This window comes from Siniperca chuatsi, linkage group LG6 (assembly GCF_020085105.1).
Source record: "Siniperca chuatsi isolate FFG_IHB_CAS linkage group LG6, ASM2008510v1, whole genome shotgun sequence".
Lineage (NCBI taxonomy): Eukaryota > Metazoa > Chordata > Actinopteri > Centrarchiformes > Sinipercidae > Siniperca > Siniperca chuatsi.
Window position 1 is genome coordinate 3,134,054 of NC_058047.1, and position 72,089 is coordinate 3,206,142.

The 72,089-nt window shown below is 39.2% G+C and overlaps 2 protein-coding genes across 8 annotated transcripts in view; one reads left to right on the forward strand and one right to left on the reverse strand.

Annotated features, from left to right (window-relative positions):
- Positions 1-19,818: 19,818 nt before the first annotated feature.
- LOC122877983 (pituitary adenylate cyclase-activating polypeptide type I receptor-like) lies at positions 19,819-58,683 on the forward strand. Its single transcript, XM_044200233.1, has 13 exons — positions 19,819-20,371; positions 29,373-29,481; positions 39,601-39,708; positions 48,655-48,755; positions 49,778-49,875; positions 50,683-50,815; positions 53,392-53,545; positions 53,691-53,751; positions 55,599-55,668; positions 56,707-56,798; positions 56,909-57,038; positions 57,238-57,279; positions 58,233-58,683. Exons 1-13 carry the CDS (start codon positions 20,258-20,260, stop codon positions 58,425-58,427), a joined length of 1,407 nt encoding a protein of 468 aa, XP_044056168.1. The 5' UTR covers positions 19,819-20,257; the 3' UTR covers positions 58,428-58,683.
- Positions 58,684-65,232: 6,549 nt separating this feature from the next.
- adcyap1r1b (adenylate cyclase activating polypeptide 1b (pituitary) receptor type I) overlaps positions 65,233-72,089 on the reverse strand; it is a 24,643-nt gene continuing 17,786 nt past the window's right edge. For 5 of the 7 annotated variants that reach the window (XM_044200222.1, XM_044200223.1, XM_044200224.1 and 2 more), the window contains 8 exons: positions 71,934-72,066; positions 71,619-71,772; positions 71,448-71,508; positions 71,290-71,359; positions 71,101-71,192; positions 69,450-69,579; positions 68,864-68,905; positions 65,233-68,281 (listed from right to left, as the gene is read on the reverse strand). In XM_044200222.1, coding sequence (XP_044056157.1) covers positions 67,883-68,281; positions 68,864-68,905; positions 69,450-69,579; positions 71,101-71,192; positions 71,290-71,359; positions 71,448-71,508; positions 71,619-71,772; positions 71,934-72,066 — 1,081 coding nt within the window. In that variant the 3' untranslated portion in view covers positions 65,233-67,882. The remainder of the gene's footprint in view (positions 68,282-68,863; positions 68,906-69,449; positions 69,580-71,100; positions 71,193-71,289; positions 71,360-71,447; positions 71,509-71,618; positions 71,773-71,933; positions 72,067-72,089) is intronic. The other 2 variants (XM_044200227.1, XM_044200226.1) reach the window with 1 other exon arrangement.

A 72,089-nucleotide genomic window follows, 5' to 3' on the forward strand; every position in this document is an offset into this window, starting at 1 on the left:
CTTGATGTTTTCACATATAAACATCAGCATTGCTTTATTTATCAATTTTACTTTCAATGTGATCTTGGCTTTGTGATTCTCTCAGCATGCAACTCTGCTCAATTCTGTCACAACTCTCCAGAAGTACTCTCTGTCATTGCAGTTGATACAGTATCTTTAACTTTTGGTGACAATTGGAACAGTTTCTATGAGGCTCTTACTTATCAGCATAGTTACAGTATATCATAAAAGTGTCTAGCAAACATTTACACCTTGGAATATTGCAGAAACATTTTGATATCTACAAAGGAAAATTATTCAGCTTTAAATTAAACAGCCATCTTTCAGAAAGATTACTAATAATAAGAGCAACATCAGTTTCCACATCTTGGAAACACGGAACAGAATCTAAACCGTTTCACCTGTTCTCTCCATCCACTCCTCATTCTAGTTTTTAAGTGTTTTTAATTTCTATTCAGTAATATTTTAACTCCCACCATGTGACCACCATGCAGTCTGGCATTTATTCTAGCAGTCGTAAAATTACTATGAAAGACGCCCAATAATCTCCAGTCTTCTGATCATCAAGATTTTTGAGTAGAACAACAATGTTTAACTGTGAAAAGGGCTGTCTGTCTCGGTGTTTTGTTGATTTGCATTTTAACCTGAACAAAATCGAATGAAACTCACCATGACTTATTTGCTGTCTTTATGTTGAGATGTGTAAATTCCACTTTTCTTATAATTGCAAATGTCTCGCATTCCAACAAATTAATGAAGTTCCTTACAACATCACATAATCTTTTCTGTCATATTCACAGTGCAAAATTTGCATTGATGAAGGCCGAGGCCTGAAGTTAAGTGAAATATTTGTGAGGAAGTCCTTAATTTGCCCGAGTGTGAGTCATGTGCAACTTTATAAAGGTTGACTGTGCGTGGTGTTCCCCAGGGATCAATTCTTGGTCTCTTGTTCAGTTTGTGCATGCTTCCCAAAGGCCACATTGCCCACCGATACACTGTTACCATTAAATATGCTGATGACACTAAGCTGTATACATTCCTGTCCCCTGAAAACCTGAGGCCTGTTAAGTCAATAGTTGAGTGTATTAAAGACATAAATTAACTGGATGCCTCCCAGTTTCCTGCAACTCAGTAATGACAAAACAGAGATTCTCTTTATTGCTGCCTCAGCATTAGGAAATTTGTTCTCATTTGGCGCCTCTGTCTCTGGAAAGTACCACACTGGTCACAAACCGTTGGTTTTATTAGTATTTGCGATTTCTAGAGCTTTGTCATCGGCAGCATTACTAACACTGACTCTCATTACTTAAAACATATCTTAGGGTTAGAGACTACAGTAATGTTACCAGTTTGATATCTTGATAGCTAGATAACCAATCGACCACTAAACGTTAGCTAGCTAGCTAATTTGACCAACATCGTTGCATGTGATGTCAATCTTAGTCCATGGGCCAGACCTGGAAATTTAACATATTGGCACCATCTGAGGTAGCAAAGGTTCAATGGTCCTACATTGCAAATATATTTTATAAGCCGTAATAGATCGGCTCATTTACTGAGAACAGTGGCAGCAGCAGTCAGTAACCTGAATGGAACGTAATGTTACCCCTCAACATAATACACAAAGTCAATATCTCTCTCTCTTTGCAGCAGAAGATAAATACACGTTATGTATACAACATGTAATGCATGCATGAGCTAGCTCTTACCAAAAGCAGAAGAAAACGGGATAAAACAGAATTTTTTGCCGCTAGTTTTTACATTAACTAGCCTATCCTCCATTCAACATGTTGGATAGGCTACAATACCAAACGAAATACTTTGTACTTTATTTTGCTTAATCTTGTAATTCTGTTAGCTTGTGACCAGCACCAGGGTAATCCTAAAAGTCATCAGAAATTAGCATTTAGTAGCTTATTTTTACATAAGGAATGTCCTCCCAGATCTGTCTTGAGGGTCTGTGTTTTTCTCTGCTCAAGCATCCTTCTCACCTTTTTCACCCCCTGCCAGTTTGCATGCCTGCTATGTCATCTGGCACAAGCCTTCTGGTTGTTCAAAGGGTTAAATTAAAAGTTGGTGCTTTTATTTTTCATGGTCCTAGCCAACCAATCACATATATCACAGATCACAGATATCAGATAAAGTCTAAATCAAAGATATGATAGTCTAGTTAAATCCTTTTTAGACTATAACTATGTGATGGTAACATGAAATATCAAGACATTTAACAATCATTTTAAAAAGCTTGAAATAAATGGTGTTCATGAATAAAAGATCAACGTGAGTGTGAAGTTTGCTGGACAGGAAAATGTCATGTTGGTTTAACTCTGGCAGCAGGTGAGATGTGTGTACATCTGTGTGTGTGTGCGTGTGTGTGAGAGAGAGAGAGAGAGAGAGAGGTAGCCACTGAGAATGAGATTTATTTTCTTGGAACAATTGACCGTTGAGAGCACAAACAATCAAGATGTTTAGCTTTTATTAACTTGTGATTCTGCTAAAACCTTCAAGAAAACATCACTGTGACAAGCAGTTGTGAAGGAGCAAAATTCTTGCTAATTTCTAAGGGTCAATAATCCTAAATAGCTGTACCTCCTGGTCATATAGGCCTAATACTCCAATTAACTCATTTCCCAGTATTTGTGGGTGGGAAGTCAGTGAGGAATCACACTACTGCACTAGCAACATTAGGGTGACTGCACAACTGGGAGGAAGTATGTAGGCTACAGGGTAATTGGCAACTCAAAATTGGGGAGAAGCCTTTCAGATGAAGCTCAAGGAGAGGACAGTGTCTTTTGTCACCAGCAGTCATATCCAAAGCATTTTTTGTTTTTACAACCAAGAGTGTCAAGTTCTCCTAAATGACAAAAGGGTTCATTTGTCATTGCCTTATAAAATTATTATTTAAAAATGACCACAAGAGGTCACCTGTAAGAAGAAAAAAAACCCATAAACATAAGTCATTTTATGCATTTGAAACCGAGGGGAGCAGATCTCATCACAACTTAGGGGGGACCCTAAGGGGAATTTTCTTAAGAAATTGTATGGGTATGATCAATGTAACATTATCTAGCAAGCTAGCTAGCTAGCTACCTCTAAATATAGATCTGGCTGGGGATAATTTAATTCACTTGAGGCGGTAAATACAGTCTGGTTACGTTTTTAAACGTTTTACTCTGTTGATGGGTAGACTTTATCTTTGTTAGGATAAAGTTACTTACAAGGTATGTGTCACAGGACTAGCCTATGGTCCAGGTCTTAGCAGTCACCAGCCACTAGACTCACTCACTGAAGACGCAACTCATGTGCTACAGAGATGGAATCTGGGAAATGTAGTCCAATAGCAAGCAAAGGATAAAGTAAACCGTTAACTTCATTTCCCAAATTCCCACTTCGTTTAGTATATGCAATGGTTCAGACCACTGAGCAGGATACATGGGGCGAGGGGTTGTTTATGTGTGAATTATTTCAAAAGTGGAGTCAGCTTCTATTAAATATATATTTCCAATCACATAATTTATTTAGAAATAATTTATTGGGGGGGACAACTTCATGTTTTTCAGAACTTTTTTTTATTCTGATTGAAATCGTTCCGATTGAAGATTTCGGGTCAACTTTACACGGGATGTGATCTAACACGGTCCGGTGTTTACATGCACCGACACATTTAATTGGAACAGCTGTGTGACATGCGCAGAAGTGATGAATACTCATGCATCCGTTTTCCTCAAAGGCTACCTGGCATGATAATAACGCATGCTTTTTTTGGAGAAGCGTACGTCTACACGCATTTACATCATGACGGAGGGCATGCGCAGAAAGAACGCAGCCAGACAGTAATCAGTTTAATCGTTTACATGGTGCAATTTTTCTTTCGATCGGTTTATGAAAAGGTTTAAACTACTCCTCTGCAACCGATTGAAATTTGTTGTGTTGTGTCTTAATTCATTCCTTTCACACAATCAATAAACAATAAACTTCTCATCACTTGTCTTATACTGTGTCATCAACACATTAAATCCTATGTCCAGTGCTACACACTGACATTAGGGCAATCTTGCCTCCATTGTTTCTGACTTCTCACCTGCTGCAAATACACAGTTCACTGCTGACTTTAGTGCTGTTAGTGTTTCCTTTTGAAAACAAAGCAGTGAAACATAAAACTAGCAGCAAATGAACTGTTTAGGACACTTCAAAGGCACACAGTCAGATTCATAACCTTGCTGGGATCTGAAACGTCTGTTACACTTACGGTACAACAAAACGCTGCTTTGTCGGCTTTGAAGTGTGCTTCAGTGTCACGCCAGGCTCATCTTGGATCAGTCCAACATTACATGCACTACAACTTCACGTGATGTGAATACACACCAAGGATTTTTACATTAAAGTGTAAGTCTCCTCGGCTCTCACTCTTTCTGTCTCATCTTTTTTTTCAAACGATGCCTCAGTGGATATTTGTCTTCGTTCCGGATGCTTTTGATCCTGCTGTCCACCGTGTTTCCCCTTCTTCTCGCTGTGATCAGCTCTGTGGATGACCTCTACACTAGTTAGGAGTGCTGTGCTGTGCTCTGTGATGAGTTGGGTTCTTTTATATACCCGAGGGCACAGCCAGCTACAGCGAGCGAAGCAGCCTTGTCTTAATATACGGCCCTGCAACTCAACAAAGTAGCATCCCTATAATCCAACATGCTCAGCATTTTCAAGCATATCCATCATTATGCAAAAAAAAGTACTGATCCTGCATGTGTGTGTTTACATAAAAGGGAGAGTTGTGCTTGTCTGAGCAGTATAGTTGAAATACTCCTGGGTTTGTTGAAAGAAGATAATGTCTGCATAATAACACACACAGAGCCCAGAACAGCAGACCTTTTCCACGTCAAAATCAACATGACATTTCTAGTCTCGCTACTCGAGAAAAAGATAATTTTCTGAATGTGCAGACAGTCCGGAGTTATGCTGTCCCTGATACATATCTTGTTGTAGATTAAATAATGAAAATTATAAATGTATTTATGTCCGACTAATCTAAACCAGCCATTACAAAGTGCTTTGCAAAGAGCAACTTAAACAATGAGAAAAACAACATTAAAAGAAGAATAAAACAAAGAAAAGGGATGATTAAAATTCCAAGAATAAAGATATGATTACAAACAACAAACACAGCAACAACAATGGAATGTATATACCTAAAAACACAAATACATACATACTGTAATATATACACACACAGTTTGATAAAAAATTATTTTTCAGATGCAAAAGTGTCTGAGTTCATGGCTGAGGTCCTCAGAATGTTGAAAAAGGGAGAGTAGATAGGCTGGGTCCACTAATCTAAAGTGTAAAATCTTAAAATCACTTTTTGATTCATGCCCATTAGGAGACCATCACAACGATCCAAGCATGAGGATATAAAAGCATGCTAAGTTTGTTTAGACTGAAGAAGAAAGAAAGCTCTTGAATGGTTCAAAATAAATAAATTAATGAATATAAAATTAACTGACAAACGCTAATTTTAGAAATGGTGGAAATTATTTAAAAATGGTGAAAGCAAGATTGGATGACCTTTTTGTTGAATCTCAAAATTAAGGCTGGAGTGAAAAATTACACTAGTGTTTTTGACAAAAAGCTTAATATTGTTAGTCAAAGTGAGGACTGGAGTTGTTTCTTTGATTTTTGTTTTACAAAATTTAACCAAAGACAATTTGCAAACATCATGAGGGTTTAACATGCAGACCATGTAATTGCAATGTCCTCAGTTTGAGTGATCGCAGTGGACTTTAGTTGCATGCTTACACACTTTGGTTAAATCTTACCGCTCTCATAGCATTGTTTTCGGCCACAGCAGGCAGCTGTTTTCAGAGAAAAAGCTATAAAAACCCACTGCACACGACCTGCTCAGCAGCAAACAGCAGACAGACACAGTTAGAGAGCAGCTGGTGAACATAATGAAGCATTTAGCAGCTAAAGAGCCAGATATTTCCCACGGGAGTTGGTGGAGACCAAAAACAGAGTTAAGAGAGAGAGAGAATATTGGTCTTACATTTGTCAGGTGACCCAAACACGACTCCAAAATGAATGATAGGAATGATATGAATGATGTTGCTCTGTAACTGCTGGATGTGGAAATAAGCAACTGTTTATTAACAAGTTCAACTTATCAACTTAAAAGGTGATGATATATGTCAATGTTGTGTTCACAACGTGTTTCTGCTGCCCCCAATTGGCCAAAGAAATTATGAATCAATGTCAAACAGATTCTAGTAATAACTGGAAAGGTGTTCCAGTTATTACTAGAATCTGGAAGTTATTCATATGCACATACTATATGTAAATATACACACATAAATGACATAAATGAATGAATAAAAGAATCTGTTCATCTGTTCATGTCAGGCAAGGGAGCGAAGACAAATGTCCTCCGACCCCCGCTGAAAAACTACACTCATATAACACTACTAATACACTACACTCGCTCCTCTGCTGATCCCTCAGAAATATAAAAACAGCTCTGTGATACATTGTGTGTCCTTGTTATCCATTTCAGATCTGAACACATTCATCCTCGCTGTGTGCAGTCAGGAAGCTTCCAATAGGAAGGGGAACAAATACTATCAGTCTTGATGGAGTGGAAGTCTCGGTGACGTCTTTCTGCTGAGCCTGTCGTCAACACAGATTCTGATAAATCAATCCAGATCTGAGTTTGATTCCATAAGAAACATTGTGCTGTTCAGTTAAACATCTGTTTCTGTGGAGAGTGAAAATGTTATTTGTTGATACCCGAGCACAACACCTTTCTCATTCTGTTTTATCCCTTTTATGGAGTCAGCAGGTTTTTATTTTATTGTGAATTTATTATTTCTGACCTGAACTGGGACTGTTTTAATTTTTTTTTATTCAGCATACTCTCACACTTTCTCTTTTATTTCTGAATGGGTCCTAATTTTTTCTTCGTCTGCTGCTTTCCTTTTAATAAACCATTTGCATTAAAGGTCACACATGTATTAAAGCTTTATCGATACCGCCATTCTGCTCTGAGTCCACTTTTAATCAATTCAGATTCATAAAAAAGTTCCTCTTCTCTCATGAGAAGGGAGAAAGGCTTTTATTGCCCCTCCGTCCACCCCGTGAGAATTATGACTTTCACAGCCATATGCTCTTTCAATTACTTATCAGCATTAATGCTCATAAATGTGTCATTAAAGCACACATGCTGGCCTACCACAGTTGTCTTTACAGGGGTTTGTGTGGCTGATGTCTCTAGTGTCTGAAATTAATTCACAGCAGTGTGGATGTGGTGAACTTTGGATATTATTTGAGATGTGTATGTCATCAGCATCTGTGGGACCCTGATCTACATCCTTCATGATGAGAATGTTACTCCCAGACTGTCATGGGAAGTATTCACAAAGGGGGCTGCTGGCCAATGTTACATCTGTATAATTTAGCACCGGAAAGGTTAACTCCGTCTCATTTTCAACTTCAAAATCATTTCTCCCTGAGTGGTTTATATTTCCATGTTCTCCTTTATACTTCAGCCAAGACAGCTGAGACATGTGACAGGAGTGAAGTTGACATGTGAATGTGGAAGTATGTGATTGAAAAATGGAAACGTGGTATAAGAAGTTGGCTGCATGAAGCCTGATAATGATAAATAATAATAAAGCATGTCGTGCGTCTGTCGTGCTCAGAGAGAAGCTGCCCGTGGGACTGCCGCTGATTTATCCATCACAATAAACAGAGATGAGTTTACCCATAATGGGTCCATGAGACGTGGCTTTTAGGGAGAAACCACTGATCGATCCCCCACAGGCTGCAGGTCCTCGATGCAACTGGCAGTCTTCTGTTAATCTCCAACTTTATGTATCATGTGGATGCTGCAGTCACTGATTCGCAAACTTCATATTGGTACTTGGAGGGAGACACATTCACCATGCAGTGCTGTGTGAAAACAACTCTCATGACATCTGCCAAATGTCAACTTCACATGTGGAAAGAACTCAGAGAGCACAAACCTCTGACAAGACTGCAGAATAATCTAAATGTGTTTTTACTGTGCTAGAAAGCGTTTGGAAGTTTTTAGCCTCACTAGCGGTGTGGCTTTGCGGATGGCAACGTCAACGGTAAACCACTTTGGTCCAGACTGAAATATCTCAACAACTATAAGATGGAGTGCCATGAAAGTTTGTACAGACATTCATGTTTCCCAGAGGATGAATCCTTTTGACTTCTCCTGACTTTTCATCTAGCGCCATCATTAGGTTCAATACTTTGGCTTGTGACCAAATACCTGCAAAATGAACAACATTCCCATCAGTCTCAACTGTACTAGCTGTACTGAGTTTAGTAGCAATTAGCAATTGTTAGCATGCTAACAGGGTAAGCTAAGATGGTGAAACTGGTAAATATTAACTGCTACAAATCAGCATTTTAAGATTGTCAGTGTGACCATTTGGCTCAAAGCACCGCTGTGGGCGTGATTAGACACACATTTAACTTGGGCTGCGCAAACTGAGACGAAGACGCGTCTGCCCGAGTTGAAAAATTCTACATCAAGGAAGATTATGTTGTCAGAAAGGACATCCTATGGATACATAGGAACACACTTAGAACCCACTATGCCTCACAGTTTGGGAGTTACGAGGGAAAACATTTCATTGCCTAACTTTCCACCAAATTTAATCAAAATCTGTTCAGTAGTTTAGTTGAGCCTCACTGGCCACATCTCAGATTTGTTCAGTGATTCAATGAATGAATGAATGAAATGAAACAAAATGAAAATTCAGTCTGATTATCAGACTCAGTAACTAACAGATAAACAGCCATGAAAGAAAAAGTGTGAATCTCAACTTTATTAGCTTGTGATCCTTTTGGCCAAGACAATAGTTTTAAGAGTCTCTTTTTTCTTCTTCTTTAATGAAATGAAGCATTAAGTATATGCAGTACTGTTGTGAAGTTGTGAGCTTTTATGCAAATCAACATACTGAAATAAGTAGTGACATGATCTTGAATCTGATGCTGCACCTTAAACAACAAATCATCTTAATTAATGGCTGCCGCCCTAATGGAAAGAATGTGAACAGTGTTTACGTACTTCAGAGATAATAGTGATTAATGCGAGGCTTCGAGTGTTCAATCACGGGAAATCAACAGAAAGGGAGGAAATGCACACGGTTCAGTTCGTCATCTGATTAAACTTAGACCTCTGAAACTCCATAGCAACCGTCACAATACAGAAAGCTTGATTCTTTAGAGAAACAACATGTAAACACAAGAGATCAATGGGCCTCTCTTAAAGGCACAAGAGTCAAGCTTTGGATGAGGCTATAATTAGGAGCCAGCTATCTGTCTCCAACCTGACATCCTCATTAAACCTTGCAAGTCAGAAAAAAGAGAAGCTGTAGGCCTACTGCACCGTAACACAGCAGTGACAAAGATACATGGTTCACAGCAACTAGAGTCTTGTTTAAGATAAGATTTGTTTAATTGAGTGACAGAGTCACCATTTCGTTTTCACTTTAATTTTGTTAACACTGAATCACTGAAGAAATAGAAGGAGGTTGGAATTATTTAAATGATTTTATATCTTATGTTTTGGATTTTTTTTAACTTTTATTATTCGTTTTAATTCTAAAGCACATTGTAACTTTGTTTTGAAAAGCGCTATATAAAAAAAAGTTAATCTGGGATTTTATCAGTGTTTATTTGGAATATGAAGGGCAACGTTCAGGAAAGCCACTGCTATCTTAAATGTTTTGTACTTTGAATAAAAGTACATTTTATGAAGAAAGCTTGGTATGATTGAAGCGCCATCATCTTTTAGGAAATAAATAATAAATAATATCTGAATAGCTCTTCTTCCCTCAGTATGTGTGTAGGTGCACAACTATGTAGCGAGCTAAACACACATTTCCAATAAAGGTTGAAGACAGCAGTTGGCCTTTGAAATTTTTACTGGAAGCAATTGTGAAACTGTGAAAACATTTTTGAAAAAAAGCACAGCAAATTCAGTGATCGAGATGACTAATCAAAAAAAGAGGAGATACCACAAACAGGCATTAGACCGAAAGTATTGTAAAAATGAACTAGTACAGCAGGAAACTGGATTCACAAAAGTATCATCTAGTTGTCAAATTAGTTACACTGTCCCAAAAAAAGCGGATCACCAGTAATGATCAACATTAAGTCCCCATAGGAAATACAACACCGTAATGAATCTAGTCCCTGTTAGCTCTCTGAACTCGCCCCTCGCTTCGACTCCTGCATTTTGACCACGCCCTGAACTGGCAGGAATTTGACTTGTTTACCTGCTCATCAGTTTTCAGTGTTCGTCCTGAATCCTGGTCTCGGTCGGGACTAACGAGAGACGAGAAAACAGACTTTTCATTCTGAAGGGTTCCTCTCAGTCAGCGGGGACAGACCTGCTGTTGTTGTCGGTCCTTGTAAAGATAATGCTGATCATGTTTCTTTTTTAATGATGCTGTTGTTGTGAGAGCAGCTCCACTGTGGTTAAGGTTGGGGCTTTGAGGACAGATGCTGGTGATACTACAGAGTAGCCTACTGAGTTTGGACTCAGTAATACACAAACTAAAAAATACAAAACTTTTCAGTGTAGCTGAACAAAGGGATTCTGATCGTATTCAAGATGAATTCTAAAACAGGAGGGATTTAGCCTGACCTTTAATTCTTTTACTTTTCCTTCTGTCCTTCAATACAACTCAGGGAAAGTGGACAGTGATGACCATTCAAAGCATCTGAGGCAGGGAATTTGCAGTCTCTTGAAAAGCTTCCATGAACACAAGCTTGATCATTTTTCATCATGAGGTGAATAGAAGTATGGTGAATTAGCTATGTTTGCGATACAATTAAATCTGACCTTCAAATGGCTCTGTGCGATCATTTGTACGCTCCTCACATATCAACTGAACATCAAAATCCCACAGCAGATTAATACACATTAGACATAAAAGGACTCACTTTTACATTGACTGTATCTCCTCTATTCTGCCCAAACTCTTTGAGTTTATTTTAGGACAAAACCTCTGTAGTACACAAAAACAGAGAAGAAAATGAAGAAAAATGTCAGTAAATGTCACAGAGCTGTGCTTAAATGGTTATTTTTGTCACCTTTAGCTCATTTACAGACTAAATATTTGTTTTTCTGAATATTACTTTTCAAAATAGATCATGCCTCAAGAGATGCATCCGTGAAATAAAACAGTAAATTATAGCGTGAAACATAAAGACAAACAAAGCAAATAAATAAGAGACAATGCAACAAGGATGAAATGAGAAAAGGGCAAAGATTAGAGAATTGCCTTCCAGTAAAGTCATTAAATGAGGTAATTTAAAAGTCAGCAATATAAAATATTAAATGTTACATAATCATGACTCTTGGTGTATTATCATTCAAATCATTCTCATAAAATGTCCCCTCATGAATTCCAGAGGGGAGTCTGAAGGTTATCACATCCTGTGTGTCAATGAGACTGTATCTTTACTCTGTGCTCTGTTTCTTTAGGACGTCCAGGCTGTAATCCTGGCTGCTTGAGTCCTCTAGACAAGACTGCAGTCCTTCCACCTTACTTACAGCTATTATGTGCAAAATATTTATGGGATGATATGTTTACGTTCAAGTGACAGTGCCCTCTAGCAGCCATAGTAATAATAGAGGAGCAAAGGTGACGTTATCATAGAGTGAGTGAGGTCTGCATAGGGAGGATGTCGAGGTGGATTTATGAGTATACAAGGTATACAAAAATCTGTCTTTGACATCAGAGATAGCGGTTCGCTTCCCGTTTCCAGCCGTCGCTCAATGTTGTTTTATTTAAACCATGACCACGATCGTCCCTGAAAGTCTTTATTATTGTCACCATAACGAGAAAGCTCCCCTAGCTCTGTTGTCACATCACACAACAGATTTTCAACAGTGATTTGTTACGGTTTTGGAAGGACAAGACAAATGATGTCGTCCTGCAGATAGGGGTGTCAGCTCAGAAAACGCTTCCGTGTGTTCTAAAGGGCATGGACATATTTGGTCATTTGATTTGGAGTACTCGTTGGTTTTCATTTGTAGATAATGAAAGAATTCTGCATAAAGTTGGTGCTTTCAGCTGATTCATCTCAGTGGTGCCGGGTTGGATTCAGGAGAGTCTGGAATAGCAGTGTGCACTGCTGCTTGTCACAGTGTTGTTGTTTTTTTTATATATATAATCACTGTTGTGGTTTTGAGGTTTAGTTGTGTTATTTCCTGTTTTATTTTGTAAGTGTTCTGCCTCATGTGTCTTTTGTAGTTTTACTTCCTGTCTTTGTTTGCTTTTCCAGCCAGTTTTAATTGTTGGCCCTGTCCTGGTTAGTTGCACCTGTATCTAGTTATGTTTCACCTGTCTCTAGTTGTTCTTTCCTCAGTGAGTATTTAGGCAGTGTGTCTTCCCTTTTTCAGTTGTCAGGTTGTCTGTTGGTCTTAGTAAGATGTTCAATCTGTTTTTCAGCTGGGCTAACAAGAAACAAGTCTAAAAAGTGGATTGCACGGTTGTCACACATTATCCCACACTTCTGTTATGAGAAAATTAGATTGCTTTGCTTCAGGCTAATATAAACTTTTTAATTATTTAAAAAAAAAAAATCTAATGAACCATAAAGCTCATGGTCACATTATTTCACTTGATATAAGAAGTGTTTATCACTAATGAACTGGCTGTTACTATCAGCGATCTAGAGCCAACAGTAACATTTCAGAAGATGCAGTAAAGTTTCACTTGTCTAAATGTCAGTCTTTTTTCCAGAGTGACATATCTTGACAGCTATTGAATGGATTGTCATAAAATTTGGTTCAGACATCCATGCTTCCCAGAGGATGGATCTGACTTTGGTGATCCCCTGACTTTTCCTCAAGAGCCATCAGGTTGACACTTTTGGTTCTGAGTGATTAAATTTGGCACAGACATTCAAGTTCCCCACAGGATGAATTGTGATAACCTTGGTAATGATCACAAGTGGCCCAACATATTGACTTTTGGCTTGTGCCATCCTTCTGATACAACACAGGTTACCAAAGACCTTTGCTCTGACTCCAAAGTCTGGTCAGTTTTTACCTTTTTCTTCTTCTTTTTTTACACTAAGGATAAAAACAACCAAACCATCTTACAGCTTTACAGTATTTTCTTTAGAATGAGCATTACATCCTCAGAGAGCTGCTAGCTTGTTGAATAGTGTGCTATGAGCACTGTTTAGCTACTTCTCTCTTACATTGTCTTCCTAAAAACTTTTTAGAATCAAACTGTTTTGTTAGACTGCAGAATACAAAAAACCCCCCCGTAATTTGGCACTTTAAAGAAATTGCTGCTGAGGTAATTTTGTGGTTTTCAGAGAGGGACAGTGCTGAAGCGAAGTACATGACTGAGAGCTGCCACTAGGCTAAATCTATACCTAATGATTGAAGGACCTCTTCAGTGGTCTTCCTCAGATAAGAGCAGTGATGAAGTCCTGAGGTGAGGAGTTGATACGTGACACATCTGGACCAGTCTGTTCCATCAATTTCCGTTCGGGGTCCAGAGGCTCACAGTGTCTCTGTGGGATGTCAGGGGACATGCAGCTGCAAACAGCAGGTGTCCAGCAATGACAACACACACTCACACACTGGACAGAGGAATTCTGATTTAAAGCCAGCACCAACCCACAAAGGAACAGATTTGGACAAACAGAGAAGCGTTCAGCTGTATTTCTAATACGGCAGCAGGGGTCCAGGTCAAAGGTCAAAGACATCTCTGGACGGCACATCTGATATTTTACTGTACAACGTTATTCTTAACTGTCAGCTTTACACTTCTGCTTTATTCCTTTTAATCCTCTTTGATCTGACACACTGCTGCTTCAGTCTTTAAAGGAGCTATATGTAAGATTTTTAGTTTCAAACATTCAAAAATTAACTAAAATTATCAACAGAATGTGAAGAAGTGACAGATGACTTGACTTCAAAGATGTCTATGTATTGTGTTGCAGAGATATCTACTGAAGTTAGCATGCTAACCAGCTACCCCTGGCCCTCTCGTAATACCACTTTATACCTCTAGAGGCAATAGTGAGTAGCATCCAGTCTGCCCTCAGTCTAACATGAGAGGATGAAGAAGTAGCGCTGCAAAGAAAGAAGTGATAGAAATAGAAGCAAAACAAGAGTTAACATTGCCGTTGCTTTCCACCGCTGGAGACAGCTCTTGGTGAGTAAAGGGATGAAGTTTGATGCTGAACTCGCAACGTTTCTTCTACGCTGGTAAGTAAACAGCTGTTAATGCTAATATTGGCTATTTAGCAATAGCTTCAGAATCAGAATCAGAAATGCTTTATTGATCCCCGAGGGGAAACTCTTTCGTTACAGCTGCTCACTATCACGTCAATGCACACTAGAAGGAATAGAAGAACTAAGCAAATCAAAATATAATACACTACAATACAGGTAAGATAAATTAAGTACAAAGTGGATATAAAGTATAAAAGCAAAAATAAGTGTAAGTACCAAAGTGGGTTTAGAGGTTGATAAGTATGTACGGTATAATACAATGTAATAATATATGTAATAAGTAATAGTGCAATAATGAGTACTGTCAAGTTAGGTGTAGCAGATAAACCAGATTATTAGATGGTGGATATTGCACAGCAGTAATAGAAGTATGAATAAATATCAATAAATAAAACTGAAAACTATATACACAGGAGTATTAAACAGAGAATATCGCACAATATTTCAAGTATTGCAGAGATGTTAATGATTAATGTCCAGTTTAGTGACTTAGGGTCATACAGACTGACACTTAGAGGGAGGAGTTAAGAGTTTAAGAATTTGATGGCCACAGGCAAGAATGACTTCCTGTGGCGCTCTGTGGTGCATTTTGGGGGGATGAGTTTTCTGAAGGTGCTCCTTTGCTTGACCAGCACGTCATGGAGTGGGTGGAGACACTGTCCAAGATGCCATGTAGTTTGGGCAGCATCCTCCTCTCGGACACCACCGCCAGAGAGTCCAGCTCCACCCCCACAATGTCACTGGCCAATAGCTTATAAAAGTAGCTAATTGTGTAACATTATTGACCTTGTTAATATGTTTGCTGTTTGTTGAAAGACAGATCAACTTATGGGAGGGAATATGCATTTCCTTGTTTCTTACGATAGGGGTGGACACCCCAACTTTTTGGTGATATGCTGCCCCCAATTTGTTTGGAGTATGAATTCAACAGGTGGCCAATTCTTACATATAGCTCCTTTAACCTCTCAAATTCTTGTTTCCATGTTAAAGGTGCCCTGTTGACTTATCAAAAACAAAAGTTATGTTTACATTCACCATAATACATTGTGTGTATCCTTGAGGTCTAAAATGAGTTGAATGCGTATTCTTCCTCATAAAACATTTGCAAAGCAGCATTGTTTACATTCACGTTTACTAGCTTGCAGTCTTCTTCCTTCCTTTTTATCTTGGCACATTACTGCCACCTGTAGATCAGTGGGATAGTGTGAAACCATTGGCCGGAGTATGTAACGTGTGCAAATCCGTCCTCGTGCACGTGCGTCCTTGTGCACAAGACAAACAAAACAGAGACCCACTCAAAAAACTTAAAAGTATCTATAGCGATACTAGTGTCGTATGCACGATCTTCGAACCCCAAAAAATGCAGAATACCGAGAAGTCTCTGTAATCCATCCAAAACACACTTTATTCGTAATAAAGTCGAATGGTGAATGAGCAGTGTAAACAGATGACGACAGGCAAGGTGAAGCTGGCTGGAGAAGCAGGCAGACAGGAATCCAGGAAACCACAGGAGCAGCGATCACCAGCACCGGGTAATGCAATGTACGGGGACGATCTGGCGTCGGAGTAGTGGAAAAGCCTGGTATATAAGCTGTGAAGACTGATGAGTAGATAGGAGACAGGTGTGCTGGTGATCAGCCGCAGGTGGGAGGTTCCTAGAGCCAGGCAGGTAACATACACACATACACACACACATATCCAAAGACAAGTAGGGGACCCACAAGACACACCAGGAAGGGGAACACAACAGAGAACACAGGGCTGGAGAGGAAAAGGTGGCAGACTACCACAACTAGAGGTCAAAAACTCCACAGGGTACCTTTTTCTAAAGGAAGTTTTTATAAAGTCATATTTTTGTTGTTTTGGCCATCATCAAAGCCATTTTACTCATCAAATTAATTGCTGAAATCTGGAGACAAAACATCACTACAGTTGATGGCAGTAACACAAGCTCTCGAGGCAATTTTACACTTGCATTTGCAAAGGTCCACGTGGTGAGAATTTGGGCAGTTGTTCATATCCATGAGCCATCCAAACAGACGTCCAAGTAGGGCCCAAAAAAAGAACGCAAGAAATATGTACAAGTGTCTCTTTAACTTATTGTTTGAATTGCATTATTTCCTAAAATATAGGAAAATATATGTATAGTATCAACATTCCTTGGTTGGTCTCTGAACTGAAACTTATCTGACGTACAATTCTCTCGTTAAATAACTTTTGCTAAACTGCAACAGCTCTGCGGAAATTGCTTGCTTTTTTCACACCTCCACATTAGCTCCCAGTGCCCGATCTGAAACCAAATTTAAGCTTCATCAATTACATTTACGGAAATTTCTGGATTAGACACACACACACACACACACGCTTTGAGTCCTTCAACTCTTAGAGATACTGTAGCCATATTGATTTATCCAAAATCATAGTTATGGACTGGTGATCAAGTTTTTAATTAGAGTGAAACAGTTTCACATACAGTATAAAATAACTTTCTTTACAATGGAAAATTATGATTAATTCATATATTTCCCATTTTAAATTGTATTATTCAATAGTTGTTAACAACATTTCTAAGCATTTTGTGATCAAATATACAGGCTGAATGACAAAACTACAGAGAATGCATTATCTGTGCTTCAAAGAGAGATTTATATATTTTATGAAATTTTCTCCCTCGGATGGTTTTGGTGTTTTCAGGCTGTTTTTCAGTGATGCTGCATTGTGAGAAGTGTTATGTTGTGTTGAGCTTGAATAAATCACCTCTTACATAAAAGGAAATCCCTGGTGTTTTTTTTCAGAATGGAAAAATAATCTGTTGTGATTTAAAGAGAGATGAACTGGGACATCAGATGTGGAAAATAACAGAAAGGAGGACGGTTTGTCCCCAAGACAAAATCAAGCAGATTCAGATTCTTTCTCCTTAATACATCATACGTACACAGACACATCCACACACTATACTTGTGAGGATGTTGTATTGATTTATATTAATTCCCTATAGGCTTATCCTAACCTTGACAGACTCATGACCTTAACCGTAAAAGAGACTATACTCGCCAGAAAAACTACAGCATCGGCCGTTTGCTCAAACTCTTAAAATGATGTGCTTTTTCACGACATGTGACTTCATACAGATGTGTGAAAAATCCTCTCTAATAAAAAGTCACAGAGCGATATTGATTTGCTGTGCTGGACGATTGGTAACGTAGTGATTACTTGCAGGTCATGCAGCAGCTACAGTTGTGGTCAGTTTCTGTCGTGGAAAAATGACCAAAGGTTAATTCCAGAGTTTATAATGAAAAATACAGCACATCTGTTATTTATCATGCAAGTATACATGGGAAATGCAGTTCACATTCGCAGTTTCCATAGGCCAGATATATGGGAAATTGTACAAATTCAAAATATTACAAAACTGAGGAAAAATCAATATAGAAAGCAATCAATCAATATTTTTGCCTTCTTGCACCTTAGTATTGTAGCATGAGTGTGGTGACTTTCTCAAAGGAGCAGGGTAATATAGAACAGGATATATGGTATGGTTTGCTGTTGGTCAACAGCACAAATTCACAGGTCCAAAGTCGAAACTCTACACAAATTAAACAAATCAGCCTCACCTCTGCAAGAACATTCATTAATTGTGGCGATTCCATTGAACAAAATTTCAGTCAGAAATTTTAAATCCCTAAATAGCAAACACAGATGAAGTGTGATGTTGGAATTACCACCTCAAAAAGTCTAAAATAACTGTATTTGCTACCTATTTACTTTCTGCTATTTTATTTGTATCTAAAAGTGTTTAAATGCTTTATATAGTGCCTTCAAAAATGTCCACAATGTCCATAGTTTGTACACCCAATGCAAAACTTCACTATATGAACGTCAATGATGGCAGAAAATAATGACAATTCATAAGTGTCAAAAAAGTCTGTTTAATCTTAATTCGATCACCATAGAGTAAACTATTATGTAAGAAATATTGAATGCATGAATGAGGCAGTGATTTCAGACACATCTTTAAGGAGGACGGTCGGGAGTACATGTGACTTTGGGTTTTTTTAATCATGGAGATGATCTTTCTCAAACCTTAACCAACTCAGCTCATATGAATCATTTTGGGCCATTTCCAAAATCAATGACAGACAGCCTTTTTGTCATTTAGGTGTGAAGAGTTGTTGCCCTAAGAGGAAATCTTAATCTAAAATAAATGGTTTATCTTTTGGGCACTGGATGTTTGTCCCCAGATTGGAGGACAGCGTGATTGTATGAGCTGAGTTTTCCCCACAACATGATAAATACACAGCAAACACATGCATGAACACACATATCTAATGAAGACCAACAGCGGCCGCATTACTCTCAGCCTTGTTCAGGCTCCAGAATGCAGCCTTGCAATATGTAGTATTCATGAAGCACAAATGTAAACTATGTGCAGCCTAACCGCGATATCAGACCCGCCCCCACTCTTCTCTGTGCTCACAGGTGCTGCTGTCTGCAGGAAGTTCATTGTTGGTGGTCTGGTGGAAAAGCCAAAGGCAGCGTCTGTCATCCATCGACCTCTGCAAGGTGCACACAAACACACACACACACACACACACACACATTGCTGCTCTATGGGCTGCTGTCAACCTGCACTGTTTATGTTTATTCTAACTGTTTATATGAAGTGTGTTCTGAGTAATGAAACATAACACAAGGGCATGCCTACTGTACCACAGGAGACAACACACACACACATACACACAGTGCAGGCATTATCAAATCTGCCATAACTCACTCCTGCACTTTCGGTCTTATCACAGTAAATGTACTGTGTACATAGTTAGAAATACAGTTATATCATCTTATTTGTGTAGCCTGCAAAAGGGCTGAATGGACTCAGTCACTGCAGCATTTACACTGCACAGAAGAAAACAAAACCACACATAATATAATGTAACAATTAAAGCCAGACTGTGATAAGTTTGCTAACATTAGCCACCATAAGCTACTTGGTCATACCAGTCCATGAAAAGCCTCAGCTGTAATACCTGAGTGTATTTGGCTGTATCTTATTTGAAAAGCTAGACTCACTTTAATCCAGTTCAGTTCAGTTCACCAGTATTATTCTTAATGTTATGAAATACTGGAGTGAGTTTTAACAGTTTTCATGTGGATTTGAAAATTTTATGAGACAAATTTCCCAGGTGAGCGCTTCAAACATACACGAAAACAATATAGTTTTTAGAAATTTAGCATGAATGTTCATTTTTTGACTTTGAAAACAATATCGCTTGACAAAACAATCTTGACTCAAGGTCCATTTACTAGATTTTTTTCTGGAGTTTTCAACTGCATCTTATAATAGAGGATCTGAGGCTACTTTAGCCTCTGATATTTTGATGATATGGTTTTGAAATCGATTAGATTTAGCAAAAATGTAGGATAACACAGACATGCAGTATCTGTCATATACTGTATATAGCACGGGAGATAGGAGGAGTACTATTAAGCAGGCCTATATATAAGGTTAGTTTTAGGTCACTCAGCCAAAACTGCCTGTATGAATGTGATTCCAGCAGGGAGTGTGCGCAGGTAAAGATTGACTCCAGATCCTGTCCTCTCTGTGTGTCAGCGCTCCGTCTCTGCGCCGCTGCTGCGTCTGTGCGCAACGCTCCGTCTCTGCGCCGCTGCTGCGTCTGTGCGCAACGCTCCGTCTCTGCCTTTTCAGGGGGAGCGCACCTTGTTTGGCTCAGTCGAGTCCCGGCTCTCCTCCGCGCGCAATACGGACCTTCTCCTGCATCGGACACCGGAGAGACACCTGACCACATTCATATCTGCAAACGGCCAACTGGCGGCTCAGTTCATGGATTGTTTCCAGTTCTGGAAATTTAACAAGGAAGTCGTTTCTTATTCTAGAAGACTGACATTGTCCTTGGACACATATTTACTTTGTTGTGCGCTGTTTTCAAAGTGAACAAACCTTAAAGAATGTTATTGCACAGTATGTTCATCTCTGGAAGCTCGCGGTTGAAATGGACGGCCACATTACTTCACTTGAGTCTGTTCCTGCAGCTGGCGACGGGCTGGGCGGTGTGGGAAACGGTGAGTCCACTCGCAGCACTCTGGCTAATCTTATGGATCTTCAGGATTGGCGTGATGAGGTTTATGATAACGCGGGATAATGAACATGATGATGTACTGATTTTATTTTTGAAAAAGAGTTTTTATTGCTCAGCCCTACATGAACAAATCAGTCTACATTTTGCTGTGGTAGCCAGAAATCTGCCAATTTTAAAGGTCTGAGGAAATCAAGGTGACAAGTAACATCACATATTATTTTGTCCTAGCTTTGACAACCAGAAAACAGTTAGACTACTATTAATCTAAGCTGGAGTTCCAATATTGTTAAGTTTGGTAAAATAATTATGGCTACTTTTAATAGCCTATTGCATATTAACAGTGTGCTTGTTGACTCATTTGTATATTTGTTTATTTACTTGTCATTTTCTTCTTTCTTGTATTCTGTTTGGCCATTTCTGGGCGACAAGTATGTCGCTGTCCACTTGGTTTGTATATTTTTTTTTACATGTTTAATTATGTCCATTCATGGGTCATAGTGGAATAAAAGGGGGAAAAGTTCAGATAGATGTTATGACTGTTATAGATGTAATACCATAAGCAGTTTTTAAACAATTGTGTACTATTTTTATATTTTAAATTGCTATATTTCATTGTGAAAGTCAGTTGCTGATTCATTCCACATTCATGCAAAGTTAAAAATATTTTTCAAGGTGGAAATGCTCTCACAAACACTAAAAGTATGGATGAGAAGCTGCCCTCCTGGAGTCTGACGTGTCTGAATTGAATTACGATCATAATTAGGCGACCTGATGGATGCATTTGTCTTGAGTGGTGTCAAATCCCCGGGGATCACGTGATTTAATGATCGATGTTTCATATTTAACCCCATTATTGGCTATTCTCTGTGGTGGTGTGATATTCCAGACTTTTGCCAAATCAGCTTGACTTTTGCTTTTTGCTTTGTTTTGGGGTCCTAATAAGAAAAGTCATAACATCTGATAAATGAAACATGAATCTCAGAGAAACTTTCAGCTTTCAACAGGAGCAACCAGTGATAAAAAACAAACAAACGCACATATACCTCGAATAAATATTCAATAAATAAAAAGAAAAGATCCAGTGGTGTCTCCTGAGACTCCATTAACACTGGACACTCACTTGACTCTGCTGCCTTTGGCCCCAGACAGACAGCAGCAAAGAGAAAGCATTAATATTTTGTCTTTCTCTTTTTCTGCATATGCACATACGTCGGTTTGAAATTCAAATAATACAGACAATTCAGGGTGAAGAATATTCCTATTTTATTCCATTTTATCCTCATTTGAACTTGGATTTAATGCTATGCTGGTGGAATTTCCTCTCCATCAGCTGTTTGCTCACCTGAGGGTTCATCAGAGTCTAAATCCCACATCATGATGGAGGATTTGGTTTTGTGATGTGTTTCCTGATCCTGAAGGCTGTTAATGATCCTGTGTTGTCCCTACCTTTATTAGCTGCTTCCTCCAGAGATTCTGCTTTACTTCTGATTGGTATCAGGACTGAAGATGCTCATTTTATCCTCTCTGCATTTTCATTATAGATTAGTGATATTGCTGACAGCAGGATGGATGTCTAATACCACTTACTGACCTGCGATGTCACTGTAATTGCATCTAGCTTTATCATGGCAGGAGTGATTTAGTGTGCACACATTCACATTTCTGTCTCTTTTTCTTGCTCTTTGTTGACATTTTATAGCCTTTTTAATATACTGTGAGGATTTTTAGCAATTCTTAAAAACAGATTTACCCATTGCCACATTCATTACCTTACATTCATTTGGCTTTTGTCCAAAGCAGTCCACAATTAGTGATGAAATTCAAAAACAGATAAGGAAATGTGACAACAAAATGTGCAAGAGCTTATATAGTATATGATATGATGAATGCAGTTATTTGGAAGAAAAATACAAACTATAAAAAAACCTGTAAAACACTAAAAAAACAGTAATGGAAGAAGTATAAAGGGAAAGTAGCAATACCACACTGTAAAACTGCTCCATTACATGTGGAAGTCCTGCATTTAAAACTGTAGAACTTAAAGCTTTTTTTATGACCACTTGTGGGCAGCGGAACAAACAGTTATACAATAACCTCACAAAGTTGTTGCAACGAATGTGTGAGTAAATAGTTGTCTATTTACACATCCAGCAGACACGGGACAACATTAGCATTCAGTTGAAGGTGTGTTTCAACCAGATGAATGTATTCACTTTGCTTTTAGCTCTGGTTTGGTCTCCAGCAGCCACGTGCCACTATGTTCAGCAGCTAGTAGCTAACTTTGTCTGTCTTGTTCGGTGCTGAGCTGGTGCACTCTGGGTTTTTAGAGCTTTTTCACTGAAAACAGTTGCTGACTGCGGCTGGAGATGGTTGATGAGAGCGGAAAGACTGAACCAAAACAGTAACAGCGTGGACCTTAAAACCAAAACAGTTTGACTCAACTTAAAGACGCTAAAATGCTCATGTAGAGCTGAGGGAAACTGCAGAGTCGGTGATAATTATCTGTGGGTTTGGTGCTACGAGCGACACATTTCACATTACACATCATCATTTGATCCAGCCTAGTTGCCTGAAAAAAATGTATCAATTGTATGTTTCTGCAAACCACAGATACACAGATAATCTGTAGCCTACGTTTTAATACATCTAATACGTATTACATCAACATTTGTACAGTAAGTATCATAGAGATGTAGTTATGATGATGTCTATAGGAGCTGATTTTCTTACTTGGACAAGGAGGGGTTGTATATATATAGTATTATAATAATATTACTTATGCGTTGTGTAAGCAGTATTTTACCATTGTATTTGATGGAGGTGGAGCTATTTTAAATAATGATGGGTGGTTTAATCTATAACAATGCATTATTATTTAAAAACTATGTGTTTTGCATGTAGAATATTAATCTGAAAAGTAATGTGTAACTATAACAGTCAGATAAATGTAGTGGAATAGAAAAATACAATATTGTTCTCTAATATTTAGCGGGGTAGAAGTATAAAGTAGCATAAATTAGAAATATTCAAGTAAGGTAAAGTACCTCGACTTAAGCACAGTACTTAAGTAAATGTATGTAATTTCATTCGCCTTTATACACCTTTAATAGAGAACACTCAGGTTTCTCTTCAGAGTTTCAACAGAAGAAGAACAGAGGCTTTGAGCCCTGACATCACTACCCTCTGTCTCCAGCCTGAGGCAAGTCGTGCCTCTGCCTTAAAAACAAGCCATAAAACCTTCAAATCAATTCTAAATGCCACAGGTAACCAGTGCAGAGAGGTCAAAGTGGAGGAAGTGTTCTCCAGTGTTTCTCGATTCTGTGAATTACCTTTCCTGGTGGCTGTATTTTGTTCAAATGGACAGTTAATGGATTTATGGGGCGAATAATGAGTGACAGTAATCCAGTTGCAGGAACAGTTTGTGTCTCTGGAAGTGAAAAAAATGATGCAATGCTGCTCCTAAGATGAGACATGGTTGACTTTGTTATGCTGCAAAAACGTTCAGAGAAGTTTGAAGGGAAATTCAGATTTATTAAAGTCTTTTTTTTCATAGCTGAGGCTTGAGGTTCCCAGCCTGCATGTCAGGATGGGTCACAAGGTAAATGTGATGGGTCATGAGATGATGAGAATCTAAACATTATTATTATTATGCATTTATTATGCTATATACATTAAAAAAAATTCTCTAACCATTATACAATCAAAGAGATTTAGAGGAGAAAAATTACTATTTGGTGGAACTGCTTACAACCATAGACTGTAGGCCTATATAAAGATGGACGACGCGTCTCCACTTCCTCCCCATAGACTGTAATGAAGCCAAAATATCCCCGCTGCCATCTTGTGCTTTTGACGTCATTTGGAGCCAGAGTCTGCGCATTAGTGATCGGAGTTGGAGCCGCGGTATCGAGGTCCCGCCCATACACCCGGCTGACTCAATCGCGAGCAGGGCTCAGCTGTCAATCATGACGTGAAACCCCATTTTTATAGCATCAAATAACTAATTAAAACCAAACTTATCAGAAAAACGAACACTTGAACACACATCACCGTGATAAGAACTACCTAAAATGACACAAACCATCTTTGGGGAAAATGTATTTGACGTGTACTTTGAGTTTTTCGTTTGGCTCATGTCCCATCTGCTAACATGGAGGGGGCGGGCTTTTAAGGGGTCACAAATCAACAAGACTAAGAGCTCTGTGAGGCTGTACAGGTACAGGTAGCAGGTATAGTGTTTACCATGTTCACCATCTTAGTTTAGCATGTTAGCATGCTAACATTTGCTTATTAACACAAAGGGTCGCACTTTATTTCATTGTACACTAATAAGACGTAATCAGACGTACTTGTATCAATTAGACCAAAACTAAAATATATGTTTTTTTATTAGACAGTAAACAAACACAGTTATACCCTTCTTAGACACTATTATACCAAATTGTACTCTAATTAGAAACCAAATAGGAGATCCTAATACACAATTAGACACCATTTTACAAGATCATAGTCTAATTAAACAATACAATACCATATCAGATACAAAATATGCTACAGTTAGATGCTATTCTACCCTTACTACCAAATTTTGCTTTATTAGACACCACATTTAATGCTGCCAACATGGGCCTATGATAGCTTAATTATACAACACAGGCTGTTGTATAATAATAATAAAATGTATAATCATGGAAATCCATCCAATAGTTGTTGAGACATTTCACTCAAAACCACAAATGTTAACATCATGGTGGCTCTAGAGGAAAAGTCAGGTGATCACCAAAATCATCAGAATTCAACATCTGGGAAACATGCATGTACACTGCCAATCCATCAGTTAGACGCTGAGCTATTTCAGTGTATAATTGAAAACTCTGACCTGAAAGCGAGGAAAGCAAATTAGCATAGTTCCAAAAATGTCAAACTATTCCTTTAATTTCTGCAACACAGGATGTGAGTGAGAGAAGAGGTCTGATGGATTTAATACACCTGTGTATCATCAGCGTAAAAATGAGAAGAAATATTGTTAATTACTTGACCTGGAGGTAAGATGTAGATTGAAAACATTAAAGGGCCATCAGTAGACACACACAAACACACACACTCTCTCTCTCTCTCTCTGTCTCTCTCTCTCTCACTCTCTTTCTCTCTAATGTCATCAGAGACCTGGTGATTACCTGTCTATTGTATCACTGTGAAATTTTGAATGTAAATGATGGTAAAGGGTCACTGGAGGCGATCGCCGCCCCGCGATAATGACCCAGTTAAGACAGTGATTGAATTTAAATGACATTGCAACCACGTAAACTGTTGCCATTTAGGACTGAGGGTTACAATAATTAAAGTGCATGCTCAAATGGCACTCCAGCTCTTCACTCGCACACACACATTTTGATTTTATTATTCTGCATCTATGAACTCTGCACCTCATCATATGAGTTACATCTGATTCTCTGCACATCACTAAACTGTAAAATGACACATTGTGTTGCTTCATAAGACAGCATGTCGTGCCACTATCTGGCTTCTTTAAAGGAGGTTTGTTCCATGAACCTGAAGGGCAGATATGACTGTGCTGTCTGGTGTCATGGTGAGGCTGTGCTGCCAGATTGAGCTGCCAGATCAAGTTTTTCAGCTAGTCATTTGTTGTTGCTCTAGGTATAAACTATTACTGATGTAGGAGTTTATGGGCCACCCAGTTTAAATAAATTGTGTAAATATTTAGCCTTTTCACAGTAAATTCTTCACATGTACAGTTATGTGTTTAGAGGGCACTGTGCATTTAACAGATAATCCTTAAAATAGAAAATGAGAGTATTTAATTTAGAATGGGTTGGAAAATAAGGAGGATATTTAAGAAGAGGAGCCTCCATCATCATTCAGATTGCTGTTACAGTCTCATCCAAGTATAGTAGTCTGTGTTATGTAAGGAACTGATGGGGTTATTTATCAGAAAGCCTGGATTTACTGTATAAGGCAGTAGATCCCAACCTGTAAGTCATAACCTCCAAAAGGGGCTGTGTGAGGCTGTGCTTCGAGCTAAATGCTAACATCGACATGCTAACATGCTGATGTTGAGCAGGTATAATGTTCACCATCTTGGTTGAGAATGTTAGCATGCTAACATTTGCTCAACACAAGCTGAGGCTGATGGGAATGTCATTAGTTTTGCAGGAATTTGGTCACAGACCAGAGTGTGCGACAATGTGAAATTTTGACCTGGTGATGGCGCTAGATGAAAAGTCAGAGGATAACCAAAGTTATTACAATTTAGCCTAAGTGGAAGATGAATGTCTGTACTACATTTCACTCAAACCCACATGCCAACGTCATGGTAGCGAGGAAGAGTGAGGAGATCACCAGTCCTTAAGGATTCACTGTCTGAGAAGCATGAATGTCTGAACCAAATTTTGTGCCAATCCGTCTTCTAGATGTTGAGATATTTCACTAGATAAGTGAAAACTTTGATCTGCTGGTGCCGCTAGAGGAAAGGGGATCACCAAAGTCAGTAGGATTCATCCACTGGGGATCATGAATGTCTACAAAATTTCATGGCAGTCTGTCTGGCGGCAGTCTGGCCCAAACGGGGGGACCCACCGCCTACACTAGCATGACTAAAAATCCACCCATCCAACAAGTTGGAAGGTCACATACCTTGGCCTCTTTCTGCTATCGCAAGAAAACTCTTCTTTGGTAAAGGTTAAATATGAGTCCATGCAGCAGGGATGTGCCAAGTATGTTGACAAGCCTGCCAGCTCCACCCACTAAATTACATTTTGAGATGTGAGCACAGTGCGAGCATTATTAATACCGAGCAAAGACCCCTGATCTGACATTGTTATTAATATTACGTGCCCGGATACAAATTTCATGTCAATACCAAGTGGAAATGGGGTCATAGACAAACAAGTAGGGAAACCCTGGTATGAGTTTATGAGTTTATTTTGTGAGTGCATCCTTTTGAGCCGGTGAAACAAGCAACCCTGTCTCTTAAAAAGTGTGTTTATGTGCTTTTAATTTACAACAAATATGTTTTAAGAGAAACGTAATGATTACATTTTTTAACATAATAACATACAATGTGAATGAACATACGTGCAAAACATTCACAAGAAAGAGGTCCTACATATTTTTTTTTGTTTCTCAACAACTGGTTCAATGAAGGAAACACACGTATACACACTGTAGACATACACAGATTGACCTATAGACAATAACATCTTGGCCAGGAGGTGTTTCTGTCCAATAGGAGTGAGCGTCTCCTCTCGTGTTAATCCTGGACACTGCAGCACTGTGAGAGGATACGGTCAAATGTCACGCTCACCTGCAGTGTCTCCATCTGTCCAACAGGCAGGTGTTCTACCTGCGATGGTTCACACATTTTAAACCAAATACATTCACCCAAATCAATTACACACCTTCAAAGCAATTACAGGGATTACTTCTCACTTGACAGTATAATATATCAATATTGTGACACGATTGCACAAAATTAATTTGACTGCAGGGTGGAGATGCTGCTGGAATCTATATTTTCTTGGTATATGTGGATTTATACATCGTCTAAGATTATTATAGGCCTATGGGTCTGCAGGTTTCTGTCCTCCGCTTCACGTTCTTCAGAAGCCGTGATAGGAAGTGCAAGGCAGGGGAGCCTTGACAGTAGATGTCAGGACTTTATGAGGAAGTTGTTGAACTCCCACGTTTCAGCTGTCAGGGGTGCTGATCTCCGTATAGAGGTTCATCACTGGAAGGGAAACGCCAACACCCTCTCGGTTTTCAAGTGGGGTGAGAGTTAGGGCAATGATATGTATTAAACAAGGATTAGATTAAACTAACATGAACGTTCTGCAGACAACAGCAAAATGTTAAAAGATGGACAGATCGATATGTCAGTAATTGACACATACTCACACACTGCTTACGTGGTATCAATGGCTATTAAATTATATTATTTATAAAGGGTTTTTAAAAATTTTAATGCAGTCACCAGGTCACCACAGACATTTTAATGCACTTTCTGCATTTAAATGGCTTCATGTTTGTGCTAGTGAACAAACCCTGGTGACCTTGGTGAAAAAATCCCAAAAGCCCACAGCACAGGCTTCCTCTGTCTGTCAGAATACATTTTTAAGGGATCAATTTAAGGCTGAAATATGCAACTTTCTGTGTTCTGCATTATGTTTGAATCCCTGTTCTTCCCTTGGTTGTCTTATAAACCAATTTCATGCTGAATCAGCAATTTCGTGTTGATCAGCCACACTTGCAAAAGTTGAATTATGTGCCAGCTACCAAACTGTATTAGACTTTCTATGTATTCGTGTGTTGATTTTAATGTGTGAAGCTACAAAAAGTACTATGGGATGGCTGTGTTCTGAGCAAACATTATTGGCATGATAACGCGATGAATAGCAGCACAGAGTTCAGACAGGGTGAATGTATTGAAAATCTAACACTTCACCATGAAAAGGCAAACAATTCCAATAGTTTAACTGAATGCATTTATAGATTTAAGCTTTAAGTAGCTCTGAAAAACATATTGCCTGTTTTATACTTATGTATTATGCAAATTAATGTTTTTATGGAAGTTTCCATATTTATATTGGTGTTATTCTGTTGGTATTTTTGTTTAATTGTATTTATATTGACCAACTTGTGTCACAAGATTTCTGTTAAAGACAGATACCAATAATTACATTTATTATAATTCTATTTTTCCTATATTTTTATAGGAATTACTGTCAATGTGATTTTAAAACATTCATCTCATCCTAAATAGTGTACTGTAGTATTGTAGTATTGTTGTATAAAATACTTGTATCAGTGTTACATTAATATTATAGTGTCATGTTTGGCTCAGACATTATTCCTATCATTCATCTGGTGATTCCTGCAGACTTCTGGTGTCATTGTCAGTGTAACCAATGCTAAAGTAGCATAGAGTGTTTTCATGTGCAACTCAACTCTGGTTTCTGTCTTCTTAGACAGAGGCCATCCACCCAGACTGCGCCCTGGTGGTTCAGCACATGAAGGCTCAGGAAGAATGCAACCAGATCCTCAAACAGGAGGAGAACAACCACTCCACCAGGACAGGTCTGTGTCTTTTAATCACATTGATTTAAACACATACTTACATAGTGGGAACTCGTGCCCCATTACAGACAAACATTAGGTCCCTTAAGATTGGTTTTAACGTCAAGATTAGAATTAAGCTTAGAATCATTACAGGCTGCAGGGTCACTTTTTCCTTCCTCCTCCTCTTCACCTACTTCAGAGGGTGTTAAAGGGAGTGAGCTCCCGTGTTTTTCTGTCCGGGGAATTGATTACTGTATGGAGGTTCCTCATTAAAGGATAACCACAGCCAACCTCTGCATTACTGCCACTGGCAGTCTAACTTCTAATAGAAGAGAAACAACTCTCAAAATCACATTTATCAATAGATACAAAATATGTCCAATTTCCATAAAAAAAAGTTAATCTAATGAAAGCGGACACTCCTAGTTGCTGCCCCCCTCTCAGACCAAAACTATTATTTGTCTTCTTCTGTCAAATTTTACTGTTTACATCCTGCAAATCTAAAGAGCTACATTTGCTTTAGCTTGGGTAATTTTTACACTAGTAACTTCTCATTTCAGCCAAGTAACAACACTTCAGCATTAGAGTTTGGAATGTAAATAATGTAGGTGTTTTGGTAGGTGCTTGCATGAGGAGTCAGCTTTGCAAACAGCGATATACAAGTACAGTCCATTTACCGTAACATATACTGTACATAACCCATGCATCATTATTAAAATACCATCTCAAACTATACTATAGATTAAACCACACCTGCATGTAAATCTCACTGCAGCTGATGATCGCGGCTCTGTAATCAAAAGCATAGCGAGCACATTTACTTCCTGTTATCAAATTACCGTTCTTCACTTGGCAGAGCAGCCAAAACAATCAAGGGAACTAATCAGGTGAGGAGATGTCTGGATTAAAGGTACTGAGTGGTCAACCTGGCCTGGCCTTGTTTCATCTCTGCAGCTCAGATGAGCCAACTGAATCAGAGGAGATTCATCCATTATCCTCCCTTCAATGCCTCAGAAAAAAAAGTCAGCCACTGGAACAACTTGTCCTTCAGAAGGGCCGAGCTTTGTTTTCCATCTGAGATGCTGTCTGAAAGCATGATTACACCCGAAATATGAATTTTCTTTGTTTTGAAGTGTTTTGAGTTGCGCGACAGGGTCATTGCAGGCAGATAAGCTCCGCTCTGTCTCTCCACTCTGAAAAGGTTGTGAAAGCTACACACTCGGTGAGACAGTCTACTGCTTGCCTGTGCACGACACAGCTGGTGTCACTCAGAATTGATTGCATTATTTGTCACCCTTCCTGTGATTATTCAAAGCAAAGACATGACAATTAGTGCTGTGAAGCGACAGGTATGAGCTGCTTCAAGCCCAAACACTGACTGAAGTAGACTGAGGCACCGCTTCACTTCTCCAGTCAGCTTTTACAAAACTGGACTGTTAAGAGGGAGTCACAGTCCCAGCTGCTCCTGTATGGTCTCCCCAGTGGCTTAACCAGCCCACCAAACACAAACACACAAGCATTGATCAGTCAATCAAACTTTATTTGTATAGATTTTGGCAGAAAAGGCTCTGCTCTTTGAAGGAGCTCTCAGCAAATCTGAGCAGCAAAAAAGATTCTGAGAGAACTAATCCCCATCAATAAAAACCTAAAATGTATCTTTGTTCAACAACTCGAACTTAGCTCATGAGGAGGTGGTTGGGGTGGTGGAGGGAGCTGCAGCAGCGTTGGCCTGTGCATATCAGCAGGGTGATAGTGAGAAGTGTCAGGTTAAAATGTTCGCGCTGTACACCCGCATGAATAGGACTGGACGGTGATTGTCAGTTAGTAGCTAAGCAACTGAAGAGTGATCCACTGATAGTGAAGCATGAAGGAAGCAACCGACACAAGTGTGACTTCAGTCCTCTGCCTGAACTAATGCTATGCTCCATTTGTTTAGCATTTTCATACAGGTTATTGAAGTACAAAGTCCTTTTTTTGTTGAGTGAGAAACTAGTAGAGGCTGGAACTTGCCTCTCTTTCCTAACGATGTTAACATGTCTGTTTCAAACTCACCTGCTGACAGGAAGCAGGATTAAACTAACTTTGGATTGTAGAGATGCATGGAGGTTCAAAAGAGTTCTACGTGGTGGGTAAGTAGGATTAAAACAATTAAAACACAAGTGAAGTAAAATGAATGAAATCAAAAGACAATTAAAGCAATAATAATAATACGATAAAAAAATCAAATAATGGGCATAAAGCATTCAGACCACACAACATGAAAGCTCAGCCAGAGTGGGCTGCTCACCTGCAGAAACTGCCAGGTAAACAACGGTTGGAGAGATGAATGGGACAAACAAAAACACACACATTCACTGATTGTAAAGCCACCTTTAATGAGCTTAACACTCATGAATATTCAGGCCTGTTTAACCACAACTGTCCTGAGGAGAAGTGTTAGGGCCATGTGGGTCAGATCCTCAGTAAGTGTTGGGGGCAGCACAGGTGCAGGATCAGCAGCAGGATCCAGTAGAGTTGGGAAGAAAGTATATACTAAAGTATTGTAATTGAACATTTTGCACTGTACTTCCATTTTTGGGACATTTAATGTTTACTCAACTACATTTCAGAAAGAAATATTGTACATTTTACTCCACTATGTTTACCTGTTCATGCAGTTACTTTGATTTTACATCAGTATAACAGCTTGTTGGATAAAAATAGAGCTGTGGCTCAGTCTGCGTACTTCCATACTTACACTTGCTATCTTGAGGGCATAAGTGCGTTCACACTGAGAATTATGGCACAATGCAGTGCACTATGAGTGCCTGGATGATGTACTCATAATGGTGAAAAAGTTGAGTGTGGAACGGTGAACACTTCTCACCCTCAATGGTCGCCATCTTGGCTACGTAGCGGAAGGGGAGCAGTTGCGGTTGCTTTGGTGAACACTGCACTATACAAATGTAAGGTTATACATGTGTTTTTTCCCAATAAGTATCATTATACTATTGTCGGATAGAAGCCATCAGTATGTTTATTGGGTTAATTTAGCAGTCTGTAATGATTTGGTACCGTGAACAGTTGCAATTCGCCATTAAAAAGAAGAAGAAGAAAAAGTGGACAATCGTTGCTGTGTTCAATTTGAGACAACACTACCCTATCAAAATTCATGCAGTAGCACACCTGAATGGAATGAAGCCATGATTAATGTTGTTGCTTCTATCTGTGTTTGGCAGTCCTCAGGACCACTGTGAGAAAGGCCTGAAGTCTCCAAAGTGTGAAAAACAGGCTTGTTTTGACCTCAATGACCTAATGCTATGTACACATAATTCTGATGGTTTCAGAGATTTTACTGAGCATGTAATCCTTCAACTCCGGAAATGGGAATTACTACTGTTCCATTCTTCATCCTGCCTCAGCCATTTTTGAAGGTGATTTTGACCTAAGTGATTACTAGTGAGCGACATAATGAAAATGACATCAGATGTCATTTTCAGGTAACACTGACTTTGCTAGTTTGTACAGTTAGCTTATCTTATCAAATTCACAGAGACCAGCAACTGATATTGACATATTTTCATACAAGGACAAATTGCTGTTTAAATAAGCAAGGAAATGGTAATGTTGGAAAACAGTAGTTAAGGGAGAGTAAAAGATTGTCTTGGCTCCCTGAGTCATTGTTTTCCTGGATATCTAAGAAATCAACATCACTGTTACTGTAAAACATAGACGCTTAAGAAACTAAGAACCTCCCCTCAATTTCTTAAGTGTCAACAGTAACAGTGATTTAATTAAATGCAATTAATTAACTTGAGTCAAACATATAAGTTACTTCAGAAGATCTATTAAAGATGTGCCTGCTTGATCTAGCAAGTGTGTTGTCCTTTTGAGCGGGCAGGGGGTAAAATACTAGCTATACTGGCTGGCTATGTTTGCTTGCTGTCTAGCTGGGTTAGCTACCATGATGGCTAACGAACAGTTAGCTAGTCGTGCTGCAGACGCAGCAGTTTTCTTGTGATCTCTTAAAAGGAACTAGTATTTAACTAAAGATTAATCTTGATAAGATGGTTTCTAGCACTTTGGCTAAGGTAGCTAGCTAGCCAACACAGCCAGGCCATGTTTATTAGTCTGCTTCTGCTAAAACTGCAAGACAAACTCACCTGTCTTAGAAAAGAGAGTACGGAGCCCGGGGCCATGCCATTGTTGTGACGACCTATTATTATGGGCCTTCGGAGCCATAATAATAATGATGTGTGCTCAAATGTATTCACTTGAATTACTTATTCGTGCTCTTGCATTAATAACTTGTGCACCTAAAGTAAGAGCATTCAACCCCTTTGGCCCTGTTCCTGTTTGTGCACACAAACTATCAATTCAAGAGCATAAATAAGTAAATCATTCACACAAATTAAATTAGTTTTGCCCCTTACAGTACACCTGCAATGCTCTGCAAGAATGGAATTATAGACATTTGTCAATTATGTATTTATATGAAATAACCAGGCTCAGATGTTTCCCCAACTGGGGAAAAGCAACCCAAAACTAATTGAATCCCACAACAAAGTTTGAGATGTGGGTTTTGATTCAGTGGTCTAATTCTACCAGTCTATTTCACCTGTTGTGTAAGCATAACAATCCCAATTAATTTAGTTTTTTCCCATAAGGATAACTTTGTAAAAGGGACCATTTCATACTTCTACTTTTGATATTTGAGCGCATTTTGCTGCTAGCACCTGTTTACCTCAGTGCATGAAGAGACAGAGTTGTATGTCAAACAGGTGCGTTTAGGAACACGATTCACCTGCAAATCCTTTCAGACTAATTCATCAGGAGTGGAAAAACCCATCAGGTGTGACTAAATGAGGGTCGAACAGATGGGTGGGATGAAGCAAGGAGGCAAAGAGCAATACGGCTCATGAAAGAGTGCTTGGGAAATTGTGAGGCTTCGTAATGGCAATGTTACAAAAGACTGCACAAGAGGTAGAGACAACTAATGGATAGACAGAGAATTTGCAGTGTGTTTAGATTTGGCTGTAATGGGTGAAAAGAAGGACAGAAATACAGCACCGAAACAGGTAGAAACACACTCTCACTTTCACTTTGTGCCCTTTTCTCTTTCCTGATTTATCAACAACTGTCCACTGCAGGGAGAGAGGGCAGATGTCTCGTCTACTTCGGGTTAATTACCTTCACACATCCAGTCCCACAAGAAACACCATCAGAGAAGAAACATGGGAAGTCAGTGTCAGAGAGGAAATAAGGAAGCAATGCAGGAGTAAAGAAAGAGAGTCATGTCCATTTTCAAAGTATACTTATAATTAGACTCACAGTGAGCAACAGCCAGCCTCATGAATGTATGTGTGAGAAAGAGCGAGAGAGCATGTGTGTGTGCCTATTTCCACAGATCATTACACACCATGACTGGCCTCTCTGTCTGTTTGTGGTCATTCGCTATTGTCATTTTCCTGACTAATTACACAGACAAAATACCAAAGGTGGAAAGTAACAAAGCAAATTGTATTGCAGAAATGATTGGTCTATAAACATATCAACATTAAATTCATCAACAACAATGTTAATAATGGATTAATTGTTTAAGTAATCCATCAAGCAAACATGCTACCTTTTTGAAGGTTTTTGCTTTTCAAATGTGAGGATTTGCTGCTTTTATCCGTTTTATATGATTGTAAATTTAATATCTTTGGTTTTTGGACTGTTGGTTAGACAAAACAAGACATTTGAACATGTCACCTTGTTTGACCAATACATCTATGATAATCCTTCATTAATCAGTTCAACAATGTATATTCATCATAGAATCATACATATGTATCATCAATATAGTGATAACTTCCATTTAGCCAAAAAATACACTTTATACCTTTTTTATTAAATTTCTTCCAAGCATTCACTACATATATTATGTGAGTCTGGACAGACATGGATGTAAAGTGCAACTTGACTGGTTGGCTGAGGCATACAACCGCAGGGCTGTAATTCTAGTTTATTGGATAGTGACAATAGAGATAGAGACAGGAAACATGGGGAGAGAAAGAAGGGTATGACTGCTGTGATCGAACCGGGGAACATTGCAGTTATATGGTATGCATCTTAACCACCAGGATGCCCATTGTTATTTTAGGTTATAAAGAAAACATTTCATCATTTAATCCAAAAAAAGACCAATAGATAACGAAAATAATCATTCACAGCACTTGTAAAAGTATAATTTTGAGGTGCTTTACTTTATTATTTGTGAGTGTCAATACATCAGGGGTCTCAAAGCCGATCTGACCCACAACATAATTTCATTAGCCCCCCCCCCACGTTTATTGTTACATCTGGCCTGCAATTTATTTAGCCTCAACCCCCCCATTTTTATTTTTATGTCACTTGATTTCAACTCTAGTATTTCTCTGTATCACAGCGTCTACACAGGTGTAGTGTACCTGTCTAAAAAGCAGAACACTGGCACTCTGTAGCCCCACTTCGTGCCTCTCACACGCTGCTGGTCTGTAGATTTATTCCTCTGCAGCGGCAGAAAACAGAACACATGGGCCCGCCGATAACTGTGCTATATTCAGAGATTAAAAAGATATTTAGGGCTGATGAAAAGAAAACATTAACCGCGATAAACAGCATGTCTACGGCTAGGTGGTCAAATGGACCACCTAGAAGAGAACTACTTGGCGAGTGGCCCCTGCGTAATTTAAGTTTGAAACACTTGGTGTTCACGTGCTACTTTACATCTCAGAGGAAAACATTGTCATTTTTACTCCCCTCTGTCTCTCGACTGCAGCAACTAGTTGCAGACAATTTACATAATACATTTTCATTGTCTTTAGCTGTTTCACTTTGTTGGATCAACATTCAGTTTTGCTTGGATTATCAGTGTTAGGTAGTGGGAGATTGTACAGTTTGGGTTTGTGGAGCTGGAGGGAGGTTAGATGAGAGATCCAGGGAGTAGAGATGACTGCTCACTCCAAACAGAACATAAAACAAACTTTATGTTTCCATAATCTTAAACTACACAAGCACCGTCCTGAATTTCTGGTCCAGCTCTTTATCTTTATCCTTTTGAATATCTTCCCTCTGTCACTTCTTCCTCCTCGTCTTCTCTGTCCACCTAAGCTTCTCCCTTATCACATACCATTCTTTAGTAAAGGGCAGATATTGTAGTAAAACATCCCAGTGGAGCATTTTCTCCTGTAATATTTGTAAGAATATTACAGCGGCAGCAGTGTACATGACAAACAGAAGACAAATGCTTTATTGAACCATGAAAACACTGGAGAGTGAAGTGTGGGAGAGAGAGTTGTAGCCAGAGGAGGAATAAAATACTGCGATATGACCATGCAGGCAAAGAGGAAATACAGGACATACGTTTAGATTGATGTTTGGTCAATCTAATTCTCATTCCCACGTCATGTCTGCTCCTTGGAAATGACAAAGTTTGCCTCATAACTTGTTCTTATTATTGATCACATAAATGTCAGAGGGCTAAATCCTAGTATAACTCTATACTGCCAAGAAGCACACAGGAGAAAGTTTCAAGACAAACCACTCAGGTTTGAAGGAAAACATCATTGCTACCGGGATTACGTTATCTGGCAACATTTTTGTAGTGTAGGAGGCCCTACATTTATGGGTGGTCGGGGTGCATGGTGGGCATACAAGGTGCAGGCCGAGGTTCTCAAACTGAGTCTCACTTGTGGACTGGTTTAGGGGAAAAAAGCACTTTAGTTAAGACATGTGAAAGATTGGGATTTTCACTTGCCTCATAATGTTAATAAAGTAAACATGTCGTGCCTCTTAGTTTTGAACAAAGATCTTTCCCTATACTCAACCAAATTCTCTGAGTTAACATAACCATAAAAACAGTTAATCATACTAGTTGTTAAGAGTATTATATGAAAACAAATTAAATACATTCTCAGTGAAGGTTGTGCTGATGCATTCAGTATTTTAACGACTTTGCAGCCTTGACAACATTTCCTCATTATGTTGATTAAAAAAATATTTGCTCTTGGTTGGGATTTGATGGCCCTCACGCAGCAAAATTTGCAAAATATGCACAGCAGCAACTAACTACACTTTGTGACAAAATTACTCAACTGAAAATAAAATTGATAAATCGTAAACAGCACCTGCTTGGTACAGTCATTCTTATGGAATGTACAAGGATATTAAAACTTCAAAATATACTGTCCCTAATTTTCTCCTCCAAATCCCAAAATTTGGTGTAGTGCCCCCTAAAATGGACTTATATATATAACTGAAAAATGTGTTATGATGCCCATTATTCTAAAATTGTGGTATTGTGACGTTCAAAATGTAAGTGTTTAAATCCCAAAATTTGGATCCCAAAATCCCCAAATTTGTTATAACACCCCAAACCTCCCAGGTAACTGTTATGAGCAGACATTTGGGGATTTTAGGGTACTATTGGATTGGATAGGATTGCTGGCAGTTCCATGTAAATAAAATCCAATATTAAAACTAATACGATCAATGCATCTATTTGAAAAGGATCTTCCTGTTCTTCCCATTCTGCCGACATGGTGTGAATGCAGCATTATACTGCAGCAAAATCACAATGTGTATCTTTAAATGCATAAATTATGACACAACAACAGAGGAACCCAAAGAGAGTTAATTTATTTTTTTCTGTTTGTTTGCGGGATGCGTTTGCTTTGCTGCCATGTGCCTGTGGGACAGTGTTACAATGTGCGAAGGTGTGCGCCGATGAGATGTTCATGCATGTGTGAGCATAACGATCCTAACAGGATAACTGAGATACTGGAGAGGAGATTTATTGAAAAAAATCATGGCTTTGTGCTCAGGATACTTAATGTTAACGGGACTAAAAGATCCAACCATTAATACTTAATGAGAAGCAACAGTCTATTCATCCACTGTATCATCCTGTCAGGGTGTCACGAGCTTTGCTTTAATTAGCACCTAATGAAGGACCTTACTGTTACCTGCAGCGATCCTTTCACACACTGATTCAAAGAAAAGCACTGTGTCTTTTTTTACAACTAAAGTCTGTAAACACACAGAGTGTCTTTTCGTTACCTGAAGAGCCATTAGGGTATTTACAATAACAGCCTAAAAATGTGCCATTTTCAATCCATGCAGCAGATGAAAATGTCATCAGCAGCTCAGTGTTAGTGTGGAAACAATATCCAAGATGCAAGGGAGAATGTTCTAAAAAGGAGAGTTCAAAGTCACATTTATCCAGCGAGATGTTTGCCTCATCACAGCTTTGGCAGGAGAACCTCCAGCAGTAGCCAAAAGCTGTGTTTTATTATGAATGGTGGTGGTTAATTGACACAGGAGCGAGCAGCTTTGATGTATGAGGGGCTGTGGTGGCGGAGAAAGACGGGCTCCTCATTACCGCTCTCTCTTCCCCCTCTTCACACCTCCCTCGTTCGGAGCGACGGAGGCTGCAGGGAGAGCTTGTCAGCCATGTGAGGGGAACAGCAGAGACAAAGCGTGGGCAGAAAGGAGGGCTGAAGACGTCACCAAATCAAACGCCCCTCCATTTTCCCAGACTGGGGGAAACCCCTTGAAAAATTACATCAAACGACTGAGTTTCTATGCAGATAAAATGATCCTTAATTAGATATGTGAATCAGTAGTTAACATTAGCAAGTACTGTAGCATTAAGAGGTGTTCAAGGTCAAACAAGACACTCGTTGACTGAATTTTAAGTGCGCTGCACTGAGTGGAAGAGAAAGGTCAACCTCTGTCTAGAGTCAGGATTCATCAAGAACATATTCTGCAAAAATCTCCCTCTTACCAAGCCAATTTTCTCTGTAATTGTTATTCTCTTAAAACAGTGCAGGAAGATAATTTCCACCCATTTATGGATGCAAATCAACTTGTTTTAAAAAATCAGGTTGATTTTTCTTATGCCTTTAGCCTTTGCCTTATTCCTTTTGTTTTGAAGGTACTGACACTCATATCTAGAAAATCTGAAACAAGATGGTTTCTATTCGAGAGACAATTTGAAATAGTCTTACTGCAATGAGAAATGTTTTTCACTAGTGTTAAGAAAATAAAGTTTTAGAACCCCATAGTCCACCAAAATGGCCAAATTCGTAACCAACTGTTGATAAATGTGTGATGAATGTTGTCTTCTTGTCTCAGGTTGTCCAACAGCTTGGGATGAGATTCGTTGCTGGTATCGTGCTGAGGTGGGACAGGTGGTCAGCGTCTCGTGTGCCAACGTCTCCCAGCTGTTTGCTAATAACCAAGGTAAATCACTTCAACTGACCTTTGACGTACTTCGGTAACATTTCGAGGTGCAGCCACTAGAGGCATAAGTGAATTAAGAAGCTGTTTACAGTCTCCATGGCGCCCTCCAAAGAAATGAAAATCATTTGTGTCTTAATTTATGTATTTAAATATATTTAAGTATGTCTTTTTTTTGTTATAGCGTTTGTCGTCCACATTTGCACTTTTTATTTTATTTTTCAGGCAGCAGAAATGCTTATATTAGCCCTATTTGAGGCAGTGTAGAGAAATGATTAATAATCCTGCCAACAGTCATACTGATCATCTTTTTATCCTCCTGCTTGTGCCTGTGCTGTATTGTCATGGCGAGATTTTTTTTGAGGACTACTTTTGCATTCCCTCGCATTATTTTGCGTTCCCTCACAACATGTTTTGCATTACCTCGCAATACTTTTCTTCTTCCATTCCTTATGTCCATATATCTATTTGTAATGGAAGGTAGTGTGGAGGTTTTGTGCAAAGAACAGAGGACCCTGTGCAAAAACACAAAAGGTTTCCAATGTGCGTTGGTCTGCATTCCTGCTGTATCTCTGCAGGTGGCTCAGTGCTGTCTGCTCTTTCTGTGACAGAACCACTGACTCTGTTTGCAGCACTTCAGTCGCCTGTTTGTGTTTGTTGCTTTTTTTGACTCAAACGAATACAGCACTTTAGCTTTATGAGGTAGATTCAACTGCTGCAATCTGTAATTCCGCCTCTGGAGACGTCTCCTTTTCCTCAGTGAAACCCCTCTGGGGTCCAGTACAGCGCAGAGTAGGCTACAGTAACTGTTCACGAATGAAACCTGCTTTCTTCTGAAGAGACCTCTTGATCTAAGGATTCGTTTAATTTTACTTTCACTAATTACATAACCATGCATGCCTATTGAGCAGTAGTAGGCCTACTATATCAGCATACTTAATGCCCAGTTCTAAAGTTCATTGAGCTGATATACTGTTGCGTTGTGCTGAGAGCAGCTGAGCAGATATATGGCTTATAAGAAATGGAAGAAGGAAAGTATTACGCAAAAGTATTGCGAGAAAACGCAAAATTTCTTGTGAGAAAATGCAAAAATTGCGAGGGAATGCAAAACAAATTATGAGGGGATGCAAAAGTAGTCCTCAAAAAAAGTCTTGCCGCGCCCTTTAGGGGGCTCCGAACAATACTCTGTCTTAAGGCCATGTTGACTTTTGCTTGGAGAACAGGGTTTGTGAAACTTGAGAAAAGAGTGGGATTTCTCAGTTGATTTTCCAGAAGTCAAACAACAGGCGATTTAACTTTTACAGCAAAATGAACTTGTGCTCAGTTCATCCATCTTTCAGTTTACAGCTCAGCAAAGTGACCAGGTTATATTTATATATCTCTTAGAACCAGTGTTATGCTTTCACTGAGTGGTTTATGGAGACTGGAGGTTTTTCTACACGGATCATGTGGACTTGTCTCCTGTGTCTGCACAACTTGGCTGCAGAGAGCGCTGCTCTTCTGACTGTTTACACGACCCCCACCTTTTCCAGAGCCCTGTCTCATCCAGCTGGCTGGTCTAAAGAAAACAAAATACGCTCAGAATCTCTCATGTATCATCAAATGTTCTGGCCGTCCTTATACACATGCAACTGAGATGCTGTGTTTCTGGACATTTAGGAGATGAACAATGGCAAAAAAAAAAATCTGTGTTGTCACAAACAGACCCGGTGGAAATGTAGAGGAGTGGAAGAGTGGAAGATAAAAATGTAGTTTTCATGTAGTCAAACATAAAATTATAACTAGCGTCATCACCTGTACAACAAAAATTTAATCTATGTTATTATCCATGCAAAACACACACAGGAGCTCCATTAAAAGCAAGACATTTTTGGAAGCCAAATATTTAATGAAATACTTATCTTTTAATGATTAATGAGGTCATTATGGGATCGAGGAGGAATAATATAAACTACTTAGGAAACATATTTATTTTGTTTCCTGCCAAAATATCAGATCATGCAATACAATATCTGCTCTTAGTGACTACAGCATTATTCAACTTTTTTATGGCTATGTTAGCAGCACTGGATTAAGGTTAGGGAAAGATCATGGTCTTAGTTTAATATAGAAAAAGTCATCAGTGACTTGAGATGCAGCATGTTTATTAACATTTAAGTGAAATCACGTGAAGTCAAATCTTTCCTTAACCAAAGTGCTTTTGTTGCCTAAACCTGACCAATCCAGTGAGCGATTATGTTTGTCACCACAATGTAATTGGGAAAACAATTTAGTACTGTATAAACCTAATTTCTAGTACACAGGGTTCAGCCCAGTTGCCAGAAAAATATCAATTGTACATTTCTGCAAACCACAGATACGTGCAATCTGTACATGTTAATACATCTTATACGTATCATATCAACATTTGTACAATACATATCGAAACATACAACTGAGATATAGATAGACAGATAGATAGATCAACGCGCTTTCATTCCCAGGGCATCAAATACCGACTTTTTGTCTCGCCCTCTGCGTCGTATAAACACGCGCAAGGTGCCCTTTAGTAGGAGACGCCTTCAGAAGCGATGTAACGTCACTTAAAACTTTAAAGTTAACGTTTGGTTTCACACTGGGTTTGTTTGACCCATCCAACACCCCACCTCCTCCTTAAGTGGACTTTGTCTTTTTGTCGCTCTTTACATTATGTCACCTGATTTCATAAAGGCTTTCTGGCAGCCCTCTGTCTAATACAGACGCTAAAGGGTAACTTGTGCATGTTTATCTGATGCCCAGGGGCGTGACAAAACGGCGGTATTTGATGGCCTGGGAATGAGAACGGGCTGGATGGATGGATGGATAGATGGGGGAGAGAGAGAGAGAGAGAGAGAGAGAGAGATACTTTATTGATCTCGAGGGAAATTTAGGGATCCAGTAGCTTATACGACACATACAAAACACCAATACACACAAGGTCATAAGAATAAAAACACTATGTCGGTCACTATGATAGAGTATATGCTAATGGAGGGAGTGGAAATATCACGGCTTCCCCCAGCCTACATGTCAAAGTGTCCTTGGGCAAGACACTGAACCCCAAATTGCTCCCGAGGGCACTGCCTTCGGTGTGTGAGTGTGTGTGAATGCTTAGTTAGTTTCTTTGAACTGATGAGCAGTTAGCATCTGCCAGTCAGTGTATGAATGTGTGTGAATGGGGTGAATGAGATATGTAGTGTGTGAAGTGCTTTGAGTGGTCAGAAGACTAGAAAGGTGCTATACAAGTACAGTCCATTAACCATTTACCATTTAAGAGTGCAGGTAGTGCAAATAAAAACAGTGCAAGAATAATGATTACTGTGGAAAATATATACGCATGATATGTATATGCCTAATGACAGAAAGTCATGCTGTGCATGTGCCGTGCAGAGGGTGACAGGCATTGTCCATGATGGACAACTTTTTTTTTGCCACTGACATAAAGTAATTCAGCACATGCCAACCACAGAGCCAGCGCTCCTCACCAGCCCACCCTTTCTGTAAGACACCCCGATGACAGGTTGAAGTCCAGATTCTTCCAGTATGTCAGCTGAATTACTTTTCACAGAAGAGTCAGTAGCAGCAGAGAGTATGTTCAGTATGTGGGACGCTGGGTGTAGAAATGATGCACTTGACTGATTACGAATAGCAGTGAGAATGAAAGAAGAAGAAGAAACACACAGAAGCTCCTCAGTGAAAGTTAAGCATATACGTTGTGTCGATGGATCAAGAGGCGGAGGTTGCTGTTGATGACCTCATAACTTAGTGTTAGCGGGTTCCTGGACCCCACTGGATTTCCTCCTCCACAGACACCCAGATAAGTCAAGTGCTGTAGCTGTGCGGTTCGATCCAGCCTATCCAACGGGAGGCTGCATGCAGAGAAAATAATGAATCGGAAAATCAAAGAGTTCACTGTAGAGCCATGAGTATGAGGTAGGAATTGGCGCTGCTTGTTAAGCATGGCAGTGTGAGCACTAGCGCCCTCCCCGGAGCCTCGGCCTTCAACCTCCATTCACATCCAACCGTACACCCACCGACGCTGCAGGCCTGCAGGCTCTACACAGCACGTTGTACTGAGGCTAATGCAGCTGGATATCGCTAAAACCACCCACGATTCAAACCCCCACACTCTCCTCGGCTGTGCTGAAGAGCCGGACAGGCATATTTTTCTTCATGAAATCTGTTATTTCACTCTAAACGTTCTATCCTCCCTCTTGTAAACACGGATTCACACAGAAAACCTGACGACCTTGTGTGTGTCATGACCGTCGTAGAGCTTGGTGAGTGAGCTCCGTCATTCTAACTTTGGGCCATGGTGGGAGAACATGGCTGCAAATTTGCCTCGTTTAAATTCATCATTTACTGTCTTCACCTGACCGGACTACTGTCAGTGTTACCTAGAGAGTTTAGGAAAGCAAACAAATAAACATCTCAAATTTAAAATGTTATATTTTGCTTATACTTTTGGATGGATACAGATGTCACTGCCTGTAGATAGGCACTGCAGAGCACTGTACGCCAAAACAACCAGATGCAAGAACAGTTTCTTCCCACAGTCCAGTCACAGTTAACATCAGTCACATAGTGTCTGTGTCATCCATCACTGTCAAATATAAATGCTGCACGCTAGACATGTATACATGCTATACTGTACATAACACCTACTTCATGTATATAAAGTAATTATTACATTAATCATTCTTTGCACTATTTGTATTTGTTTGACACTTGACTTGTATATAGACACTGTTGTTGGTCATTGTTGCTTTTTATATATATTTATATATACAACCAGAGCTTAATTTCCCTCCCAGAATGGGACCGGCACGTCCTTTGTCAAAATCTGTAAATACATTTTGTGTAATATTTAATGTTATCTGTTCTGTCATTCTTTTATTTCCCATTGACGTTACTCTTAAATTGCATGTTTGCTTATTTTGGTTGTATTTTAAATCAGATTTTTTTTTTTAAAGAGAGAGTGAGGTCAGGTGTCAGGTCACCTGAAGTGTGTGAGTTTTGTGCACGGCACCTGAGCTAATGTTACAGCGATTTGAATTAGGATACCCTCTTGAACAAGGAGAAAACTGGTAAAATGTCAAAAAGACAATCAAATTTGTTGAATTTCTTCAAACCAGTAGGGCAGTCGGACCCTAAGCAGGCCAAAGTCGTTTCGGCGGAAGGTGCGCCGCTGTCCATATTACTTAAATGGAGCGGAGGAGATCAATAGACAGACAGAACACGTCACTTAGTTTGGTTTCTTAGCCTGCTTGCTTTTCGTGGTTGTAAATAGAACTTTCGGCCCTAATTCCATTTCCCCCAGTTGTAGCAGCAGTCCAGAGAGAGAGAGAAACACGCACCTCCCCCTGCTAAGTGATTATTGTGAATGCTCTGATTAATAAATGTAAATAAATAATGATTTGTTTGTGATGACAGTTTTGTTCAGTTTTAACAGTTAGCACCTAGGCGTAGTCCATCCAGGCACTGTGTATTTTTGATGCGTTCTGTGACTTTTTCTCTCCCCGTGACCCTCCGGAACCGCAGGACCGGGACCTCCCGATTTACAAATCAAGCACTGTATACACCTATTTTTTCACCTACTTGTATGTACATAATCGTGGTTTATTTTTACCTCTCTTTGTTCAGCTTTGTTGTCCTTGTGTTTAGCTGTATGTCTGTTTCTATCTTCCTGTTAATTGTTCTTGGAACTGTGTGGAACATTGGGAGCGACTTAAAACTGGAGTCAAATTACTTGTATGTGAACACATACTTGGCCAATAAAGCTGATTCTGATTGTGATGTGAAAGGACTCCTTGACTCAGCATTGAGTTAAGTTGTGTGAAGGAATGATAGACAGGTAGCTTCTCTCTATTTCAGAGTTGCCAATTATTGACTGAATAGGAACAGAACATATGTACTGATGTGTACATTTACAGTTGGGTTGTTGGCCGGCTCAGACTCAGCATGCTACAACTTGCGCGGCTACAGAGCTAACTAGCTTTCCAAGTGCACCATTCTAGGTTATATGCCCAATTTAGCACGATAAAATGCATTAAATTGCTACACTTGTAAAGGGAATTGCAACCACGTCAGATTGCCATTATGTCCATACAGAGGATTCACTGATGTCAATAGAAGATATTTGTGTAGAGTATTGATCCCAACAACCCACCATGGCCATGTTGAACGAGCAGTTCAACAGCAAACAGTGGCATTTACCTACTGAGAAAGGGTGCCTGTTAGCCAATAGAATTAATAAACGTATGCAGAGTGGAATCACATGCTGTACAAACTCTGTTGTACAGGTTCTTAATGTGCCAGAGTGAAAGATATGTGTACATGTGCATCGCCTGATTCACAGCATCCCGAAGGACTGAAGTTGTTTAAGAAAAGGTTGTTGTTTACTGTGGCTGTACAGTTTTTCTCAGCTCCAAACGTAGCAGCACCAAAGCTCTAAAGTCAAAAAAGATCTATATGATTTTGACTAAGAAAAGTGTGTTTTTGGGACTTGAGCGTGAGCATGCAGGACATGCTGCCTCACAGCTCCATGGAACAGCAGATTGGCCTGGTGGTGTGACAGACTGTTCCTCAGGCTACGTTTGTTTGTTTGTTTGTTTAAATGGTGAAAAACAACAATCTATCTGACAATCTGGGTAAAAAATTTGATTACGAGTATCATTTGGTTCTCATTGGGCTCTCCAGTGCAACAGACCAAAAATCACTATTAAAATCACATCTTAGTTAGCAGGTAGCGTCTCTGACCAATCAAATCCCTACTTGGTCAGTCATCCAACATACTGTATATTGTGCGGTCAGCTATACTGCAACACACAATACAGACAGAGTCTCCCCTGCTGAGAAAAGTCAGATTATCTTTTTTCATCTTATATTTTTGTTATATATTAGTATATAAACAGTCAAAGTGATCATAAATGTTGGGACTGTGCACAAACATTCACACAGACCCTTGCAGACATCAGCAGATGACGAAATTTATGTCCCGCTGACAGTGTGCCGCTTAATTCATCCAACCAGATGGTTGCAGTAATTAACCTTTTTGGTTCTTTCCAACCACAACTAAACTAAAAAAAGGAGGAAATGGAAAAAGTAATTGCCTTTAAACTTTCAGCATATTAATGCTGAATCCTTACCACCTCCCAAGACCTCACCTCTGTCTGGTGAATAGCGAGGCTGTAGTAGTAGTATTCTTGTTGTGTAGTGTGTATGTGTGTGTGCAAGTGTTTGTTATGTGTCCTCTTCATAGGAGATGCATCTCTAGCCACTCATGTCATTAACAGGCAGATGGAGTTTAGTGTGGCCCATTGAATCCTAATGAAGAGCAGAGGCATTATTTCACTTCTGTGCTCATGTGTATGCATGTGTTTATAGCTGCGTCTCAGAGAGAGAAGACGTGGTATAAGAGTGATGAGAGTGTTTTTATTCTTAATTCATCAGTGTCCCAGTAAAACTAATAGGCTTCATAAGGAAAGCTGCATATTCATGAATCTCAACAACAAATGGCAACAAATTGAACATTAATCAGCCATCATACTGTATTAACGTTATATGTGATGCTGAAGAACAAACAATGTGTCTGTACTGTCTCTTGCTGATTAAACATTAAACATGAAGCATGTAGGTTTACATTTATGGTTTAATCTTAAAGGGTTAGTTCACCCAAATTGCAATAATATATACTGTACTCTCCCATTTACCCCAGTGGTATCTAGCCATGCACACAGTTTTGGTTTATTTGTCCAGCTTTTGAGATATACTACATGGCCAAAGGTATGTGGACACCCTAACATTACACCCATATGTGATTGTAATCTGCTGCTATAACATCCTTCACTCTTCTGGTTTCAGTCTTTCCACCAGATTTTGGAACCTGGCTGCAGAGCTTTGCGACCATTCAGCCACAAGAGCATTAGTGAGGTCCAACACTGATGTTGGGTGATGAGGTCTGGCTCGCAGTTGGCGTTTCAGTTCATCCCTAAGGTGCTGGATGGGGTTGGGGTCAGGGCTCTTCCACATCAAATTGGGAAAACCATTTCTTTATGAGAAGCAAAGCCTGCTCAAGTCTTGAACTTATACGAAATGCTTCAGTTTGACTCTGAACGAGAACAAATAAAAGAAATCACATAACCCCTATTTAAGAGTCTTTGCACTGGCTTCCAGTTGATTTTTGAATTAATTTCATCACTCATTACTTTCAAAGCACTGGAATGTCTGGCTCTAGCATACATTTTTTAGATTATGTGCCCATACGGTACCATGCACTTAACCTCAGATGCTGCAACAAAAGTCTGTTAGCAATCCCAGGGTCTAGACTTAAAACTAAAGGAGACTGTGCATTTGCTGTCAAGGCCCCACCCCAATGCAATTGAGGTGAGTAGAATTTTGTTTTTGGTGCTCAGTTTTTCAGAATAATCCACAGACAGAAAGTAGACGCTTTTTTCAAATGTACATTTTCTAATCTTGAGCGTCACAAACAAAATTACATTCACTTCAATTTCCTGTCTTTCGTAGCATAAATCTTAGTGGCGGATCATTCAAAAACTATCAACATGGCTAGATACCACAAGAGGTGCAATAAGAAAGAAAAAGTGTTTTTTATTTAGATTTCAGGGGAACTGATCCTGCAAACTGCTACTGGAGCTAATGATACAATATATGTTTCATTACTGGTAGCACTGAAAATCGCTCAAAGGAGGATTTTGTTGACATAGTGTTTTTGTTTCTGATCGTGGTTACATAAATAGGCAGCATGGACTGACAAAAAAAAAACAGGGAAGAGAAGAACCATCAAGGGTCTTCAATCTCTGACAACCCCCTCAAATTTAAATACTCGTTTTAGTCCTGTGTGTCAGCCATTTATTTCCTCTTCTACTACCCTACTACTTGCCACTCAGAGGTTTATGTGTTTTTCTTTAGGTTACATCTACAGGAACTGCACTGAGGATGGATGGTCCGAGCTCTACCCCTCCTATGAGGAGGCCTGCGAGTTCACAGAGTACGAAGAGACAGAACCAGAGGTAAATGTTTTAGCCGATTATTTCTGTGTAGTTTCCTCGTTCGGTCTGACTTCTATCTGACTTATTCTGCAAGGAAACAAACTACACCGTCTGTGAGTCCATTCACTGTAATCATTCTGCTCTCTTGCTCCCTTCTCATTTGGATTTGTCTGGTCGCTGTTATGACTGTTACCCTCAGGATGTGGCCGTGGTGTAAATATGTTGAAGATGCCAAAGCATATTTTTATCACTTTCAGCATCACTACTGGTGGATATTTGAGGACTCATCAGACAAAACGTATTGCTCTTCTGTAGACTGGCTAACATACAAATTCTCACTTCTCACTAAGGGACTTTAAATACTAGACTTGCAACAACAGCCCATAATTTTGCTTATGATGATTGGGTAAGGCTGAAGGACAGATGTTATTTCAAGCAGGCTGTAAGATAGATGATTGATAGTTCTCTCCTTCTCTGAGACATGAACATGAAGCCTTCGCGGCTGGAAAATTACAGCATTGGTTATTTGTTAAAATGATAAAAATGTCCTATATTTATGTTTTCCTTAAAGTGACCTCTTGCTGTCGGGCAAATATTGACTCGCCTCTCTAAGTAGCAAAGGAGGAAGTAGTGTGATGGACGTGCCTGTTCATACAGAGATGCTTTGCTCAAGAGAAACGCTTTGAACTCAAGTGCAAATCAACTGTCAAACCGTAAAGCGCAAGTGAAAAATGAGATGTTATACTGGTGTAGACAGCAGCTTCACTGATTTAAATTAAATTGAATTTGAATAATTGTTCACAAGAACAAGGAGTTTCCAAAGGTGACAAGTCACGTCATCATCTTTGTAGGTACATTATCTTCCACCAGACAGCAATGTTAAAAAGCATTGACTGCCACTATTCAACTGAATTCTCTCATCACATTAATTAACACCTGTAAGGATAAGTGTGAAGAGTGTGAGTGAGCAGTTCATTGTTAAGATGTAAATGCTAACATTGGTTTATTTATTTTAGTCTATTTTGTCTTTTCTTGCATTTCAGACAACATACTTCTCCAACTTCAAACAGGTGTACACCGCTGGCTATGCAACCTCCCTCATCTCTCTTATATCGGCTATTTTTGTCTTCACTGTGTTCAGGTAACACTGTTTCCGAGACTGTCCTCCCAAGAACAACAACAGCATCAGACATATGTTTACATGCAAGTGACAGTGCCCTCTAGCGGTTGTAGTAATCATGGCGGGAGCAAAGGAGGAAGACAGGTGACGTTATTGAGGTTGAGTTGGATTGATCAGTCAACAAAATGTGGGACTTTAACACGTGAGGCAGCTTTTTGCTTCCCGTTTTCAACCACGAGTCAAACAATTTTTTCCAAGCATGAACATGATCGTTCCCTAACCTTAACTACATGTTTGTTATTGTAACCATGACGACGAAGATCCCCTAACCTTAACGAAGTAGTCATATTAACCCAAACATGATTTTTCCCTAATCTTAGCAAAGTACTTATTTTAACCCAACCCACGATGTTTCCCTGAACTTAAAGTAATTTTTGTGCCTAAACCTACCCAAACCTTAACCAGAGCATTGTCACATCATAAAACAGATTTATGTTTTTCAACAGTGATATGTAATGGTTTTTGAAGACACAGACAAATAATGTTGTCCTGTAGATACTGTAGGGACGTCAGATCAGAAAATACATGTGTCGTTCTAGAGGGCATGGACAAATGACTTATTTTGTCGTTTAATTTGGAGGACTTGTTGTTTCCCCTCAAAAGGTACTTGCTAAACTAAACTAAATTCAACCAAACAGGGTTTCCCAACCTACCAGGGTTTAAAGCTTGAATTTTTTATTTTTTACAAATACCCCAAATGTGTTTCACACAGAGATCCCTCCTTTAAAGAAATGAAATCACTCAGGAAAGCTTTTCTCTGCTGTACAGGAAGTTCCACTGCACCAGGAACTACATCCACATCAACCTGTTCTTCTCCTTCATCCTGAGAGCGAGCGCTGTCTTCATTAAAGATGGCGTTCTTTTTTCTGATGAAAACCTGGACCACTGCTTCATGTCTACTGTGAGTTTGAAACCCAAAAACAGCTTCATTCATGTGTCTATATTTACAAGTGAAGGACCCATATCCTTTACCTTATTACTAATACAGTAAAGGATATGGGTCCTTCAATCTGCCCATTAAACATTTTTGAATACAGGATGCCCTCGTCCTGTGTTCAAAAATGAAGAAACGGTAAACATTTTGTAGCAGTAAAATGTATTCAAGTATCAAAAGTAAAAATACTGAGAAATTGACGACGGGTAGAGCAAAGTTTTGTTGTTGGGTGAGCATTATGCTTTCAGATCAGTTGAAAAAGGAAAGGAAAAAAAGACATGGCATAGGGAAGGATGAAAATTAGGAAGGAAAACACAGAAGGAAGAAGGAAATTATGAGAGACATAAGGTGGGAAGACAGGAAAAACAAAAAGCAATTGAGAAAAAATGAGAAAATAAAGTATAAAATTACACCAATATTTTATAATCTAATCTCATATTGGATATAAAGAAAAATGATTGACAGAAGAAATAATAAAGGAAAGAAAATACATCAGGAAAGTAAGTTAAACGTAGAAAGATGTAGTAATTTTATGATTTTATGACATTGTCACATGTTGGATCTCAGATCTGATAATAAATATTATCTACAGTCATAAAGGAAGTGGAGCTATAAATATTATCCTCTGAGTCTTTCAAAAGGGACATTCCATCAAATGTGACCTCTCCAAGTCTTGGGAAGTACTACAGAACTACTACATATATGTTGTAGGCTACTGTATAAAGCCATTTAAGGCTCCACAGGGAGCTGCACAATGCCAGATAAATGTCCTCAAGTGATGTCATTTGAGTCAGCCTCGGTTGGGGCTGAAGACAGAAGTTTGAAAATGAAAAAGTTAGAAAGAAGTGAGTTTACCAGACCTCTGTAGCTCGCTCCTCATCTCTGCTTGAGGCTAGCAGCTCAAGGCTACGTTAGCCACTACTAGCATAACACACCCAAATTGTGGATAACGTTGGCACCAGGTTTTGACCAGGAAGAAGAATGCACAGATAAAAAAAGATCTCTGGTTCTACTGCATTGATTTTTGTCCTTTTTTTTTTAAATTAATCCAACAAGAGTCTGACAATGTTATAGGAGCGCAATGGTAAGTGAATACCCTTATTTACTTTCCACTTGTGATAGTTATTACAGAGAAAATGAACAACTGAATTACTTCTGTCAAGTTAATACAGTCAGTTGGTTGGGGTGCGGGAAGGATAACTGCATTTTGTTTTCTGGACACCAACCTCACAAACTCAGAAGAGCTTATTATCATAGAGAGCTGGAAGGAGTGGGATTGAAATGCGGGCCGACTGAGCAGAGCCTGTGAGCGCATCGTTGACGAGTGTTTCTCTTCCTATTTTTCTGCTGATGAGGCTGCCTAGAATGAAGGTGAGTGTCCCTCTTGCGAGCCGATGAGGGACCAGCATCGGCACATCACCATGACTCAATTGGGTGAAAAGGACCATGAGAGAGAGAAGATGATGAGAAAGCTCCTGTGCTGTATCTGAACCAAGAATGTTTTTTTAGACAAAAAGAAAGAGGGATTGGGGAGGGAAACGTATAATCTGTGACAGAAAAAATGAAAACGAGTTATTATAAATAGATGAGGCGATGGTGTTGGAAAAAAGTTAACAATGAAAGTGAGTGTGAAAATAGGCCTACAGTAGCGATCAAACTACTTGGAAAATCTGTTAATCAGTATTCAATTACTCAATTCCTACTAACTAGCTAGCTGGTGAAGACAGTGGAACATTTAGCAGCTAAAATGCCAGATATTTTTCTCAGGAGTTGGTGGAGACCAAACCAGAAAAAAAGGAGAGTGAGTAACTGCACCCCAGATTCTGCTAGCTCCCTCCCTCCCCAGCATATTTAAAAAATGCGACAGAAGACTGCAGGACAAACACTGTAGGGGCCGTGGCCTCATGTGTGCAGCGCGGGGGGGCACCGACCACAGTGAGCGACAGGCAGCTAACCAGCCGTGAGCAGCTGCTGTCAGACTCTCCGTGTCCACGCTGGGAACACACTGCAGCTTTGACAGTCAGAAGCACATTCATGGCCCTTTGTAAAAGTTTCTGTGTGCTGAGCACACGTCAGTACGTAGCCATAGCCCTGCTGTTTATCATGGGATCATCATCAAGGGAAAAGATGCAGTCCGGTGGTGCTTCTATATTTTGAGCCAAAATTGAAAAATACTAAGTAGAGGGTTAGCAAAGAGTTATATTGTAGTCTGTACAATATGATGTGTATGCATCATTAGCCCCGGCTCCACACACCCTCCCAGGGTTTAACCTTAATTAAAGTATAATATAACCCACAACCACAGCTTCAGTTGCGTCTGACCAAGCAGAAAATTTCCACCTTTTTATATATATATAAATATATATATATATATATAAAGGCGCAAATTTTCTATAACCTGCTATAACCTTCTTTGCCCTCAAACGTATTATGATTACAGACCTCGCTGTGGCTCATAAAGTGATGAGAGAGGCCATTACCATTACGACCACTCCAGATAAACTAATGTGATGCTTGTGGCTTTTGTTGTTTTCGTCCCACAGACATCCTGTAAATCAGCCGTGGCCTTCTTCCAGTTCAGTATCCTGGCCAACTACTTCTGGCTGCTGGTGGAGGGCATGTACCTGCAGACGCTGCTCGCTCTCACCTTTGTCTTCCAGAAGAAATACTTCTGGTGGTACATACTCATCGGCTGGGGTGGGTGCCCTGCTGATCGTGCTCCTTCTCTTTCACCTGTCTCTGTTTACCTTCATTTTCTTTCTTCCTTCCTCTCTCTGTCTCTTGTTAGAGCTCCGCTTGGACTCTTTCCTAATGATCAGGTCACTCTGTTTGTGCCTCCCAGGTCTCCCAACAATAATCATAACGGCGTGGATCCTCACTCGAAACTTCTACGATAACAGGGGGTGAGCTGCCGCAGTAGAATATCAGAGAAAGTGTCACATAAAAATGAGGAAACTTTGAAAAATAATCATGCTCCATTGGTTTCCAGACATACACAACATGGGTCAAAACAACCTAGCATCACTTCTCATTTATGCAAATCAGATGAACTCGGGCTGGGCTCATATGTCCAGTAAGCGATTTGAGGGGGGATGAGGGAGGGATGCTATCCCCCTTGTTATTAAAATGATCAAAATGAATCCTCCTTGTTAATCTACAGAGAGAGTACAGGGGCAGATGGGTTGTTTAGTCCGCCTGACTCATTGATCCTTTTTCTGACTGAAGTTTGTACAAGTTAGAATCTGTGGCCCCGATCATGGCTCTGAAATATCAGTAGCCTGACTGTGCTGTGTATTGATAAATCCATGGCGCTGTTCGTGGTGTGGAAGTAGCAGACAGATTTGTAATTGCACCTTTGTCTCTCAGTCCCGCCCTTCTGTCAGTTTCGTCACGGATCTATAATATTCTCTAAACTATATACTATAAATACTCAATTCTATACTATATTATAGTCTATATACTCTATAGAGCAGTGTCACCATGATCAAAGTGACAAGTAGCAACGTGTAGTCATGGGGTGCTCCCATTGGGCCACCTCCCCCGTTAAAAATGAACAAATCACCGACTGCTCATATCCGTCTGTAGTCTTACAGGGTTTTTCCATTGTGGAGGGGGGTGGGGGGTAGTCGCGACGAGCCATGCTGTGCAGAGCCATGAGCAGGCGAGCCGGACTGACACAACTCGACAGGTTTTTCCATGACAAAGTGGTGGCACGGTAAAAGGTGTTGCCTACCTTGCTCACCATGTCCATGAGGACCAACCCGGACCCGTGGAAAAGCCCTATTAGTAAATACCTTGCTAAATTGAAAAATTGCAGTGATGCAAAATGTTGCGCCCCTGATGGTAATTTGCGACAGGCTTAGTAAATATCCCCCTTTAAAGGAATTAGAGAAGTTAGTTTTGGGAAAAACACTTGGCTTTCTTGCAGAGACTTAAATGAGAAGGTCAATCAACACCACTCTCATGCCCGTACGGTAAATATGAAGCTACAGCCATTTATCTTTGCAGAAAGACTGTAAACAGGGGGAAACAGTTAGCCTCGCTCTGTTCAAACGTAACTAAATCCACCTACCAGCACCTCTGTAGCTCAATACATGGTATACTGTATATTGGTGCTAACTGTTTCCCTCATTTTCAGTCTTTGTGCTAAGCTAAGCTAACTGGCTGCTGGCTGTAGCCTTAAATTTAACGGACAGATATGAGAGTGGTGTCAATCCTCTCGTTTAACTCTCTGCAAGAAAGCAAATGAGCATGTTTCCCAAAATGTCAAACTAGTCCTTTGAAACTGCACACTTGAAAAATATATATTAAAAATATATATTCATATGATATCAAAATGATAGAAAAATGATAGTTACTGAACTACTGTACCTCTTCAAGGTTAAGATATTACTAACATCCATGTGTCACATGAAGAGATAGTCACTAAATATGTAACAGTCAAATTTATTAATTAGCTCATTAGCATAGCTTTTTATGTTTAATACATCATGGTGATTGCAAGATGAGTGGATGATTGTGAAGTGTATGATGCACAGTGGTTTTACAAAATACTCAGCGGGGGTGAAAGATGACTGAAAGTTAATCTTGGATTTAGATTTAGACTTTCCCATAAGGATTTGCTTCCACTGTTTCTAACACAGTGTTCTGTCTGTGGACAGTGAGTTTCCGGGTGTTTTGTGACGAGATGTACAATATTGTACTTCGTGACTGCCTTGTTTATCTCATTAATGTCTGTTGTGTGTCTCAGGTGCTGGGATGACACAGATGTGGCCTTCATCTGGTGGATCATAAAAGCTCCAATAACTGCATCGCTGCTGGTGAGTACAGAGCAGTTACAGTGGGAGCTATTAAAGAATTATAAGAGCCCTCAATCTTGGATCAGGCCTGTGTTGTGAATACCAGCTACTGTACCACTACACGGTAGACACTTGTTCACATTAGTTACAATAATAACAAGTCAAGGAAAGTTGATTCATTTCCTACTTGGAAGCAGGGAAACTTGTTATATTTGGCACTTAACACAAACAGCTAATCAGTGAACTTCCTTTTTTCCCTGCTGGTGTGATTTTGTTTTGTTTGTGTGAGTGAGAGGTTGAAACAAGCTTTCTGCTCCCATTAAACTTTTATTTTTTACGTTATTTATATAAAAATGTTCTCCCAGATGGTGTGAATGGCTAATTCTCTTGTACTGCAGTCCTTGTCACTGCTGACCCCTCTGCCGGTCTGGGGAAAGCTTCAACAAGCTTCACTGGGAGGGCGTATTGCTCAGCGGCCAGGGACTGAACCCCCATCTCTGCAGTGATGGCCGAGTGTTTTGCTTCTGTGCCATCAAGAAAAAAAATTTTTTTTTAGTTTAGTTTTTTTTTTTTATTTAAAAAAAATCTTTTCAATTACATAACTTACGTGAAGTACTAAGTCAAAAGCAACTGGGCCTATTGTGTTAGTCCTGAAGACATTCTGCATTAATCTAAGCAGCTCTATTAGTGCCATTGACTGGAAGAGAGACACAGGCATTGATCTCTACAACTAATGAATCGTCTTAGGTGCATGTTCCAGTGGCAACATGATGATTTTAAGGTGTAGGGGAAACTTGTGGTCGGAAAACCCAGGTCATTTTTTTGAGTGAGAGGTTGATTGCCGCAAGCTTTCTGCTTCCAGAAAACTTTTTTTCATTTCCCCCTTTTTCTCCCCACATTTGGAATGGCAAATTCCCTTGTACCGCAGTCCTTGTCACTGCAGGTTTAATGTGATAAAACAACAGCAGGCCAGCACATACAAATGGCTGCAGTTGTAGCACAAATACTGTGGTGGTTCTCTCCCATTTTCCTTGACATCGCTTCATTTGTTTCGTGTAGGTGAACTTCATCATCTTCATCAATGTGATCCGTATTCTGGTCCAGAAGCTGAGATCCCCTGGTGTCGGTGGCAACGATACCAGTCACTTCAAGTGAGGAGAGAATAAATGTCCTTCCACATGCTGACATGTACAAACACATAGACACCTGCAGACACATAGTGTATGTTGTCTTCATGCGTCTTTTTTTACGACGTGTGCAGGAGGCTGGCCAAATCCACTCTGCTTCTCATCCCTCTGTTTGGGATGCACTACATGGTGTTTGCCTTCCTGCCAGAAAACACAGGAGCAGAGGCCAGAATCTTCATCGAGCTCGGTCTGGGATCCTTTCAGGTAAAACACACAACACAGATACAAATTAAAGTTAGGAGACAAAACAGCTCTCTGATCCAAAACAAGTATGTTAAATATATAAAGTGCATGTTTTTCATGGAAACTTAGTAACACTGTCAACAAGTTTGCTCAGAATGTACACTATACATTTGAATATTTAATATTTGTCAGTTTTGGATAATATTTTTCTGCTCTGAAGGGATTCGTGGTAGCCCTGCTCTACTGTTTCCTGAATGGTGAGGTAAGTAAATACTATGAAACATTTGGCTCATTATTACATAATTAAAATGATCTAATTAGAATTAGTGATCCTAAATAATTATTACTGTTCAATATACTTGAATTCTAGTTCATATTTATTGATAGTTAAAGGACCATACAAGTGGTTTGCATGTCTCACCCAATCAACCACAAGTTATCCCTATTTTACATGCTGTTAATCATCATCCAAAGCATACTGTACGTTTCTAGATTAATTTCCTAACTCTGGGCGGCCATTATAGAGATATTGTGCTCTAAAAATCAATTTGACAAGACTTTAAACCTGCTTGAGATTCTCACCACCTTTATTTTCTGATGCAGTTATATTGCCTTTGTGAAAACTCTTACGGTTGGTGTGACTAAGGAGGACGCTCTGAGGTTTCAGAATGTGCTACTTAAAAGCAACCTTTATGAAGGCCCTGCACACTCATGCAGGTGTTTTGATTACTCTGCTCTGCTTTTTCTGGTTGATTAGATTTCTGATCAGGTTGAAAGTGTGCGGAGCATTGATAGGGTTTACGTGAGGTCAAGTCAGGGTTTTAATAAAAATGGTAAATGTTTATTATGTCCCACTGTGACAGGTGAGAGAAAACGAACAAGAAAGTGAGGAAGATGTCAATCATGACGTCTAATCAGGCAAAATAAGTCAAAACACCTGTGTCGGTGTACCAGGGGTGTGCAGGGCTTTCAATGCAAGAAATAATTCCTTTTCTTAGTAAGTTAACAATTTCCCTCGGGATAAATAAATATCTTGTCTTTTACAAAAAAGAAATATTGATTTTCATATCTCACTGTAATAAATTATATCTATAGCTGTCAAATAGCCATATCTATGGCTATTTGACAGGTGAGAAATTAAAAAAAAAATTATTGTAATGTTTAGTTTTATTTCTGTGTTTTTTCATATGCGGATGTTGGTGTGTGTGTGTTCAGGTGCAGGCAGAACTGAAGAAGAGGTTTTGGAAGTGGCAGATTCAGAGTTACCTGAGCTACAGTAAACGGCGGCGCACGCTGTTCACTGACAGCAGCACGGTCACTCAGATATCCGTCCTGGACAAATCCAGCCCCAAAGACCAGCTGGCCTCAGAGACACACACCCTCACACCCAGCAACGTCTCCACTGTCTGAGGAACATTCGACAGCACTGGTCTTCATGTCCTGTGTTACAACACCTGCTTGGTATTTGGACAACGTCCTGAGCAAGTGACTCAACCACAGAGCCTGATTGTAGAATGTTTAAGGTAACTCTTAACTTATATGGTACGAATTATTTGCAGAATCCCTCATGGGCTGCCAAATTGTGTTAAGTGTTAACTTAAGTCTAACGTTTTTATTCACAATATCCCACACGTCTTTCACATTAAACTTTCTCCCATGATATTAATTATTTCTATGTTTTTCAATGTTTTCAACTTACAGGCTTTATTACTGGCAGGCAGAGAGATCACATCTTCTATTGCTTTTCATGTTCATCATAGGCAAGATTTTGCTTTGGGGTCCCTCCTCCACATCTTACTCACAACCAAATCATTTCTCCCCTTTTACAAAAGCACCGATATCACAGCATGTACACAGTGAATGTGGCTTCAACACATTGTCCTGTCATTTTCTTTAGATATATCAAATGAAAAATCAACCGTATTATAAAACTGTAAGAATTATGATTAGTTTATTTTGTCACAGCTCCCCTGGGTCCTTCTGGTTCAAGTCTCAACTGCTCTGTTTTGTGGTAAAATGATATATTTGTGTTGTATTTGCCCATATTTTTGAATGCTAAGCCATCAAATGGGCATCAACGAAATCAGGAGGAGCAGGAGCAGGAGAGAACAGTCAGACATTTCTTGCAGCTGTGAGGTTAATTAGTGGAGCATCTCCACCATTTTCAAGCTTAAAAAAATTCTGAAAATTCAAAAATGTAATTTTTTCATGACTTCCCCCCATTGTCTCCCAATTTGGAATGACCAGTTCACCCAACAGTGCAGTCCTTGTCTCTGCTAACTGTTGTCCTGTAGAGGGCTGGGAGAGTCACGCTATCATGGGATTTTCACATTGGAGATCTCCAACAGTTCTACTAATCTCTGTGCAGTCACATTGACCAGCCAGTAGGAGTCACTAATGCAGCAAGAAGAACTCAATCCCTAACCGGCTTCCCACCCACGACTTAAACACAGCCAATTATATTAAATTCAACAGTTACAAGGTAATTTTACTGCGAAAATTCTGTGAAGAGTGTAACAATACAAACACCTTGAGTAGTGTAAAATCTCAGTGCAGTTCAGACCTGTAGCAGAGCTGCAATGCTGTGGCTTTTTAATGTGGCAAGGCTCAGTATTTCTGCTAACTCGTCAGTCAGGCTCCAAATGACGATGACTGACGATGTCCTCGCTGCTGTACATTTCCAACAGGTTACTGTGCTCTCTAACAACTATTTCCCTTCTCATTGCTTGCTCCACAGCATTGTTAGCAAACCACAAATTATGTTTTCCTCTTTTTTTGTTATTTGGTGCCACCGGTTAGCAGGTGTCACGGTCAGCAGGTGTCTCTGATTGTTACCATGGAAACATCGGTTTTAGTTCTGAGTTAGCCTGGGGGTAGGGTGGCTAACTTTAGGCTTAAAGTAAGTCTAAATAAGTCTTTATTTTTGTAGATCTAAGACTGGCCTAACACTACAGACCAGTCTAAAAGAACTTCCGCTACCCTTGCACCACTTTTTGTGCTCATATTTAAGCATTTATTGTTCTTTATGAGCAGTCAGTTCAAAATCACTCTAGTGAGTTTACAGGTGATTATCTTCCAGCTTGCCCAGTTTGCATATACCACAGGCCCTGAAAGGACACGCTGTTCACATAACATCCTCACAATATTTTGAGACAGAAAAAAAAACATGAATCACTACTTATTCACTTACTGCTACTCAATTCTGCAGGTCTGCATTTATTTATTTTTTTATACTTTTACCTTATGGATTAGTGCCAGTCATTAGAGTTATTCTCGCTGTTACTAATTCAGTGCCACTGGTCTCTTGAATGTCGGGCAGTACAATATAATCATGTTACAGAGAGAATTCTTATAAAATGAAACTTTCTTAGTTTAATGGAATGTGCCCGTGTAACCATCAGTGGCTCTGCATGCAACATGTTGCACAGTGCACTAGCGCACATCTGGAGCACTAGACTGTAAAAGCTATTTATTCGTCAGATTATTGTTTTTATGTCTTTGCGTGAATGGAAATATACTCAACTAGAGTTTACATGTATTTTATGACAACAATACAGTTCCTCCAACAGATTTATAAACCATATTGAATTACCTTGTTACTATAAAAAACAGTCATAAATAATAGATGAAAACGGATTTAACATCTTACTTTAAAATAGAATGTTGAAGTTGGTATTTATATTTAACATTTTTTGTATCATACATGTAAGTTAGTTTTATTCTTATATGCTGTAATATTGCAACATCTGGAGAAAATTATACTGTACATTTCCTTATTTGTTAGCATAGGTTTAGTGATGCCCAGTTACTGATTGCTATGCTAATAGTAATGCTAATCCAGAACTTGTTTCCTCTGAGAAATCATTTTGGGAGACTAGATGAGCCGTTTAAGTTGTAAGTGTCTGTGTTTTTATGCTTTGAATTTATATTTTTTCTGTGTTTCGACTTGGTAGGCAGTTAACAGGTATGTTCAGTACACTGTATATGTATATGTAGATATGTACAGTATTATTCATAGGGAATATTACATTACTCAGCTACTGACCACTACAGTGCCTTTATCATAAAGTATAACTCACTGTTTCTCTGCAGTTCAGGAGGGTTGCGCCTACAGTAGGTTTGCATTCAAATTCTGTGTAACAAAATCATATAAGATTGTGATACTATACCATGCACTTGAGTCTTTGCCGTGCAGCATAACAGATGTGCTTCTGTGTTGTGTCAGATTCAAGACGTGATAAGAACTGTACTTAAATCACAAACACAGCGCTTTCATCAAATTTAAAATGTAGTAGTGAGGAAGTGGAGGATGACATTAACTAAGCATGTTTTGATGTGATGTTTTTGAAAGAAAGCTTGTCATGTTGTGTCAGGACTTTGATTTTTGGATTACATCCATTTATAGTGTCATTTCTCTTTTCTTACTTGAAAAAGTGATGTTTCTTTTACAGGTTCTGGTTTACTACATGAATACAAGTTTCTCATTTGGTGTTTTCTTATTTGGGCTGGGGGCAAACATTGCAGGCTGGTGATCGTCTACATTTTTCTTGTTGTCAACAAATCACCTGAAAAGACCAAAACCAACAATGTGTTAGTCTGTTTCACAATACTTTCTGACTTCCCTAGCCTGTCTGTGGCACTCAGCCCCTAACCCATTGGTTCCAGCTGAAGAAATCTTTAAAAATGCTCTGTAATTTTCTAAAAGAGCTGGCCACTGTAGTTTTTAACAATCGTTACTCAAACATGAATAAATAGTGCATTTGTTGCCACTATTTTCAGTGGCGGATTAATACGAATTTTATACATTTTAGTCCAACAACAGTTAAAAACACATCAATGAGCCACATGGTTGTACTGATGACAGTTTATTTTGAATCAATCCCGCACACACCATCCTGCCTAAAAATAATCTCTAGTGCATCAAATGTGTATTAATCCACCGCTGAAAATAGTCCCCAACAAATGCACTATTTCCTCCTGATTGAGTAATGTTTGCTAAAAACTACAGTGAGCTGTTTCAGGAAATTACTGAGCCTTTTTTTAAAAAATTAAACTATAAATTTGTGAGCTATTTTTTAAAGATTTACATCTTATTAGTAACAAATGCGACAGGGTAGGGAAATTGAAAAGTATTGAAAGATTAACACGTAGAATTTGTTGACAATAAAAAACATAGAATACCACCAGCCTTACCCTTTAAGCCAGAAGACTTATGAATATTTACGACACACAACATTGAGCCAACAAGTTAAAAACATTTATTGTCGATACGTCCATAATGTACAAAAAACCCTTCTAATGTGCACACCGAAACAAGATAAAATGGTGCACTGTGCAGTGAAAGAGATCAAATGAAAAAAGAAGAGCTCAGGAGCAGACAGAAGCAGGCTCACAGCAGAGTGCTTTAAGTTACTTTTACATTCAGCCATCAGTACACAAACTGCTGAGCCCCCCTTTTTTTTTTTTACCTCTAACTGATTTAAACAGGCAATCGGTACAATGAAGCAATTCAATAAAGATAACCACCATCAAAAAGCTAAAAAGAAAAACATTTAAAACCAATTTTCTTGTCATGCTCTGCAGTAAAAATCAATAAGAACAAAAAGAGTACAGCAGTTTTTATGGCACTTTACTTCTCCTCATGTCTGCAAGGATTAACATTCAAAGGAAAAAGTATTCGATGGGTCCTGATGAGACTAGAGCTACAATTCAATAATCATTCACAGTTGAAACCCAATATCCGTGTTCTAGCTTATTAATTGCCTCATCCACTCGTTACAGCGGATTCGAAAAACAAGGACACAGCTCAGATTCCCTTAATGGCCTGAAAGCTCGAACCTCCCTTGTGATTACATCTGCTGGTCAAATGAGATCAAAACGATTTAACACGCATGCATCAGCCTATTAGAGAGTACAGAGGCATAACAGGAGGCTTTATACTTTTAGCAAACACGATCACCATAAAAAAAAAATTATGAGAACAATCACAGCGCAAAGTTTTTAAATGACAGCTATTCACTTTGAACCACAGAAAACTCCATTTACAAGGTATAACGTTGGCAGCTTGTTTCTGTCTCTCACATTTAAACTGCAGTTTATTTAGTCACAAAGGTTGGCTACAGACCTTTCAAACACTTCATCTAACTACTTAATAATTCAAAACAAAAGGTTCAAATGAATATTTATTCTTATAATAATAGCAACATCTTTGTCTGACATCAACATAGTACTGGCAATATAAGGCTCCAACTCCCATATTAACACTTAAGGAAATACGTTATAACTACATCCACAAAATTAGGCTCATGACCTGGTGAGATTGTCATAATGTCTGTAATGAACTCGACTGAACATTCAACTGAACCAGAGCAGAGGTGGTGATTGTCCAGCCCTTTCCCCAAACATCAGCAGATGAAACAGGGCCCTCTTATGGCTGCTGTTGGATCTGCACTGTTATTATTTCAGGTTGCACTGAATACATACACAGCAGAGCAACGGGACAAAGTTCTGGTCAGGCCTTCTTTTCTCTCATTGCCTTTGAATGGTCTGGACTCCCAGAAAGAATGAATTTGGTAATTTGCAGGTCAAGAGATGTATAGACATTTAGAGTAAAACTGGACAAAAATTGGATAAAAAGTGAACGTTTTTAGACATGTAGGTTACACACATTTTGTCTACGTAATTTTACTAACTATATTTCAGTGTCTAGTAAAAATCTGATGGACATTGAAATATAGTGACTGAAATGATGTTGAAAGATTTAGGGCTGTAGCTACCATTGAGGACACTTTACCGTTTCTGGGAATTTGGACTTATATATTTAAAATTAGGCTTGTTCTGGTAAAATAAATTAATTAATAAAATTGCAGTTACTACATTTTAGTGTCTATTTAGAACCTGATACACAGTTAATATAGTGACTAAATTACTGTTGAAAAAATGGTTATATACCGTTATGTAGACCAAAAACAATTAAATGAGATTTTAAAAAAGGGATTAACTTGGACAAGAATTCCCTAAAGTCCAGAAATTTGAAATCTACAATTCCATGACAAGGCAAACTCTATCTGCTGTTATTACACGGCTTTGTTGAATACTCGATTCTGATTGGTCAATTACGGCATTCTACAGAGCCGACCGCTGCTATGGACGCAGTTCTGATTATAGACTCTCAAGTCCAATCGTATCAATATGCAGAAAGCAGTCCTGTGGCAAAAAAAACGTTTAAAAATCATTTTTAAATCAATATTTGGTGCCAAATTATTGATTTCTTTAGTAAATATCTGTGTAATAAGCAGGATAATGTACAGCGAGCAGGTCATTATTGCGAAATTAACTGGCTCACTGTACATTATCGCTATTACATAAAGATCATGTTCTAAAGATCCAGAACAGCTACTAATGGACCTTGTGGTGAAGTCTCAACAGACCTTGTGTTTTCTAGTTCCTACATGAAACTGCTCCCAACAAGGTCTGTGGATTATCTTGAGTAACCGGGTCATGATTTCTGGAAAGAGACGTTGCTGTTGAGTCTTTCAAATGTATTTTTTTGGCGCTTTGAGCACCACAAGTCGAGTGTCATATAGTCCCATTATATTCAAAAAATGCAGACATCTCTACGGCCGATATCTCCAAAACTCAGCAACTCCCACCAAAACAATCTAGATGGCACTACAGGTAAGAGGAAAAATATGTATTTTTGATTTTTGGGGTGAACTGTCCCTTTAAGCACCTTGTATTGCAATTTTGCACGAAAGGTGCTATATAAATAAAGCTTGATTTGATTTGATTTTATGAAGACCTGAAACTGTCAAAATGTTAAGAAATATGAAGTTTCATACTTTTACTTTATCAGTTGATGAAATAAATTAATACTTTTTTGATATTGTTCTTTTATTTATCTTTAAATAATAATTACTATTTAACAACATTTTGTCTTTTTCGGGACTCCGTACTTGTCGTCTTTTTACCTGCAAATTACCAATGTTTATTGTGTGACTTCAAACAGGGAATGAGGAGAAGAACTCAACATTTAACTACAGTAGAATACCAAACTGAGCAGATGTACTTTCTATTATTATCAATCATAAATAATGTGTATTCAGAAAAGAAACAGCAAATATCTGTTAATCAAAGAATTCACTCATTTGTTTTTGTTTTGGAGTTTTCCAGTTCCAGTTTGTCTTTAGAGACACTTTCAGACATTTGCAGTTGGATCAAATCATTTCATTCCTTGCAGAAATGAGAAATTCAGCCATATTTAATAGAAATTTAGAATACAGCCCCTTGGACAATTTTAGTAGAAAAATGTCTGAAGAATATCATAAAGAAAAGTCTGCCGTGGTTCAGGTACACAAGGCCTTTTACAGTTCAGTAATTTTCCATTTTTCTGCTGTAGAGAAAAATAAAGGATGTGTCAGTAAAATAAAAAAACTAAAACATTTATTCTTGTGTGCATGTGATATATCGTCGTATGTTCTGCTCATCTTTAGAAAAGACGAGTTAAAGTACTTTGAAGGCCTCCAGGTTTAAAATACTGATTCCGTCTTAAGCATCATAAAAGCACTTTGTTCAACCCTTTTCTTTACTTTACAGTTTCGTTGTGAAATTAAAAGACAAATCTCTTTTTTGTTTTAAATCATCAACAGAAGTCAAAATACTTGTTTTGTGCTTAAAGGCACTTTTGGAGACACAAAGTAGAGTCGAGCATTGGGATTCAGAAGGATAGTCAGGTCAGACCAAAGGAAAAATCTGCAGTGACATCAGCTGCAAAGCTAACTCAGCCTTTGCAAACAGATACGGCCGTGCAAAAACTCAGTGAGGAGTCGATTAATTCGTCTTTGGAATGAGAGAAGTACCCCCGAGTTAAAAGTCCCTCTCCGAAAGTAACATCCATCTCAATTTGCTTGTTTTCAAGCATAAAGAGAGCAAATGCCACCAGAGACAATAACTGCAGCAAGACAGTGACACTGCAAGATGTTACGAGCGATTTGTCTGAAAAGAAACCCTCATTAATCCAAATTAACATGGATTTTTCAAATGGTCATTTTTCAGAAACAAATCAGGAAATTGTATCCAAAAACAGTGAAGTGCTGTGATGTTTCCGGTTGGTCTACACCTTCACTTCGACCAGTACAATGTTGAAACTTCCTGCAGAAGGCTGTTGAAGAGGCTCAGCTTTAAAAAGTGACAGTGTATTACAGAACATCGCCTCCACAACAGCCCGATAGACACTGAAAGTTTATGAAGAAAAAGAAACTGTTAAGAAATTTAACATCCAATTAAACACTGAATTCTCACAACAACAACCAAAAAAAAACCCCAAAAACACATGGACAATAAATGCAGTTTCATGCATGCAGTTGAACTCATGATGCTTCAGTCATGAGTTCATTTTCGTTGACATTTTCTGTACTAACGGCTGTTTAAAACTACAGACATACTGATCTCCAAAGGTGTCTTCTTCTCAGACGTCTAGTTTTCAGTGCTGAGCTTTAAAGGAGAGGTTTGTGTTTGTGGTCGTAGTCGGCAAACCTCAGCACTGTGCACACATCTGAAGAAGACCCTCTGAGTCATCATCTAACCCTCATTTTTTTTTTTTGGCATTTCACATAACTGTAGAAAATATGTCCTTCTCATAAATACTGCTTTTTCACCTGTTAGATCCAGATGAAATTTCTCCTCGACATTCCTCAATCTGGTTGTCTTCATCACCCATTATATTGTCTATCAGTCACTGTTTACACAGGAATCGAAGGATTGTGCCAGTATTGGGAAATAATAATGAGCTTTCATACACGGTCACTAGTTGTGCATCAAGAGTGTTGCACTGGTTTAGAAATGATGTAGTTGGATGTCTTTTTCAGCACTGAACAGGTTCAATAAGTCTGGGTATGACTCCACTGAAAATAGCCAATTTGGGGTCCATAATGTTTCAGCTGACCCTTAGCTCAATCAATAACACTGACTTGATGGTGAAAAGTTAGAAGGTATTTAGTGTACATTAAATTGGGTCAGAGTCGAAGCAGCAGAGGAGAGGACAGCAGATCATGAATTTTAGTCCAGAGTTTGGGGCAAGCTCCAAAAAAACTGATACTACATTTCCCACAATGCAGCAAACTGTAACTTTTCGATAGATCCTCCTCCTCTGGTAAATACCCACATCTTTCAAACGCAATGCCCACAGTTTGTATCGCAGGTTTTCAAGCCCAAGTTGAAATAACCCTGATGACATCACTAGGGTTATTTTTTTCAGCTCCTCAAGAGCCACACAAGACATTATAACTGTTCACAGGCTGATAAGTACTCAACATGACAAGTAAACTGATCCTCGTGTAAAATCAGTGGAGTGCCCCTTTAAGGTATGTACATTGCCCAGTGTTGTCTGTCTTTAAGTAAGCCATTTCAAATGGCACAGCAGCTGTGATGTCTGTATTTAATGAGGAATACAGTGTATAGTTATAGTCTAAAATACATTTTGAGGGTTAAACTTGAGGACAAATGTGAAAACTTCCTCAGACAGACTGGAATGATCACTGTGAGAGGGCACATACTGTAGAGCTCTCTGGCTGCAATAATAAACTGGTCCCTCTGTGCTATACGGCAGCAAATAGTGTAGCACCAGACAACACTAACACAATATATACAGAGAGATAACCATGCTTCTTCTGCATTTTACAGCCCAACAAGACACTAGATATACACTACAATTCCTAATCATGCCCTTTGAAGATGATAGGCTGCTCAGGAACAGGAGATGTTTTTCACTCTGGCTGCACCTGAACCAGGTCAGAGGTCGGGACATGAAGAGATTCATTATTTGGCACCTGACATTCAGGTTCGGTCATGTTTCGGGTTGAAGCAGGTCAGACTAGAGGCTGTTCTGGGTCGCTGGAGTTGAGTTGAGTTTCCATCATGCTTTCGTCTGGGTATGGGTTGGGGTACGGGTTGAGGAACGGGTTGGTGAGGCTGGTCATCGGGACGAGGGTGGGTGTGGCAGGCTTGGCGGCGTCAGGTCCGGAGGTGTTGTCGTTGCCGATCGTGGCGTCCCCGCTGGTGCCGCTCAGGTGGCCGGGGTCTCGGCCTGCAGGCTGGACATGCGGATCTGTGAACTGCTCTTGCTGAGGATGGACAGCTGCGTGCCCCCGTTCACCCCACTGCTCGCCAGCGAAGGATGCCGGTGCTTCAGGTCCACAGCAAAGTACCTGTTCACCGTCCAGCTGCGCCATTTCCTCTTGATCTCCGATTGCACCTTGAGGGATATACTTCACAAGGTCATTATTAATGGACCTCGCTGGAAAGAGACAAGCTCACTGTCCCTCAGTCTCGCTCTAGCTCTGTCTGTGCTGTATTTAAGGCTCATTGTTTTCGCTGATTTTCACTAAAAAAGGAACAAGTTGCTTTTCAGCTGAGTTTTATGCCCCCACACATCCAAAGTCAATTCCTGTTTCAAGAAGAAGCTATGCTAAGAAAATAGTGCATATAACACAAAGTGAAGAAATGAAAGGGTGAGAAAATGCACATGAGCTGCTGATTATGTGCCAGATTCCTAAGAACAGTTAAACTACAAATTGTTTGCTCAGCAAATTGTGTTTTTATAATAACATTTTTACAAAAAACATTCCTTATTTCCAATATTTTTTTAATAATCACAAAAAAATTCCAGATGTTTTTGTTTGAAAATAAATAATGACGAGCCTCATCCAAAGCATAACTCAGGTTAATTGCATTTCAAACCTCATCTATTCCTTATGGATATGCTGTTTACAGTAATGTTATCTTTAATTAAACTGTGTATTCAGAAAACTGGTATAATGGTGTCAGTAACTGTTTTAAAGGAGGTTTACCTCTCCATTCAGGAAGCAGTAGAGGACGGCCACCACAAAGCCCTGAAGAGACACGGAGGGTCCAAGCATGAGACAAAAAACACTGACATATCTACTCTAAAAACAGCTGTTTGTGAAATGAAACACACTGAAACAAATGCTTATTCATGCACCGTCAAAATAATGTATGTATAGTACGATTTCCATTTCTTTGACTTTTTAATCTACAGCAAAAAGTGCACAAAGTATAATCAGCTGGACTTGTTTTACTGGCCTTTTGGTTTCAATATTGTCAACCACAATTAGATGTTTCAGGCGGTCCCTTTTTTGACTCATTATATCCAGAGTTTGGTTATCTATATGCTGACCATTCAAATTACAGTAGAACATTTTCCTTTCAAAGCTGTTATTAGTGTTTTTAGAGTAGCTTAGACTTTTTTTGTTTTTAACAGGTAAAAACTTTAGACTTGAAGATTTTACTTTCAGGTTTACATTTCTGGTAATATCCTCATCCTTCCTTGACTGGCTGTTACTGTAAGTTCATTTCCCACAGTTTGTACATAGATTGTCCTTTTCTAAACCCAAGCTGTGATGGAGAAACAGTCACCTGGAAGGATCCGAGGCCGAGCTCAAACACCAGACGCTCTCTCTTGCTGACGTTCTCAGGGGAGAAGGCAAACACAGTGTAGTGGATCCCAAACAGAGGAATCAGTAGCAGAGTGGAGCGGGCCAACCTCCTGCAAAATAACACAGACCTATGATGAGAGGACTGGACTACAGTATGTGTGTCCTCATTATAATCAGCACACGCAGGTATGACAATAATCTGTCTCAATAAATTCAACTACACTTTATGGCTTAATCATCCAGTCATGCAAGTCTGTGTTTTTTCAGGGGCAGGAAAAATGGAAGCATGTATGCATGATAACTGGTCCCATCCTATCTGTCTGGTATTTGACACATTTATGTGTATTTTCAACAGAGGGACACAGGGAGAAATTACAGCCCTAGTCTTCGACTGTAAATTCAGTCCATAGAGAGGACTGATGAGAGGATTGGCAAAACAAGATCATCGCATTACACATTAACTGATCTGTGTGGGATATGTGGCAATATAGATCATTTTCATATATTTCCTCATATCAGGAATGTTCATGGTTAACATTGTTTAAAGAATTTATACACAGTGATATGACTCTCTGAGCTTACCTTTCTCAGGGATGGAGTTACTGTAATCTCATTACTTTTCAAAGTTGTGGTAAAATGTCAATTACATAACAGTTGCTGGCCTGATGAAAATTATATTACTGCATTACAGATAAAAAATCTCAAGAGAGTCATTTTACGACACATTGAGTTCAGACTCACTGGGACTCATGCAAGAACATTTTCATATTCTAAACCTCCCATAGTTTTTTCTGGGAGGCTTGTTCATATGAGTGATTCACGTCAGATTCCCCAAACTCTCTTACCTGGACAAACTTAAATAAATCGTTCTTTTCAGCCTGAAGACTGTCAGCTGTTCATGAGGTTAGTGAGATTTCATCATCATTATACTCTACGCCCCTTAAATTCCCATATAAGGCTGCCTGTTCCCCTTGGTTTGTGGGAAGGAAATGTTACCCCACCACAGAGCTTCAAGTCCTGCTGTCCAAACTGATTTAGCAGCGTCAGTATAGAGTTATGAGGGGACCCAAAACAATTAGAAAATATTAATAGTACAGCTGCCAATGACGTGTCATCAGCAGCGCTGTACTGTGACAGCAATAAACATGGGATGGTTTGGTTGAGAGGCGGTCATGTGACAGGTGATAATATTATAATGTTCTTTCCCTTGTGGACAAAGCCGGACTGTCTGATATATTCATAGACTTTTAGAAAGTAATGTAAAAGTAATGAGTAAAGTAATCACATCACACCATTAGGAGAGTAATCATTACCTACTGATGGATTACTTTATCAGAGTGACTTCCCACCACTGACCATAGCATACCAAACGATTTATGAAATGTTATGTAGTTTAAATGCAGTCCTTTTAAAGAGTGCGTACAAGCAATGGAAAACTAAAAGTAACTCAAAACACAGATTAAATAAATACAGACATTTTGTATATGTGCTCATACAGCATAGTGACCTCACAACATCTAGTCTTTACAACAACATCTCAAGAGTCATCTTGAAATGATTAGTGTAATTTCTGCTAATGAAAAATGTTACTTTAATGTCAAGTAATGAAAAGTAAATGTAAAATTACTTACAGGTAAATACTGGATTCATTTCCACCGATATCTGGGGACTGTAACTTCTGGACAAGGATGACAATGATGCCGATGAAGAGTACAAAGTTGATCTGTAGAAAAAAATGTGATTTAAAAAAAATATAGATATATATCTTTGGTAATGGAAGGATTGATTTTATGTCCTCATTACTTAGAGTGGTAAAGTACCATAATTGAAGCCAGCACAGGTCCCTTGATCACCCACCAGATGGCAGCGTTGTCATTCATGTCCCAACAACTGAGAGAGCAGGGTGATAACACAACACATTCAGTGCATGATCAGACATGCTTCAACCTGAGACTAAACTCTGTTGTTCATAACCTACCCTATATCATCGAAGTGCAGCTTCAGCACCGCCCAGATGGTCACACACACTGTGGGCGTTCCTGTTGTAACAGAAACACGATACAAACAAATATAACACTGCATCCACCGTAGGGATTATAACCATTTTAGCAGATAAGAAATCTAGTGTGTGATGTGGTTGATGTCTCACCCCAACCAATGATGATGTACCAGTAGAAGTATCTCTTTTCAGGAAAGAAGGTCTCCACCAGTAAAGTGAAGAGGTACAGACCCTCGATGAAGAGCCAGAAGTAGTTAGAAAGGACGCAGTAATGGAAGAATATCATCACTGCTCGGCACTCCAGCTTCAAGGAGAGAAAAGACAAAGACAACAAGGGTGAATGTTTGAAGAGACACAGTTAAGAGCATAGTTAAGTTAAGAGCATATATATATACTGTATATACCCTTTATCATGAGAAGAGAGAGCATTGTGGCCATGTGTGCAGGCGTGTTCGTGTCACTCACAGTGCGTATGAAGCAGTGCTCGCTGTCCTCTTTGGCGTACAGCACGCCGTCTTTGATGAAGACTGAAATAGCTCTCAAGATGAACGACACAAATAGGTTCATGTGGATGAAGTTTCTGGTACAGTGCAGCTTCCTGTGCAGATGAAACGGACATGA

Coding starts and splice junctions, on each gene's coding strand:
- LOC122877983 (XM_044200233.1), top strand. CDS start 20,258: ATGTTATTGCACAGTATGTTCATCTCTGGAAGCTCGCGGTTGAAATGG. Junction 55,669..56,706: donor CAATAACTGCATCGCTGCTG/GTGAGTACAGAG, acceptor TGTTTCGTGTAG/GTGAACTTCATCATCTTCAT. Junction 56,799..56,908: donor AACGATACCAGTCACTTCAA/GTGAGGAGAGAA, acceptor CGACGTGTGCAG/GAGGCTGGCCAAATCCACTC.